This window comes from Pinus tabuliformis, chromosome 9 (assembly GCF_031772625.1).
Source record: "Pinus tabuliformis cultivar Carrire ecotype Pingquan chromosome 9, CPIR1, whole genome shotgun sequence".
NCBI classification, from domain to species: Eukaryota; Viridiplantae; Streptophyta; class Pinopsida; order Pinales; family Pinaceae; genus Pinus; species Pinus tabuliformis.
The window spans coordinates 1,523,171,337-1,523,243,425 of NC_142307.1; positions in this window are offsets into that span (position 1 = coordinate 1,523,171,337).

The following is a 72,089-nucleotide window of genomic DNA, read 5'->3' on the forward strand; positions in this document are numbered from 1 at the left end:
TTCAAGAGTGGTTACAAAGTGTGACAAACAGGCTCATTTTTGTCTCTTTTCCCCCACCATTTCTGGCAAGTACCTCTTTATTTTTGACAAGCTTGAGGAGGATAACATTTGCTTGAATATAAGCTCATCCTTCAGATGAGTCCAACTTAGTTTAAATTCAAACCCTAAGAAGGAGTGGTTCGTTCCTGTTTGTAATTGAACAGGTCATTTACTGTGAAATTTTAACGAGTCTAGTATAGGAGAAACTCGGCATTTTTCAATTTTAGAGAGTCCGAAAAAACTTAAGAAGACTCAAGGGTTGACCTTTTTCATAAATTTGTGTCTCCCAAGCCCGAAAAAGAATAAAATAATACTTGAGAGAACCGCTTGATCTTTACGACCAAGGAGTACTTTTCGTAATTAGTGCCCCTGATCCGAAAAAGTAAAAAAGCGATCAACAACACGTCATTTTATAACCAATATCGAATTTGAAACGACAAAAATCTGGCAACCTTTTCATGTTTTTACGGTCAGAAAAGAGCTATAAGTGGACCGTCTTTTTAGTTCCATTTTAACGAGTTTAGAAAGAAAAACTCGGCAATCTTTTCATGTTTTAGGAGTCAGAAAAGAGCTTAAAGGTGACTCTAAATGTTTTTTCGTTGAAAATGATAGATTTCGCCTGAATAATCCGTTATCCTGAACAAAAATGCAAACATTACTCATACCTATTTGAAATGGATAAAAATACTGCAAAAATTACCTTTCTAAAGTGAAACATAAGCAAATTTGCAATTCATTTATTCAAAAAACTTATAAAAAGGGCTTTCGTCAATTTATTTTTACCATTGGAGATTTGGGTGAGAAAATAATGCTTTTGTCCAGAAACTTCCCATGAAGATTGCGGAAAATCCAACCGTTGGAATCGAATGTCGTCTTCTCTAGGTAATCCACATCATCCTACTCTTCAATTTCAACCGTTTCAATTTTTGTTTTAGGGTTTTATTTCATTTTTTAGAGGGTTTTTAGGCTAAAAACCCGCGCGCGGGGGCCCGCAGGCATAACACTGGCAGCCCGTGGACCTCGACTTTTTCTCAATGGGGAAAAAGTCAGGGGTCCACACCTTCCATGAAGGCAAGGTGCGGACCCACGCACTGTCTCTAACACAGAGGGTGCGGTCCCCGCAGCAAGGGTTTTTAACCCAAAAATTCTCAAATTTGACCCAAACAATTTAATTTCTTGCATTCTAATTTGTCTTTTTGTTGGATGTAGAGTGTACATCATGCTAGATTGGCGTGAACAGGAGCATGAGGATGTGGATCTTGCCACGTTGAATCACCAACCTTCAATTGATGCATTGAAGGCATGTGGCTTGTACAAATTCTGGGCCATACCTGGCATGAGGGCCCAGGTGGATTTCTTACAGTGGTTGGTAGACAGGTGGAGCATACAGGATCAGTGCTTCTTCATTGGTGGCCACCAGCTTGAAATTGAGCCGAAAGACATATACTTTTTGACCGGTTTGCCTAAGAGAGGCGAAGACTTGACTCTATTCGGGACTAGGCCAGGTGGCCAGTCTGTCAATAGCCTCCAGCTAGAGTTCTGCAATAGCCAGGCTAGAGACAAAGGGATAGACAATAAAACCATATCTCGTCTTGAGCTCATGGTGATTGCATTTACTGTCACTAGACTTTGCAGGAGTGCTGCATTACATATTGCCATCGGATCCCAGATGCGGATGGAAGTTGACTGCTTTCGAGGCACCATCTTCAACTGGTGCGATGCTGTGTTGGCTAATGTAAAAGGCCAACTGACCAGAGCCAAGAACGGACAACTGAAGACCTTTGGTTATGGGGCTTTAGTTGTGAGCTTTGGTCTGGAGAGGGTACCAATGCTGGTCCCGCAGCACCTTACTATTGGAGCTGGGCTTCCTCGAGAGCCCAAACTAATGCGATGGGTTGCAGTTATGGCCCGTCATCTGGACGAGGGGACAGATTTTGTTTGATTCAAACCTGATTATTTCCAATGGTTGGAAAACTAGGTTTTATATATTCAGTACTTCCCTTATGCTGGGGTAGATTTTCGTGGTGACCCAGACATGGCTCTTCCACCAGGAGAGCAATGGGATGACTCAGGTAAAATCATTTTCAACATTTTCCTATTTAATTTTTTTTTTTTTTATATGGTCCCAAAACTAATAGTAAAAGTTTCAAATGCGAAAGTGGGTCCACAGCGACCAGCCGCTCTCCGGCCTTACGAGAGGAAACAACCAGCTGCAGTCGCGCCAGCCCCACGGGACGAATCAGCAGAGACCTTGCCGAGTTGGAGAGTCATCTAGAGCGCTTGACAGGAGACATTCTGGAGACCAGCATAGATGACATTCCTCGTCAACTTCAGCGCTATGTGATTGGGGTCCCAGGACCTTTTAGGATGTTCCTTTGCAAAGTGGCCCGTGCAGTGGTTTCTTATCGAGATCATCACCAGTGATAGGATGATCGCCTATTGTAGGCACATATGACCTTTTTTCTTTTTGTACTTATCATTTTTTCTGATCATAAGGTGTTTTTCAACCTATGATTGAGGACGATGTATTTTTGACACACTCCTATATATATCACTATTACCGGCTTATCTTGTAAATCATGTTATGGAATGTTTTTAAATTTACATGTATGATTATTGCAAATGTCTACTTAACATTCGAGAAGCAATTGCATCTGCTAATGTATTTAAAGATCTTGGAATATGCAGATATTCAATATAATCAAATTCACGTTCCAAGAGACACACTCTCAAAAATAATCTTAATAACACTGGATTTCTAATGGCATACACTCTATTAAGCTATAATACAACGAGTTCAGAATCTAACCTCACTATCAAACTCCGAATCCCAAATGAAATAGATTCAGATAATAAATCAATCACAGCACTATACTCGGCAATGTTTTTTGTCGAAAAACATATTCTGCCCCACGGCGATAAAGAGTATCTCCAATAATCCTGAATTGTTGGGAATGGAATCGTATTTTCCGACATTCTGACTTTGAAATTTCTGGCCGAAAGGATTGATTCTGGATATAAACGATGATATCCCCATACCACGGATCTAAAGTGCTGATTAGAAACAAGGATTCGTCCGCAATGGACTCCTCCGCCACAGTTTCCATGTCAGCATGCGGGAAGTCACACATTAACTCCGCAAAAACCAAAGATTTCTTAGACTTAGATTTTTCAAATTCCAAGTCGAACTCCTGCAGGATGACAATCCATTTAGAGTACTTGCCCCCTAGCAATTGCTTGGTCAAAATGTAGATCATAGGGTTGCAATCAGAAATTACTGTAGTTTTACGTAGTAAAATGCAGTGACGAAAACGTTGGACAACTTGAACAGCTTCCAATGCCAATTTCTCCACATGTGAGTATTTTATCTTAGTTGGATTTAAAGTTCGACTAAGGTAATATATCACATGTTCAGTACCAAATTCATCTTCCTGAACTAAGACCATTCCAATGGTGGAATGAGAGGCGGCGAGATACAAGAAGTAGTCCTGGTTGTAGTTGGGGGGATGCAATAACGGTGCATGGGTCAACGCGTGTTTTAGTGCATCAAAAGATTTCTAAGCTATCTCATCCAAATAGAATGGAGTATTCTATTTCAACAACCGGGTAAAAACCTTTGTAACCTCGGCGTAGTTAGGAATGAATCGTCGTAAAAAGTTTGCTTTCCCTTGCAAACTTTGGAGTTGGTGAAGACTCGAAGGAGGAGGCAATTTGACAATAGCTTCAACCTTCGAGGGGTCGACGCGAATGCCGGCTTTCGAAACAACAAACCCCAGCAATCGACCCATTTCTATACAGAAAACACACTTTTGTGGATTCAACCTAATCCGATAATGCCTACACCTCATAAAGATTGCTCGTAAATGGATGAGATGATCAGCTCGATGTAATGAATGAGCAGGAAAATCATCAAGATAGGGTTGCACAATGTGCTTGATGTCATGAAACGCATAAGACATGGCCCTTTGAAAAGTTTCCCCGGCATTTTTGAGCCCAAAAGGCAATTTGTAATAAGCAAATGTCCCCCATGGACAAATGAAAGCCATTTTTGGTTGATCGGCATGTAGAATATTGATTTGATTGTATCCGAAAAAACCATCCATGAAGGAGAATATTTCGCTGCCGGCACAATCATCAATGATTTGGTCGATATAGGGAGTTGGGTAATTGTCCTTTGGACAGGCTCGATTAATGTCCCTATAATCGATACATATTCTTATTGTCCCTTGCTTTTTGTTAACCGGAACAATATTCGATACCCAATCCGTTAATGGGATCGGATAAATGAGACCTGCTTTGAGTAATTTTTCAACTTCTGCTTTAATAGCAGCAGCTTTTCTTGGGTAGATCTGACACAAACGCTGCCGGACGGGTTTAGCATCTGGGTAAGTCTTGATTTCATGAACAACAATTGCGGGGTCAATTCCTAGCATTTCCTCATAGGACCAGGCAAACACGTCGCGGAATTCTTGAAATAGGGGCTTATGTATTTGAATTTCATGTTCTGTACACGAGGCACCTATATGAATGTTCTCAACAATTCCAGGCTTAACCAAAATGTCAATAAGAATAGTTCGAGAGATGTTTCCCAAATTTAACTCTGAATCATGATTTTTCATTGGATTCTGAGGTTCCTTGACATATTCAGTCGTAAAAATTGATGAAAAATCATTTTCAAAATGATCATTCTCGGGTAAGAACGAAGATCTGTGATGGAGATCTTCCCATGGTAAATCGTCTACACATAGGATTTCATGAATTTTCTCATCAGAGTGAACAAGTTCGGAAAACGTTGTTGAATCCGAGCTTGATGTGAAAAGTGATTCCTCACGGACCACATTCATTAAGTCAATTTTGGTTGAAGATGGGTCGATAAATGATTGCACGGCCTCATACGCAATTTCATATGGACTCAAAGGCATAACATCACTAAATGAGTCTATCTCAGATTCAGAAGGAATGATCCAAGGATCATCATAAACAATGGTGTCTGACGAAATCATATGAATGGTTGCAAAAGAAGACGATGTGTTGATCGGAGGAAAAGGAAAAGTTCCCAGTAAACCGACATCTTTAACTAGTCCTACTCCAACATCCTTATACGGGATAGTCGTTTTATCGACATGCTAAATGCTTTCAGAAGAGGTTGGGTCGGATGAAAAGTAAGCTAGCTGGTCTATTGTTATGAGCTTTCCATTATGAGGAAACTTTATAACCCGAAAGACCGATGAAACGACAACTGTCATAGCGTAAGACCAACTACGACCCAAGAGAAGGTTGTAATCTAGAGGGGCATCAACCACCTCCACGTCTAGATTAACAGTTTTTCCTTCAACCCCTATAAGTAGATCCTGTAGAATGCCAAAACGATGAAACCCACGGCCATCAAAGGCCTTTAGAATTGTCGGGGATTGATTTAGTGAAGGAGAACCAAGCGATCTCCAACACTGTATCGACATAATACACGTTGAGGCTCCCTCATCAATCACAATCCTGTGAATAGGTCTGTTTTTTACTATCACTGGGATCTGGAAATCCATTTGATGAGGTAAGCGCGGTGTACTATTTTCTAGATCGAAAATTATTAGGTTCGAGTCTTGAACGTCAACAACTCCTATAGCCGACAAAAGTAATTTACGCTGTGCTGGACATGATTGCAGCACTTCTAAAGCCGACATTGCTGAGGGTGAAACAGCTAAATCCTCAACAATGTTATAGTTCTGAGCCGCTCTCGCATGCGGATTGAAAGCTGACTTTCGAAGTATACCCTTGGCGGGCGGTTTGATTACTATGTCTGGATTAGGTTTCTCAATCTGTAGTGGATCGGAACCGGGAGCTGAGGTTGATGGGTTAGAATGAGAAGATTCTGCTTCTTTACCATCAACAGGAATTTTACTACCATAATCATGCGATCGAGTCGCAATCCTAACATTGGACATCATCAGTATGGGTTCTTCATTGGCATTTGAGGAAGAACCTATCATCTTACTGTCTTGACTTGGAAAAGGATCCTTCAAAACAAAAGGCGTTTGGGAACCTTTGACAATCTTCGCAACCTCTGCACGATGAGGGCAATCTCTTGTAAAATTCTCTTCATCATAAATGAGACAAGGATAACGAGGTTTGCGTTTCTCATCATTAGATTCCACTTTTTCAGGTTTCTCTTTTGAATTTTTGTCCATTTTATTTTTCTTCTTCCCTTTCTTCTTACCACTGGATTTTGATTTGGCTATAGATGACTCTACAACGTGAATATCGGCGGAAATCTCCACGGAAGAATCTCATGTCAGGGAATCTGGCAAGGTTATGATAGGAGAAGAATTCTTGGAAGACTTCTTCTTACTTTTGGTGTTAACCGTACCAATCATACCATCAGCGGCAGGAGACCCTGAAGGAGCTACAGCGATTTCATTTTGCTTAGGAAGATCGGGGATTTTCTCATGTAACGTACCTGACTGAGCATAAACCAAGTCAAGGTACTGTGCTTGAGCAATTACTTGCTCCTCAGTAATGACTCCGGCCTTAGCTACATCCTCAGTGATCTTTGGCAACAAAGATTTTACAAACCATTCAGCTAAGATCTGATTCGGAATAAAAACCTTCACTAAACGCCGTCGACATCTCCATTCATGAATGTGATCTGAAATGTAAGTGGACGTCGACTGCTTTAATGAAGTTAGTAATTCTGTGCCATTGTCATATCTGACTGGCAACTGAAAATGAGTTAAAAACGAGGTAGCTAACTGACTAAAGTTATAAAAAGTGCCTCGTGGTAACTCAATGTACCACTTGGCCGCGAGACCAATTAGAGTGCACTGGAAAAGCCTTAGATGGATTGAATCACCTGAAATGGAGTTAGACGCACACCAGAGGTGATAAGTCATCACATGGTTCGACGGGTCCTCTCCTGATTTGCCTTCAAACTTAGGAATATCACTAGGCAACTTATTCGGAATTAGTGGCCAAAATGGAAGATAATTAATGGGATCGTTCATTAGGCGTGACAAGTCAGGCAAGTCCAAAGTTGTGATAAATGGTAACTGACGATTAGGGTCCCTAAAACTCTGGTTCATGAGACCAGCCCCAGGAGGAGGATATCCAGGATAACCAGGAATAGGGATTACATTTGGGATATTGTATCCTCCCGGAAAACCAGGATTAACCAGACTGTACTGGGGTTGTTGAGGTTGTTGATATGTGCACCAAGGGTACAGTTGATACTGATAGACTGGATGCTGCACAGCAGGACCGCATTGGTATTGTCCCTGGTACGGTTGATAAGTAAATTGTGGTTGACTTGTGACAACCGTACTTGAGCCAGGTTGTCCTACAGGCATCTGAACCGAAGTTTGAATCGTGGATCCAGATGGAGGTAAAGACGTCTGAGGTGTAGATACAGGAACAGTAGAAACCGGAGTCGTCGATACTACAGAAGTAGGTGGGGTAGATTGAACAGATGTTGCGGCAGTTGCAACAGCCGTTTGAGGCGGAGTACGAGGCGTACTAGGCCTAGGCTGAGAAACTACCGAAGGTACAGAAGTTTGAATGGTAGACTGGATATGTTGTTGGGGTGAACCAGAAACTAAGGGTTGTCCAGTTTGAGATGACAAATTTACATTCGGTTGCAAGACCTATTGAGTTTGCGATGGATCCCACACTAAATTCATTTCAGGGTGCGGACCCATAACAGGTTGAGGATATTGAGGACCGTAACCAGGTTGAGGGTAGGGTTGATAATTTAAAGGTACCTTTCCCGTTCTTTGAACATATGATTGACCGAAGGGTGGTTGGAAACCTTGGTTCGAGTACTGACCTTGGGGTTGATACCCTTGAGGCACGTACTGATACTGGGGTTGACCTTGAGGTACATATTGATATTGGGGTTGACCGTGGGGTACATATTGAGTCTGGGATTGACCTTGAGGAACGTACTGTCCCATAGGTATGTACTGTCCTTGAGGTTGCCCCCCAGGCGCAAATTGGGTACCTTGAGGTTGCCCCCCAGGCGATAATTGAGGATTTTGAGGCTGCCCCCCAGGCGATAACTGGCCACCTTGAGGTTGAGGATTAGGAATAGTACCTGACATCATGAGAATATCTTCAACACTCAACGGCTTAGTACCATTTCTTCCAGTTAATAACCCTTGTTCAATGGGTTGAGGAGATGCTCCCGCAAAAGTACCAAAAAGTGACTGATACCCAGAGGGAACAGAAGGACCGCCGTACAAAAAGGATTCTGGTGATTGAGTAAACATGGACGATTGTCTTGACATATTTAACGGAGGATAGTAACCTCTAGGTGTTGGGTGATAAAGAACACGAGGTGGTGAAAAACTTAGCCCTGGGTTTTCCAAGAAATTAGTCAAAGAAAGATACCAAGCACTGCTTCTAGGTGGACTATAAAAAATTGATTCACGCTCCCTTAGTTCAATAGCAGGTTGATTTTCAGGGATAGGGATGCCTACTTCTTCTTTCGGAGTAGCAAGTTCTTCGATAGCTATAAGTCCAGAAGGAAGATTTTGGGTAATTATTCTTTCTACCTTAGGTGAACTAGGACCATTAGAAGCTGGAGAAGTAAACCCCGATGATGAGTAGCAGCAAATTCACTTTCAGGTTCGCATATTTCAGGTTCCTCACCTATATCACTAGTAGATGAAAAGCTACTAGTAACTTCAGAAACTGACACTGATTGTGGATTATAATCTGCTACTAAAGCTTGAAAATCAGGGTGTACCACCAAAGAAGACTCTCCTTCTTCTGGTGATCCAACTCTACTGTCTCTAGGAGTTACGAGGGCTCTTAACCCTTCAGGCTGGCTCGGTGAAAACTCAGAAGGTTGGCCCCGAAGTCTACGGGACTTCCTCAGTAATTCAGCCACGATTAAAAAATTTTAACTACTTCACACACAAACAAAGTAAAATCTCAATGAAAACCACCTAAAGCCTCTAAAGAACCAAACAAATTTGAATCACACGCCTAAAGAATCTAGGAGATCAAACACACACAAACAGTAACTTTCCATACTGAAAACACTAATTGGTGATGAAGCCCAATGCCACAGAGTTCAATACAGAAATGGCGGTTGGAACAGTTACCCCGGCAACCTGCTTAATGAATAGACTGGCACAAGTTCCTCCACTAAACCGTCTCGAGTGAAGAGAACCCCCTAGAAAATCCAAGTGAGTCTAGCCGACGTCTGCTCCAGGTACAGTGGGATCTTCCCACCACTGTCACCTTAGGAAGAATCCTATAGAATATGGTCACTAAGGTTACCAACGAAACAAATATACTTGGGGGAACAGTCTACGATCCGATACGCACGCAAGGGCAGAGTAACAAGCTCAATTCCCTTGAAGGCTCCTTGACATAATCCAAGCTTTACCAACAAGCGACCCCAGGCTCCTCGACAATGGTTAATCCGAGGTTTATCGTTTTTAATACGTGAATATCTAGCGTCGTTTCCAATGAGGAAGGATTGATTCCCACACTGGTTCGGACACAATCTCATGCTTCTCCTTTAAGAGGATCTTTCCCAGAGCATAAATGCAACAATTGGATTTCTCTCCTACCGCAAGATACAACTACTTGTTTGTTTTACTGTCTTGGAGAGTTAATTACTCCCTACTCCAAGACACTAGCCTAAGCTATGTTGGTGTATCAGAGCCCTAGAAATAAAAATATTGCTAGATAAATTTTACTTTAAGCGTTATTTTTATTGGTTTTTGTTTAAGTCAAGAGGTGGGGAGATGAAACTCGTGGTATGAAGACTCGACTCGAAATCACTAAAAAATGCACTTAAGATTATTAAACAATCTTTTCCCTTCAATGAACTTCTAGCTAGGAAAGAGTTTGAGAATGCAAATACTTGTAAACACAAATCTTTCTTAACAAACAAATTAAAAGAAGAGCTTTTTGTCTTTTCCAATGCACTCAAAACGAGACAACTAGTTATTTTCACAAAAAATTCCCTTTTCTTTCAAAACACTCAACCACTACAAAAACAAACTTTTTCCAAAAGAGATTTTTTTTATTTTTTATAAAACTCTCAAAACTATGGAAATGACTAACCTTGAGATCTATAAACTATAAAAACCTATTTGAAGTCAAAGTTTACAAGATGTCTTTTTCAAGGATGTTTTACTTAGCTAGATGTAAACTAAGGACCAATTTATGCAGAATCATGAATCAGTCAAAAAGCAACCAATTTTTGTTTTCTTTTCTAAAAATGAAATCCAAACTTTTAAACACAAGCTTTTTCGATGTTTCGTAAAGAGAAAACACAAGGTGGATTCCTCAACAAAGGTAGATTTTGCAAATGGTCAGACTCATAAGAAGGCTGGTAAAAACTAAGGTGATCTGAGGTTCCTACAGCTTCTAAGCTCAGAGCTACTACAAGACCAAAATGAAAATCAAACCCAATAATCAAAACTTCTAGGAATTTCACCTAAAACCCTAACACCAATGGAAGCAACCTAATAAAAGCTTCTGACAAGTTATATGCAGGTCTAGGCAGGGGATAATAACATCTAAATAAAAAATAAGCTGAATAACAGAGAAAATCTTAGGTTTTCCAAAATTTTGATAGGGTCCGCAGGCCCACAGTTAACACAGGTGCGGTACCGCTCTATGCTAAAAGCAAAAGTGCGGATGGGTCCGCACTACGTCACAAGCCTAGGGTGTGGTCCTCTCCCAAAGTTATGAAAAACAAAAAATAATCTTAGATCTCTAAATCTACCCAATTCCACACACAACAAGCCAAAAACAGAAACAATAACAGAGTTTCTCAGGTCAAAGTAAAAAAAGGAAAAGATCAAGTCCCCAGTGGAGTCGCCATTTTGTCACACGGAATGAGTCGATCTTGTGGACAAGATAGACCTTCCTAGAATATAACGATATCTAGTGACAAGCAAGCCAATCAAAAACTATCTTTCTCTAAATATGCATTTATAAACAAAGGCAAACAAGTGTTTTAGGCCTACCTTAGGTCCAATGCAGGTTTGTGGAAGCCTCGCTCCTTTGATCCAAATGAGCTCCCTTGTTGTGAATCTGCAAACACAAACAAGAAAACAAATTAAATAGCACCCAAAAAGCCAATATCATAAAGCATACTTAACATGATGATCAAGGAATTCATGAAACAAAAGACATAAGACAATTTGTTGAGAAAAATGAATCTGATTGTATTAATTCAAATCAAAGAAGAACTTTACAACCTGTGCCTTGATGCTGTACAAGCTCCTCCCAGGGTCCAACAAGAAGTCTCCTCTACTTTTACAAGTTTCACTCTCTTCCCAATAAAGCCAAAAAGGTATGTGATCTCTCCTCTCAAGCTTAACTAGGAAGTCTCAATTCCACCAACATTTACCCTCAAAAATGTTCAGCTTCCAACCTCCCTAGCAACCAGCCCAATGCCTTAATTTATAGTGTAATGGAGGGAAGTTACTAGGTCCTCCTTCAAAGGGATAAAGCCCTCCTTCAAAGGGATAGCTCCTCTCATCAAGGGATTAGCTCCTTCTCTTTTTGGATGCATGAACCACCTAGGAGCGACCAATCCACATCAAAATTCCTTCTAGAATCATCTAGAATTAAACAGATGGAGTTTTTCCTTCAACCCCTATAGGTAGATCCTCTAGAATGACAAAAGGATGAAACCCACGGCCATCAAAGGCCTATAGAATTGCCAGGGATTGATTTAGTGAAGGAGAACCAAGCGATCTCCAACACTGTATTGACATAATACACGTTGAGGCTCCCTCATCAATCACAATCCTGTGAATAGGCCTGTTTTTTACTATCACTGGGATCTGGAAAGCCATTTGATGAGGTAAGAGCGGTGTACTATTTAAAAGATCGAAAACTATTAGGTTCGAGTCCCGAACGTCAACAACTCCTATAGCCGATAAAAGTAATTTACGTTGTGCTGGACATGATTGCAGCACTTCCAAAGCCGACATTGCTGAGGGTGAAATAGCTAAATCCTCAACAATGTTATAGTTCTGAGCTGCTCTCGCATGCGGATTGAAAGCTGACTTTCGAAGTATACCCTTGGTGGGTGGTTTGATTACTAAGTCTGGATTAGGTTTCTTGATCTGTAGTGGATCGAACTGGGAGCTGAGGTTGATGGGTTAGAATGAGAAGATTCTGCTTCTTTACCATCAACGGGACTTTTACTACCATAATCATGCGATCGAGTCACAATCCTAACATGGGACATCATCAGTATGGGTTCCTCATTGGCATTCAAGGAAGAACCTATCATCTTACTGTCTTGACTTGGAAAAGGATCCTTCAAAACAGCAGGCCTTTGGGAACTTTTGACAATCTTCGCAACCTCTGCACGATGAGGGCAGTCTCTTGTAAAATTCTCTTCATCACAAATGAGACAAGGATAAAGAGGTTTGCATTTCTCATCATTAGATTCCGCTTTTTCAGGTTTCTCTTTTGAATTTTTGTCTGTTTTATTTTTCTGCTTCCCTTTATTCTTACCACCGGATTTTGATTTGGCTGTAGATGACTCTACAACATGAATATCGGCGGAAATATCCGCGGAAGAATCTCCTGTCAGGGAATCTAGCAAGGTTATGATAGGAGAAGAATTCTTGGAAGTCTTCTTCTTACTTTTGGTGTTAACCGTACCAATCATACCATCAGCGGCATGAGACGCTGAAGGAGCTGCAGCGATTTGATTTTGCTTAGGAAGATCGGGGATTTTCTCGTGTAATGTACCTGACTGAGTATAAACCAAGTCAAGGTACCATGCTTGAGCAATTACTTGATCCTCAGTAACGACTCCGGCCTTAGCTACATCCTCAGTGATCTTTGGCAACAAAGATTTTACAAACCATTCAGCTAAGATCTGTTTCGAAATAAAAACCTTCACTAAACGCCGTCGACGTCTCCATTCATGAATGTGATCTGAAATGTAAGTGGGCGTCGACTGCTTTAATGAAGTTAGTAATTTCGTGCCATTGTCATATCTGACTGGCAACTGAAAATGAGTTAAAAACGAGGTAGCTAACTGACTAAAGTTATAAAAAGTGCCTCGCGGTAACTCAATGTACCACTTGGCTGCGAGACCAATTAGAGTGCGCTGGAAAAGCCTTAGACGAATTGAATCATCTGAAATGGAGCTAGACGCACACCAGAGGTGGTAAGTCATCACATGGTTCAATGGGTCCTCTCCTGATTTTCCTTCAAACTTAGGAATATCACTAGGAAACTTATTCGGCATTGGCGGCCAAAACGGAAGATAATTGATGGGATCGTTCGTTAGGCGCGACAAGTCAAGCAAGTCCAAAGTTGCGATAAATGGTAACTGACGATTAGGGTCCCTAAAACTCTGGGTCATGAGACCAACCCCAGGAGGAGGATATTCAGGATAACTAGGAATAGGGATTGCATTTGGGATATTGTATCCTCCCGGAAAACCAGGATTAACCGGACCGTACTGGGGTTGTTGAGGTTGTTGATATGTGTACCCAGGGTACGGTTGATACTGATAGACTGGCTGCTGCATAGCAGGACCGAATTGGTACTCTCCCTGGTACGGTTGATAAGTAAACTGTGGTTTACTTGTGACAACCGTACTTGAGCCAGGTTGTCCTACAGGCATCTGAACCGAAGTTTGAATCGTGGATCCAGACGGAGGCAAAGATGTCTGAGGAGTAGATACAAGAACAGTAGAAACTGGAGCCGTCGATACTCCAAAAGTAGGTGGGGTAGATTGAACAAATGTTGCGGCAGTTGCAGCAGCCGTTTGAGGTGGAGTACGAGGCGTAGTAGGCCCAGGCTGAGAAACTACCGAAGGTACAGAAGTTTGAATGGTAGACTGGATAGGTTGCTAAGGTGAACCAGAAACTAAGGGTTGTCCAGTTTGAGATGACAATTGTACATTCGGTTGCAAGACCTGTTGAGTTTGTGATGGATCCCACACTAAATTCATTCCAGGGTACGGACCCATAACAGGTTGAGGATATTGAGGACCATAACTGGGTTGAGGGTAGGGTTGATAATTCAAAGGTACATTTCCCATTCCTTGAACATATGATTGACCGGAGGGTGGTTGGAAACCTTGGTTCGAGTACTGACCTTGGGGTTGATACACTTGAGGCACGTACTAATACTGGGGTTGACCTTGAGGTACATATTTATACTGGGGTTGACCTTGGGGTACATATTGAGTCTAGGGTTGACCTTGAGGAACATATTGTCCCGTAGGTATGTACTGTCCTTGATGTTGCCCCCTAGGCGCAAATTGGGTACCTTGAGGTTGTCCCCCAAGCGATAATTGAGGATTTTGAGGTTGCCCCCCAGGCGGTAACTGGCCACCTTGAGGTTGAGGATTAGGAATAGTACCTAACATCATGAGAATATCTTCTACACTCAACGGCTTAGTACCATTGCTTCCAGTTAATAACCCTTGTTCAATGGGTTGAGGAGATGCTCCCGAAAAAGTACCAAAAAGTGACTGATACCCAGAGGGAACAGAAGGACCGCCGTACAAAAAGGATTCTGGCGATTGAGTAAACATGGACGATTGTCTTGACATATTTAATGGAGGATAGTAACCTCTAGGTGTTGGGTGATAAGGAACACGAGGTGGTGAAAAACTTAGCCCTGGGTTTTCCAAGAAATTAGTCAAAGAAAGATACCAAGAACTGCTCCTAGTTGGACTGTAAAAAATTGATTCACGCTCCCTTAGTTCAATATCAGGTTGATTTTCAGGGATAGGGATGCCTACTTCTTCTTCCGAAGTAACAAGTTCTTCGATAGCTATAAGTCCAGAAGGAAGATTTTGGGTAATTATTCTTTCTACCCTAGGTGAACCAGGACCACTAGAAGCTGGAGAAGTAAACCCCGATGCTGGAATAGCAGCAAATTCACTTTCAGGTTCGGATATTTCAGGATCCTCACCTATATCACTAGTAGATAAAAAGCTACCAGTAACTTCGGAAACTGACACTGATTGTGGATTATAATCTGCTACTAAAGCTTGAAAATTAGGGTGTACCACTAAAGAAGACTCTCCTTCTTCAGGTGACCCAACTCTACTGTCTCTAGGAGTTACGAGGGCTCTTAACGCTTCAGGCTGGCTCAGTGAAAACTCAGGAGGTTGGCCCAGAAGTCTATGGGACTTCCTCGGTAATTCAGCCACAATTAAAAAATTTTAACTACTTCACACGCAAACAAAGTAAAATCTCAATGAAAACCACCTAAAGCCTCTAAAGAACCAAACAAATTTGAATCACACGCCTAAAGAATCTAGGAGATCAAACACACACAAACAGTAACTTTCCGTACTGAAAACACTAGTTGGTGATGAAGCCCAACGTCGCAGAGTTCAATACAGAAATGGAGGTTGGAACAGTTACCCCAGCAACTTGCTTAATGAATAGACTGGCACAAGTTCCTCCACTAAACCATCTCGAGTGAAGAGAACCCCCCAGAAAATCCAAGTGAGTCTAGCTGACGTCTGCTCCAGGTACAGTGGGATCTTCCCACCACTGTCACCTTAGGAAGAATCCTATAGAATATGGTCACTAAGGTTACCAGCGAAACAAATATACCTGGGGGAAAAGTATACGATCCGATACGCACGCAAGGGTAGAGTAACAAGCTCAATCCCCTTGAAGGCTCCTTGACATAATTCAAGGTTTACCAACAAGTGACCCTAGGCTCCTCGACAATGGTTAATCCGAGGTTTATCGTTTTTAAGACGTGAATATCTGGCGTTGTTCCCAATGAGGAAGGATTGATTCCCACATTGGTTCATACACGATCTCGTGCTTCTCCTTTAAGAGGAGATTTCCCAGAGTATAAATGCAACAATTGGATTTCTCTCCTACCGCAAGATACAACTACTTGCTTGTTTTACTCTCTTGGAGAGTTAATTACTCCCTACTCCAAGACACTAGCCTAAGCTATATTGGTGTATCAGAGCCCTAGAAATAAAAATAATAATAGATAAATTTTACTTTAAGCGTTATTTTTATTGGTTTTTGTTTAAGTCAAGAGGTGTGGAGATGAAACTCGTGGTATGAAGACTCGACTCGAAATCACTAAAAAATGCACTTAAGATTATTAAACAATCTTTTCCCTTCAATGAACTTCTAGCTAGGAAAGAGTTTGAGAATGCAAATACTTGTAAACACAAATCTTTCTTAACAAACAAATTAAAAGAAGAGTTTTTTGTCTTTTCCAATGCACTCAAAATGAGACAACTAGTTATTTTCACAAAAATTTCCCTTTTCTTTCAAAACACTCAACCACTACAAAAACAAACTTTTTCCAAAAGAGATTTTTTTTATTTTTTATAAAACACTCAAAACTATGGAAATGACTAATCTTGAGATCTATAAACTATAAAAACCTATTTGACGTCAAAGCTTACAAGATGTATTTTTCAAGGATGTTTTACTTAGCTAGATGTAAACTAAGGACCAATTTATGCAGAATCACGAATCAGTCAAAAAACAACCAATTTTTGTTTTCTTTTCTAAAAATGAAATCCAAACTTTTAAACACAAGCTTTTTTGAAGTTTCGTAAAGAGAAAACACAAGGTGGATTCCTCAACAAAGGTAGATTTTGAAAATGGTCAGACTCATAAGAAGTCTAGTAAAAACCAAGGTGATCTGAGGTTTCTACAGCTTCTAAGCTCAGAGCTACTACAAGACCAAAATGAAAATCAAGCCCAATAATCAAAACTTCTAGGAATTTCACCTAAAACCCTAACACCAATGGAATCAACCTAAGAAAAGCTTCTGACAAGTTATATGCAGGTCTGGGCAGGGGATAATAACATCTAAATAAAAAGTAAGTTGACTAACAGAGAAAATCTTAGGTTTTCCAAAATTTTGACAGGGTCCGCAGTCCCACAGTTAACACAGGTGTGGTACTGCTCTGTGCTAAAAGCAAAAGTGCGGATAGGTCCGCACTGTGTCACAAGCCTAGGGTGCGGTCCTCTCCCAAAGTTATGAAAAACAAAAAATAATCTTAGATCTACTAAATCTACCCAATTCCACACACAACAAGCCAAAAACAGAAATAATAACACAGTTTCTCAGCTCAAAGTAAAAACAAGGAAAAAATCAGGTTCCCCAGTGGAGTCGCCATTTTGTCACACAGAATGAGTCGATCTTGCGGACAAGATAGACCTTCCTAGAATCTAACGATATCTAGTGACAAGCAAGCCAATTAAAAACTATCTTTCTCTAAATATGCATTTATAAACAAAGGCAAACAAGTGTTTTAGGCCTACCTTAGGTCCAATGCAGGTTTGCGTAAGCCTCGCTCCATTGATCCAAATGAGCTCCCTTGTTGCGAATCTGTGAACAAAAACAAGAAAACAAATTAAATAGCACCTGAAAAGCCAATATCATAAAGCATACTTAACATGATGATCAAGGAATTCATGAAACAAATGACATAAGACAATTTGTTGAGAAAAATGAATCTGATTGTAATAATTCAAATCAAAGGAGAACTTTAAACCTGTGCCTTGATGTTGTACAAGCTCCTCCTAGGGTCCAACAAGAAGTCTCCTCTACTTTGACAAGTTTCACTCTCTTCCCAATGAAGCCAAAAAGGTATTTGATCTCTCCTCTCAAGCTTAACTACGAAGTCTCAATTCCACCAGCATTTACCCTCAAAAATGTTCAGCTTCCAACCTCCCTAGCAACCAACCCAATGCCTTAATTTATAGTGCAATGGAGGGAAGTTACTAGGTCCTCCTTCAAAGGGATAAAGCCCTCCTTCAAAGGGATAGCTCCTTCTCTTTTGGGATGCATGAACCACCTAAGAGTGACTAATCCACGTCAAAATTCCTTTTAGAATCATCTAGAATTAAACCAAAGTGAGTTTTTTAGAATAAACTTGCACCTTTTTTACTTTCATAGGGGTCCGCACCCACTCCTTTAGGGACAGAGCGGGCAGGTCCGCAGTTTTTGTAAACAGGGGGTGCGGGACCGCAAGCAACAGTGAGAGAAAGTGCGGAACCAGAGCTTTGTTGATTTTCAATGTCTTTCTCTCATTTTGAAAGCTTGACTTGAAGAGCTGAGGTCTGAGACTTGCTTAGGAGGACAGTACAAGTGATGATAGACCCATACTGACTGCAAATAATCATGGTGATGATATTTTTGTGTAACAGTCCTCTACTGTGCATAATGGTGCAGAGTAGACCTCATCCTCTTCTTCTTCTTCCAACCATAGGGGTAAGTCATGTTCTAGCAGAGGTTGGGCAGGAGGGTATAGGACCAACTGTTTGGACATAGGCCCATTTTTTATGGTCATGCTTCCTGCTCGACAGCTGATGTAAGCATCCACAGTAGCTAGCCAAGGCCTTCCAAAAATGAGGGATATCCCGTGAGTTTTGCCTTTGGCTGAAGGACCAAAAAGTATGCAGGGTACTCCTAGGAGTCAACAGAGACCAAGACATCTTCCACAATCCCGTCGGGAGTCATGATGGAGCGATCTACCAATTGCAGCACTATCGAGGTCTTCCTTAAGGAACTCTGAAGGTTGAGCTTAAGCATCGTGTCGCTGGTCATCACATTAATGGCGGCCCCTAGATCAATCAAGGTGTGGGGTATGATGGTGCCATTGATGTGGACATCAACTACAGGACTCCCAGGGTCCAAATACTTTGGACAGATTACTTGCCCCAACATGAGATCTGATAGTTGTCATATGACATTGATGGTTTAAGCATCTCTCTTTTGCCTGCCTGGGTGCCTGAAACACTTCTCCTTAATCAATTTTTTGTATATCGATACATCTTTTATGGCCTAGAGAAGTGTTATTTTCACACACAATTGCTTGAGTTCTCCCAGAAGCTCATTCTCTTCTGGGTTGGGTTGTGTGGTTACTGTGAGTCACTCAGGAAAGGGTGGAATGGCTTGGGGTTCACTTTCCTGTTTCTCTTCCTCCTCCTCTAGGGGAGGAGGTTGGCGCTCTGGAAGGACCTTCCCAGATCACAAGTTGATCTCCTGGATCTCCACAGCATAGGTAGGGCATGTTTTCTCCCCAGTATATACCTGCTGGCCCTGTCTGTTGTTGGGGTTCGGGTTCGGTTGAGTAGGCATCTGGGTTGTCTTGGAGGAGCAGGAGGTAATGGTTGTGGTTGAGCTGGTGGTGGAGAAAAATGGCACGAGGAGTGTTGTACTGGGGCCTCCACCCCGGTTGAGGTGCATTCCACTGAGGTTGTGGTTGGGCATGTGACTGAAACGAATGAGAAGGAGGTTGAGTATGGTATGGAGATGGATAAGACCACGAAGGAGGTGTGGACCAGGAAGGATGAGGAGGGGGGCCCCAAGAAGGTATATGAGCGGATTGGTTGGGGTTGTAATAAGCTTGGGATGTCCCTTGCATCCCCTGTTGGTAAGGTCTGGGTCCATGTGGCCTCCTCCGGTTGAGGAGGTAGAGAGGTTCAGTAGCCACCTCAGCCCCTAGATACATGGCTTTAAATCTAGGCAAGGTAGGGCATTGGTTGGTGGGGTGGTCTTCCTCACAAATGAAACATACCCCTACTGAGTGCAATGGGCACTCATTATTGGGATGCTTCCTCATGCATCTAGGACAAAAAAATTCCAAAACCCTCTTAGCTTCCTCTTTCTTTTGCTGAATTCGAAAGGTATCAAGTTGCATGGCAATAGTCTGTCTCATCTCACTCTTGAGGTCTTCCATCTGGTTAGCAAACTCATGCTTGGAGAAGGTGGTACTAGCTGAAAGATGATTCCCCCTACCTCTCTTCCGGGCCACCCTAGAATGGTTTCTAAACACGGTCTTTATGTCCTCATAAGGTAGTTGGTAGATGTCTCCTCCAATCAGCATGTTAAGGGTGTCCAGAAGGTCTTTAGGGACTCTTCGGAGCAGAACCAGCTTCAGAGATTCCAGGTCAAGTGTGCACCTAGCCCGTTTATAACTGAGTTGGAACCTTTCCTCGTAGCCTTCTAAAGATTCATCGCTTCCCACGGTCATCCGAAAGATTTCTCCCTTAGTTTCCTTGGATCTATAGTAGTCTCGGTATTTGGTATCGAAAGCTTGCTGCATCTGAGCCCAAGTGGTGATACTATTTCCAGGTAACCCCATGAACCAGCGTAATGCTGCTTCCTTGAGAGTAGAGGGAAATAGTTTCAACTTTTTCTCATCCTCAGCATAGTCATAAGTTCGACAAAGGACAGCAAACTCAAACAGGAAGGTATCAGTGTCTTCAGTAGTCAATCCATGGAAGTGAGGTAAAGCGGAGGGGCTTATGTTTTTAATTTTCATGTCTCCATTGGTCTCCCAGATGGGAAAGGAACCTTCTATTCTCTCATATTCTCTTCTACCATTTCGGTTTTCATCCATGGCTTCAGATGGAGCATTTTCTAACTCTCCTTCTGTAATAGGATCTTCGTATATCTCAAGAGGTTCACCTATAGGTTCTTCTGTCTCACTGTCACCAGAGAAGAGAGAAGGTTGACTCAATGATGTGGTGGGGGTGTTGGGTAAGAATTTGTCGGTTTTATCTCTGTTCCTACGAGGCATGAAATGGAAAGACTTTTGATTGCTTTTGTTTTTTCTCTTCTAGTACCTGCAAAACTAAAATAGATTGAACTGCAACTAACTATCTTGCTGAAATGAAAATGCGGAATTGAAATGAAAGCACGAAAGGACTAATCTATTTTGCTCAAATGAAATTGCAGGAATTAAATGCTAGTCTACACTTGCTGAATTGAAATGCTAATCTACGCTTACAGAATTGAAATTGCGGAATTTAAATGTTAATCTATGAAAGCAGGAAATATCTACTCTACTTTTGCGGAAATGAAATGAAATAAACTACTTAGCAGAAGGTTGTAGGAGAAAATAGAAGAAAAGCAACAATCACCAATACTCTGACGCTTCCCCGGCAACGACGCCAAAAAGATGGTGGGCTCCAGTATTGCAACAATAATGCTGCAACTCCTGGGACTCCCTTCTTTACTTTTATCAACCCGGTAGTTCGTAACAAACTTGGAAGCGACGATGCTGTATGCACAAGTACTAGCTCTTGTCGCAACTGTCACTTGGTCAGCTGGCACAATTCTGCTAGGGGCTTAAGCCAACTTATATGAGCTCTTAGAAGAAGCTTTTTAACTGATGGATGAAAGCTAACTCAAAGGAAGCTAATCTACTTGCGGAAATAAACTAAAAGCCAAAAAGTAACGCAAACCCTAGCAAACCCTAATTCTACCAGCTAGTCCTACTGATGCAAAGGAGAGAATGCAAACTATTGGAAGGGATGCCATTACTTCTATGAAGGTAAAATACATGTGTCTAGACTACCTCTACCTGAAGAAAACATCCTTTTGTATTTTTGAATAAGTTATTAGAATTATCATGCATGTGCTTTTAACTGGCTTTTTACTGTGCAGGGGTGGATCAAGGAGGAGAAATTCTTGGAAAAGGTTGGGAAGGTTTAGAGAGGGTCTAAGGAGTCCCTAACACCCTTCCGGAGAGTTTCACAAAGTTTGGCTATCAAGAAACCTCATTTGTGAGCTTCTACAGGAAGTCTGTAGGGGTTCTACAGGATGTTTAGAGATTTCTACAGGATGTTCAGAAATTTCTACAGGATGTTTAAAAAGTGGATTTTAGAGGATGGGTGAGTGAGGGAAGATGCATGAATGGATAGGGAGGTAAGATAGGGGCCTGGAGTGACCCAGGGACTGGTGGATGGAGTGGTGAGAGGGTGTAGAAGGTTGACTTGGCTTAAAGAAGGCTAAGACAATGATGGAGAAAGAAGGTAGGGTTACGTGGGCAAAAGGACAGGTGTGAGACAAGGAACCTAGCTAGGATATGGAATAGCTGGCTTTGATGAAGCTTAGGTGGATGAGAGAGTGGTAGAGATGCCCTGCACGGTGTGCAACTGAATCAACAACGTCTTACAAATAATCAAAGACCTAGCTAATCTAATCTAACTGTCAATAAAACGAATGAACAACAGCTTTATCTGGAAAGAAAACCATGTACATCAATCATGCAAAGAAACATTTTAGAGATCTGAACCCATAACTAACTTCTGCAAATGAAAACAGTACATTAAGGATTGCATGGTCAAGCAAACTAGTGTTTTTGTTGGGGCAGCACTGTTTCTTCAATTCCAGCCCCTGATCCAATAAGGATGAGGTGAAACTGAGAGTGTTTTTTACCCTTTTCTTGGATATTTTTTCCTGTTATTATCCTACCAATCTATTTTAAACATCTGAAGCAATTCTATTCATAAATAGTGACCTATTTAACCAACACAACTAAATCTGCCCAACAGAAATACATTTCAAATGCATAAAAGGAAAACAACGATGCATAAGGGAAAGGTAACAGTACAAAAAGGAACCCTTAGGCTCTCAGGTTGCACCCAACCCTGAGAGCTATGGCTCCTATAGAAAACTCAGAGTTGATATAAAATCGGACTGCTTCTCATTATCAAAAAATAGTCATAAGTCAAGAGTTATGCCAAAATGGCTATAAGAGAACAAAGTAAAGCTAACAGCACTATAGTGCAAAATATGCAATGGTTTCAAAAGTCCCTTACGAATACTGAGGCCTTAACATTTATACACCACGAGGGCCCTAGCTAGCCTCCTAAATCTATGGGACTTGGCTGTCCAAACTGTGAGTAGACAGCCCCTTCCAAAATCTGCTTGGCTGCCTTCTAGATCCGGTTTTGGTGGCCTTTGGAGCTCGGAGTTGGGGGTGAAGATCCCGAGGAAGGACTATTTAATGCCATAGACAACCCCCCTACGAATCCTCACCTCAAGCTTGGCTATCTTCTAGCCCATGATTGCTCGGTTTTGCTCCAACATGTGTCAAAAAACTGAAATGAGCACATGTTAGCTACCTAGGAAGAGTGACTACCCTTATTCGTACAAATGACATAAACATACTGAAAAATAATGCATAAGATATGAAAAATGAAGGATTGAAAAAGGAATGAACAAGGATAATTAGGCCAAATGAGCCCAACAAGTTACCAAATTTGGGGCTCATCAACTAGCTCAAGTGATGGTAGCTTATCTCTGAGAAGAGATGTGCTGGCTACATGCCTCTCAACTGAGTTACAATGAGTCTCAAGGGCCTTTTTATTATTTAACAATAAAATAAAACCCTAAACGACCACAAACCTAACTGGAGGAGATGTAACACCAAGAGTTTATGGGCCCCATTGGGGTTAGTTAGGCAACCAACTTCCCCGGGTCGTAACTTGGTCATATTATCTTTGTTTGATGTTCATGATACCTCGTTGGAAAGATATATCCAAGGACTACAACTGGAAACTCAATTTCAATGAAATTTGTTGAGGAAGATTGCCAAAAAAAACATCATTTAGAGCCTCAAAACGGCTCCAGAAGTTCACGACCCAAAAAAAACTGCCAAAAATAGTAAAATGTGCTACAATTAAGGAAACTGAAAAACTAAAAGAAACAATGGTGGGGATCCAAGTGGAATATGTGGGTGGCCACCAATATCCACTTGGATCATATTAGAAGCTCTTTCGTTGCGAAAGATATGACTAACAATGCTTCTAGACTTTACTTTTTATTTTTACATTCGTTAGGTCATGTGTGCAGGCCACAATGTAATATAGAGCACAATTATGTGCATTTTCTAATGGACCTTTCTGCATATGTAGAAAGATTGACTAGGGAACTATGCAGGAAGCCAAAAACATGATTTTGAGTGATGGGATATAGGAATTTCACTCTCTTTGGGATATTTCGAGTTTTATCCATGCAAGGGGATGCTTTGGAACACACTTATGGATAGCGAAAGATCCAAATCGATGGTTATTTTCCTAATGAAATAAAATGACGTGTAAGAGAGTTCCAAGACTTGGTGGCACTAGCGCAAGAATCCAACTACTCTTTACCACTTAATGTTGAAGAATAAATAAGGTTTCTCAACATGTTCAAATGGCGAGAGAAATTGGGGGATATCACATATGGGATGATGCATGGAGTAAAAAGAATTTGTTATAGGATCATATCTTTTGGGAGCTTTGTGATGGTTAAACTGCTCTATTCTAGGAGGATTCTCAGAATAAATAGCTATAGATATCATCCATAGGGCACTCTCAACCTATTAAAAATGATCTCATCTCTAGGGTCCTTACTCATGTTCCTCACTATTGGTATCCTCATTCCCCTTACTCTCAATGTCATTCATGGATAATGAAGTCACATTGGTATCCTAGGAACTTCTAAAAAGAAACAAATAACCTTAGACTAGGGATGACATTCTAAGATGGGGCTATAGGCCTTATGGAAATTTCAACATCAAAGAAGCATGTCACCTTCTCATTCACAGAGAGAACATTGATTCCTCAAGTAAATGGAAGAGCTCTTAAATCTGAAGCACTAGCCAAAAATCACTTTATTCCTTTAGGTCTACTTTGGAAAAAATATCTCACTTGGAACAAGCTTACTCTACTACATTAACAATGAATACTCTAGCCACCTGTTCAATACTTGTTATGTCTCCTCCACCCTTTAGCATCAACTTACCACTTTCTTTTGGTAGAAATACATGAAACTAGAAACATTGCTACCATAATTGAAAATTGGAGAGACTCTCCCTTCCATAATCATGTTCTAAATCAATCCTGAGAGATTTTCCCATGCTTTCTTCTCTGGGAACTATGGAAAGAATGTAATAGTCACATTTTTAAAATGTTTACTCCATGATTGACTCTATTTTGTAATCGACCTTGAAAAAAATAATGGAAACAATGGTCATCATGAATTGGTCATCACAATATTGGAAATTTTGTCCTAGAGAACAATTTATCTTAGCAATTTGGGCCTCTCCTCCCATCTCTCTCTCCCCTCAGCAACTCACACTGCTTTGGTACCCTCCATCCTATCTGAGTGAACTCCTCCTCCTCAAGAGTTCATCAAGTTAAAATTTGATGGTGCATCTAAAGGAAATCCTAGGAAAGCAAGATATGGTGGTTCTTTCCACAATTCTTAGGGGAAAATTCTCCATATATATGTAGGAGCAATAACGTACACAACTAACAATTTTTTAGAGATTTGGGCCCAAGAACAAGGATTGACAACATCAATCCAAAAAGGCTACCATGAGCTTCTAATTAAAGGATATTCTAAACTAATTATCACAATTTTAAGGAAAATCGAATGTGGTACCCATCCCTCCAAAGTTTCTAGTAGCTGGATAATTGAATTTTAGATTTCAAAGGTCACCTCTCTCCTTTTTAAAATTCAATCCCCCCATCTCTGTCACATCTAGAGAAGTGGCAAACAAATTGTTGATAAGCTCACCAATCTTGGACTCTACATGGACGAGACCACTTTAGATATGGAGTAGAGTCTACATGTTCCCTACTCTTTTAGATCGCTTGTTAAAAAATAGCCATGCATGATTATTCCACACATTCTAAGATTCCATTAGTCTCTTCAACTCAATGATGAGATCAGTCGCACACCCACTAAACTTTCCAAATTTATTAGGAAATGGTTCCCACTCCTATTCATCACAATATAGAAAATACAGAATCTGAGATTGGCTACAACTATCACTTAATTCCCAACCCTCACATGAAGCAAGCTTCCAGGTTTGAAATATGCTAACTTATTGGCTCGTCAATTAGAATATTTTTCCTACTATGATGATGAGGAGGAACCAATCCCACCATATGCAATCCACGCCCCACTTCCAATGTGACTATGATTGTGTACATTTATGTTTTGTGACATGAAATATGTTAGCATGCGAGATTCTATCAGAGTTGGGATTTGTTGTGAAATTGGCCAATATACCTGCTCAACATCATGATTCATCCCTTTTGGCATCATCCACAAAGTGGATGAAGTCTCACCTGAGATGCTATGAGGGACTATTGGCACTAGGTTTTTGTAGTCATATGGGATTGTTAAAATTTTGAGACACTGGAACTTTGGATTATAGTTCAAGATTTCATACACCTATCATCTAGACACCTTGTAGTCATTCTGAGACTGCGCACTAAACAAGCCTTCATGGGTTCTTACACTCTCTAGTTAGTGTGCATGTCATTATATACAGTGGTACTATGGCCGAGATATATTATTCTTCTCATCAATCATTTTTACATTAATAAAATGAAATATCATTCATCAGAGATATAATTTAATATATTAAGACTAACACATTTATGAGCACCAGTATTGCAGCAAGAATGGTACAACTGCTGGGGCTACCAACTTTACTTTATCAACCTGGGGTTCGTACAGACTTGGAGGTGACAGTTCTATATACACAAGTAAATGTGATCTATCTGCCCTTTGTCACTACTAAGATGGTGATAGACCACTAAGATTTTTCAAACCAAACTTCTATTGATTTAGAAGAAGCTTGATTACTAATGAGGAAAAGGGAAATCTACACTAAAAGAAATCTTGTCTACTGCAGTAAGGAAAAGACTGAAAATCAAATGCTTAAACACACCATTCATCTAATATAACTACTGGGAGGCTTTTCTTCAAGAGACTGCTAAGTTATAATATGTGCAATCCTACTATCCTAGCCATGAAATTTGAAACATCAAACATTCTACTATTGTGCATGTAAATGAGCAAAATAACTCTTTTTTCTTTTTTGTCTTTTTTTGTGTGCAAGTGTGAATGCTAACTTCTTTTGGTGATGTGGCAGGTGGATTAGGGATGATGGTGGATGGTTAGATGGCTTGGGAGGCAAGCAGGGGTCCTTTTCTAGCTTCCAAGGGGATTTTTCTGCAATTCGGCCTCAGAACATGCCACTATAGCTCAACCTACAAGATGTCCTAATGTGTCCTACATGTCCTAATGCTCCTATAGGATCCCTTGTATTCCTACATGATACAATCGAGAGCAAGAGGAGGGATTTGGGAGGTGATGTAAGGCTTAGAGAAGATGTATGGTGGATGAAATGAGGCAAGGGAGTGCCTAGGACTCCTTCAGAGCTCAAAACCAGAGTTGTGAGATGGTTGGATTTGCTCAACAAGCTTGGAGAAGTACTCTTGTGGAATGATGAATTTAGTGAGGGATTTAGTGAAAGAAAGTGATAACCATGGATGGATGAAGTTAGGATGGGGTTGTTGATAATGAAACCCCTCTGCACTACTAAAACTCCTGCACTGCCTTCCACTAGAAATCAAACATTCTCTTACAAAGTGGTCTTATGGTGTCAAAGTCAAATTTTGTCATTTCAGTGAGTATTCAAGTAAAATTAGGTCACTAGGTATTAGGTCTAGGATTGTTTTCACTCCTTCCTAAGTTTTCCAAGAAATGGTCCATGTCATCATTCGGCTAAGTGTACCATCATTCCAAGAGTTGTCATCATTATCATTTTACACCTTGTTTGTGCTTTATTTGTGCTTAGGTAAGGCTCATTTCCCTCTCCTTGGGTTTTGAAGGTAATTTTTCTTGGATGGTCAACTCATCAACAAAACGTGTATCCTGATGCTCATACACCTTCCACTATCCTTAATATACCTTATTAAACACTTCCCATCACTGATATCCCTCAAATTCATCATTTTCCCACAAACCCTAGCCTACTGCTACAATTTGACACTTTTCTAGGTTAGGCCTGTGTTTTGCCCTTTTGGATCCCTTCTCCTCACTCAATCATTGAAATTACACTTTCCCCTGCTTCCTAACATCTCTCCCTAACTTCCCAAAAGATTCTCAATAATTTAGAAGCCCCTCATCCCCTTCATTTCCCTTCATTTCTGCAAATCCCCCATTCCACATATCAAGATAGGTTTTATTCAAATGATGTTTATGAGCAAGAAGAGATGCATTTGAAAAACGTGAGAGAGGTTTTTGTCCATCATAGACTCAAGAAGAGAAACCTCCTTCATTTTTTACACAGGTCTCATGGTTTTGGGGAAATGTCTAAACAATCATTTGCAGAGGAGAGTTGTTGCCCTTCTTGAGTGACCTTGGTAAAGTCAATTTTTCTCCTAGATGGAATGTCCAAAATACTTGCTTGATGAGTCAAATGATAACTAGACACTGAGATAGTTTCAATGAGCTATAATTAGCTCAATTTGGAGTTGAGGAAAACCTCCAAAAGCTGACTAAAACAACACTCTGCATTTTGGCAGCCTCATTCTACACATTTTGACCAGTCTTGGGAGATTGAGCTTTTGACAGGGAAAATGAGCTCTAAATTGAAAAATTAAAGATGTTATGGAATGTAGACAAGACAAGAGTTTCAATGAGCTATCCCGCGACTAATTTTGACACTGATAAGGTAGTCAAAAGTTGTCTTGAAGTGGCGTTGTGCATTCAGGAAGTGGCACTGCGCGTTCAGGAGGTGGTTCAGCATGCAGCGCCACAGGCGCTACGCTTTTCCTAGGGGAACCCAATGCACAAATGGTTTGAATTTTTGGATTCAGAGTGATGAATACATGCACCCTATTGATTTTCTAAGTTTTTTGGGTAGAAATAGTCCACCAAAAGGTCAAAAAACACCCTAAAAATGACCTTTCTGCCACTTTTTGGACACATAGAAGCAGTCTTGGGAGAATCAAGTTTTGAAAGGTCAAATGAGCTTCAAATGAATAAATTAGACGTTTTTTGAAAAGTATACTTGAATATCTTTCCAATTAGCTATCATGAGCTCAATTTGGATGTTAGGAAGCCTCCAAAAGGGACCTGAAAGTGGCGCTACACATAGGGAAAATTCGCACAGGATGGCTATTTTTCCATTTTTTTACTGTGATCTTGGATTTTCTCTTATGGAGGATGTTTTACTACTGTAAATGATGAATTGGCATGTAAAAATGATGGATAATTAGTATTATAGGGTAGATTCATTAGATTAAAAGTCATTTTGATCACAAATGAATCAGTTTCCTCACTTTTGGACGCAAGTTGTTAGGATGCCTAGATTCTAGTTTCTTGTTCAGTGTTTGTTAGATTAGCTCGTCATCTTAGGGATTCGACCCTAGAGGATGGGAGGAGGTTTAAACAATGCCTATATATTCTTCTTCTTTCTCATTGTAAAGGGTTGGACTTAGCTAGATGCTCAGACCTTGATTTTACATCATTTTGTAGCAATTTAGCAAGAGATTAATAAGAATTGCGACTATTTTTATGGTATCCCTGTGGTGATGGAGTTTTAGTACAATTTCTTCTTATGTGATCATATTTTAATGTGTTTTGTATACTTTGTTAATCATTTCATCGCTTCTAAGTGAATGATTTCAAGTTTGATAGGTAGAATTCATTACATCAGTGCTCTACTTTGGGAAAACATTCACCATTTCATGTTTTCTGCAGTCTAGGAAGGATTCTTGGTTTTCACATGCTCTTCTTAGCTTCTCACCAATCTAAAAAATCTCACGCTATCAAGCCCTAGAGTGATCAACCTTATGCCTACCTTGCCCCATTGAACACCCTGCAATTCTGACCTAATTCCCTAGCCCTAAACTGTCCAGCTCCTCCTGATCCAGCAAAACCCCTTTAAAATCCAATCAAAAATTCATGCTACTATACCTAGCTTAATATCCTTTACCTGATCCAGTCATCTTGGCTGAGATCCTTACGGAAAGAGCCCTATCCTAGCCTAGTAGGGCTAGCTACTTGGCTAAGCGTGTTTTTTGGTTACCCTGGCATTGCCTTCCTTCAGCCTGAAGTTCAATCCAGGTGATAACACACTGCATCAATCATTTATATTTGTCCATAAATCATGTAAACAAGAAGGATTTCAATTAACTAAGGAAAACAAAATTTCATGAGCTAGCTGCATATTTCATGCATGGGAAAACTTGCAGAATAATATGAAACCTTGATGAGATCTGATGCAAGACTGAATATAGCATAAATGACAATTAATTCTTATTCTTGAAAACTAGTAAAATGTTGAACTATGTAACAGAAAACCCTAAATTCCATGAGAAATCAGAATTCTGTCTTTTTAGGGTTGCATAGGAGTTCTTTCCTCAGAACATGATCCCTGAAGTGAGGATTGAGGTCAAATCCACCTATTGGCATCTATCTGATATTCCATTATCTTCCTAAGCTACTACTGAAGTAATGCACAAACGGAAGCAAAATAATAAAATCCACAACTACTTGCAATGAAATAATGCTAAAGATAATTCAATTATTAACCTATGAAATCAACTACGCATACAAATACAAGAAGAGGAGCCTTTGCTGGTAGGGTTGGGCCCTAACAAAAGAGCTTCAGCCCTCTAAGTCAACTCAGTGCTGGATCAAGGAAATGCTCATTCTCATTATCAAATCAGAAAATTACATAACAATGTCTTCCACAAGTCTTGAACTCAAAAATGCCTAATGTTTTTACATCCAAAATTCAAATCCTAATGAGGCGCTAGGCCTCCTTATTTACACAACTGAAGTCTCCAATGACTTCCTTAAATCTAGGGAGGCTCAGCTCCCAAAATCAAAATGAACTGGCTCTTTAACTGTCACTGGCTTGGTTTCCTTTTGATCTTCATGAATTGGCTACTTGTAACTTCGATATAGTGTGATTTGATGGAGGAATATTTGAATGAGTGAGGATTAAATGAGGAGGATATATCTCCTACAATCTCTCCTCCTTGTCTCATTCAAGTTTTAGACCTTAATTAGCCAAAATTTCCATGATTTTCTCTCAAAAATTTGTAAACAATGCACATTAGTCCACTACGCATAATATCTCACTTTGACTCATCTCATTAAACAAAATATAATCAAAATATGTAATAAATTATGAGAAGAGTTGATTTGAATAAGCTAGGAGGTGTATTAAGTTCCATATAGTTAACCAATGATGAGGCTAATCATCACCCCCTACTGAAAGTGTTTCTCATCCTCTGAGAAACTCAATCTATATCCATGTCTTTCATTGCTCTAGTGACCTCCCTGACATCCCATGCTTCTGTTGTAGTTTCCTCTTCCTATGCATAGAATCCTGCCTTACTCTCTATCTCCTCCCACTACTTTCTTTATTCCTCTTCCTTCCTTCCTTCCAACCTTCCTAAGAGCAGTGGTGGACTGAGTCTCAAGCCAATCCAATTGATTTTGAGTCATTGGAGAGCTTGCTTATACATGGGTGTTATGTTCAATGCCTTTCTCATTCTTTGAGGAGAATGGTACTCTATGATTTTCAAGATGTATGGCAAAGTGTTCCATCTCCTTTGCCAATCTTGCATGCTATCATCCCCTAACATCTTGAACATGTCCTTAAAGTGTGTGATTGTTTTCTCTTGGGCAGCAAGGTACCTAGGTGCAAGTTGAGGGTCATTTGCAATCAAGTTATGGGTGTTGATGACAACCATTGGATTTGATTGCTCAACTCTTATCATGAGGGGTTATGTTTCTTCTCTTGTCATTACTTTCTTCATTTCTTCAACCCTTGCTTCCTCATCATTCACCCATGATGCTGAATCTGTCAATTGTAAGTCCCCTAGTTTTGAATTTGGATCACACACATTCAGATCAGTCAAGGCCAAGTTGTGGAGGAAAAACTCAGACATTTTAGCTCTATCCTCCAAGGTGCTTTGATCATAGAGATAATGAATTGTCTATAATATTTGAAGGGCATAGTGCCTCTCTGTGCTAAGTTTTCGTTTGGAACTGCAACCATTATTCCTTAAGATATAATGCATAGGACTTTGTTGGCATCCTACATTGGATTGCCTCTAATGATAGACTATCCATGGATTCCAATTGGTTCTCTCTCTCTTGTAGCTATCCCCTTAACCATGCATTATCTACCTCCAACTGAGCTTTCATCATTACCTCTTTGTCCCTCAGGTTGCTCAGTTCTCTTCCCATCTCCTTTACTTTCTCCTCCATGTGACCTATGTCCTCCACTCCTTTAGATTTGGCAATTTGCATCCACGTATGTGTTCTTGCCCTTTCTTTCTCAAGCTCAAAGAATATAAGGGGATGGAAAATTTATGTGGAATGATCCTACCCCCTTCAATGAACCTGTAGTAGAAGTCAAGGTTGGTTGAGGACTAGGTTCCCTTAGTTAAGGATCCTCCTTTGTTTCTTGCTACATGATCCCTTCTTTGTCCAATTTCTGAGTTTCTGGTAGGTTTAGCAGAGTTTCCTATAGGATGGCCTTTGCTTCCTGTAGGTCCTTTTGTGTCTCCTATAGGAGAAATTTTCCTTTGGATGAGGCAGATCTAGTGACAGACCTCCTAACATAAGTGATAGGAGAGTTGGGAGAGGCTTGTCCTGATGCTCCTTCTCCTTGATTTTTCATAAGAGAAGCTATCTTTTCTTGCTATTCTGGTGAGTCTTCAATGACAATAGGAACCTTGGTGGGTGTTTGAGGTTTTCCTTCCCTGATCCTTGTACTTTTTCTTGTCCTAAAGTACAATAGAGTTTGTCTTTGTCTCTTCCATTTTTTCTTGATATGGGTACTAAGGGCAGTGAGGGTAGTTGCTACCTCTTTCTCAGTGGGTTCTGGAGATACCTTGGGTGATTCCTCCCCTTCTTTGCCTTGCATTGTAGACCTATATTATTTCTTGTCTTTTTTCTCCCCCTTTCCATTCTCCTTCTCACTCTTGTGTTTCTCCTCTTCTTCTCCCTCTATTTCCTCACTTTGTTCATGTTAAGGGAATAAGCCCCCTAGGGCTTTGGTTCAGAAACCTAGCAGAGCAGGAGTAATCTACAACAAGAAACAAGCATTCAACTCAGGCAACATGCTTAAACAAACTAACTATGTGAGGATGAACATACCCGTATGTCCTTCGTTTGGGTAGTTCTAGCTTGGGTTTAAACCCTCTGCAACTCCTAATTATCTTCTAATATGCACATCAACCAATCCGAATAAACTTAGCAACATATAGATAAATAATTTTAGTGAAATCAACTTTATATCATATAAGTAAATGGTTAGTTATGCATCAAAATAGTCATTCATATATAAACCATAACAATAACATGAGATGCATAAACAAGGTTGATATCAGGAGAAAGACTACATTTTTTTTTATTGTAGAAAACTATAATAAACATGGAAAGACTTCACCTGAGTCTTCCTCTTTCGGCTCCAAGTGCAACCATCCTCCAGGTCCATCTAGTCCCAGTCTTCAACAACCTCCTTCCATAACCAATACCATGATATCTCAAACAAGTGGGAGAATATCAACACTCAAGGAAACAAGGGTTTCTTGAACTTGGGGAAGTGCTTGAAGCATAGGGATACTTCAAACTTGATCAGGGGATAATCTCAGTATAGTAATTATATCCTTTCTCTCCTCCTTAAGGCCTTCCCATTGAAGTCTTTTTATACTTCTGCCAAATTATTTTTTCAGTCAGGAAACAATTGGGAACAGTTGGGCCACAGGCACTAGGAGGTAATCAACAGGTAAAACCTGTGATCTCCGCCCATAATTAAGGAAATTTAATTTTCTTAAGTGTTTTAACACATATACGTGGGTTGGGTATAGACTGAATTGCATGTACACGCTTTTATCCCAGGCAAAAGTAGCGTACAAGGAGTAAAACACTATTTTTAAAACATTTGGATCAAGTCTGGAAGGAGGGGTTGCCCTAGGCCATAAACCAAGCATCACAAATACCAAGGGTGATATTTGGAGTTATAACAAATGCCCCCTAATATATGGGGTCAGAAGGGGTACATGATGGCTGAAATGTATTAAGTATATGGAAAGGAAACCTGTCAAAAACTGAGAAGGACTTCACCAGATTTTAGCCTGCCAAGCCATCAAAAAGAATATTAGAAAGAAATAGTTGTCTGAGGTGGGCATACCCATGCTCAGAGAAAGTAAAGCATGTCCGCATATCAAGTAAAAGTAGATCCACTATGTATACAAGTATAAAGAACTGAAAGTACACAATGGATCATCTGATCATGATCGAACAAGTACATGTCTGAATATCACATATAAGAAGATGATCAATGAAGTTGAAAGATGAAGCTAATCACTGATGTCAAAAACTGATCCCAATAGTACCAAATGAACATGATGGAATAGGATGATACTACATCGCAACTTAGATGCTAGCATATAGGATGTCGTTGTGAAGGACTGTAACATATAATGTGGGTGGTGTCAACTAGTAGCAACAAGAGCAACTGACAAGTGAACTAAAGAATGTTGATGCAACTCGAGGTCTTCATTGACCGCCATGGTACATTTCTACACAATGGGAATAAATTATCTGAAGTTGACCATGTGATAAATTGTTTGATTACCGGTCATTGTTGTATACCGTTAACAAATGCGAGACTACTCACCGATAATGAAAATGAGAGTCAAGGTACCCAGTACAATCTAACAAGTGTGAATGAATGAGCTGAGGTCGAACACCTAGAAGAATCTACCAATTAAGCGACAATTATGGTTTCCCACTGTCGATAGTGAAGGATCTACCACTAATGACTGCAAACCCCAAGGTACTGTCAAATGGACTCTAGATCTCTGTCCCAGAGTAATGAGTCATAGTCTATAGGGAAAGAACCGCTAGACGTAAGGCATTATGGCATCCTTCATCAGTCTAGCACGAGTGTAACCCGTAGGCCAATAATGAGGAAGGAATCGGATGAAAAAAGATGTAGTAACCCATCCGAAGCATGAATCTGGTGTACACAAGATGTAGCTAGCGCATGATAGAAACCCTCTGAACCAACCAATAATGAAAGTTGACAGAGAGGCGAGGAATTCACCAATAGGGTCAAATGGAAACCGAGGCACCACACGAATCCCAATATGTGATAATGTAAGCTGACGTCGAACACAAGGGAAAACACTCAGTCAAAGACCCATGATATTGATCAATGTTGAGCACAAGGTGACCTATCAATAATGAAAGTAGGGCCAGGGTGCGGCTTTAGGCCTGCCCTCAGAGCAATATGTCATCGTTGATAAGGACAAGACTCGCCAGCAAGAAGTCAATGGAGACCTTCTCAAACCAGCATGAGCAAAGGACCAATATAAGTGATGTGATGACAAACAAGACACTGATAGCCAAGGATGGCCGACTGAAAAATAGGTCAAGAGACACTGCAGAGAGGCCGACTCAGGCTTACTTCCCTTAAACAAAATCACGACTCAATGATGACCATGTGGTAGCATATGATGACTTTGTATAAGCTCATTATGTAGGAGGCACAAAAAAACTCTCTATATGATTGGAAGAGGTAACCAATCGAAGGAGAACTGACTCAATAACAAGGTTAAGGCATACATAAATCAAACTAAATCCCACCCAAAATGGAGGAGAGACTTTCTTTTGAGTGCTTTGTTCAAGGGTGAAACAACTGACTCTAGCTACCAACAACATATGGAAATGTTGTCCTATTCCCTCTCTTTTTTGGAATATATAATTTTTTTTGTCTTTTTCTTTAAGCTAGAAAAAGAATAAAAGAATGTTATAGTACAGTGGAAAGAACGAGTGTCAATGAGGCAGATGATCTAGTTCCTGGGATGGGAACATTCCTATGCTCAATGCAGGGAGGAAAAACTGGTCAAGGACATTTAAAGGAATGTTCCTACCACGGATCAATGGGTGTGTCAAGATGCAGAAGCTAAGTGATTGCAGGTTTGAGTTTGTAGAAGACATGGTCAAAAAGTGGCTTAAACACGAGTCCAAGTGAAGCCGGCTCAAGGCCAAAGGGTGAAAATGGTCAAAATGCAATGTAGTAGTAACACTCAACACAAAGGAGCCTCTAGGGTATAAGGCCAGAACAAAGCGAAGAAGCAAAGACGAATGAGTCTTCAACGCACAAGTCATGGCGGGACTAGAGAGGACTCCCGAGCCTACTCAATAAAACAGCATGGGCAACCAATGTTAGTGAGGTGCTAACTACGATGCCCATGTAAAGGATGGCTCTACCATCGTGTCATGACCTAAAAATCAGCGAGTGAACATGGTTTACTAACCATAACACGATGGGATTGACCCTATGGCAAGTGTATCAACAAATGGAGGGTGGTATGCAAAATGCAACGGAAAAAATGGTTTCCCTAACCTATATGCAGGTGAGTAAACAATACCTGACATGACGGGTCAGCAGTCATGGAACTGATGTGAAATTTCTGAAGATGCGTCCAAAATGGCCTGAAAAACAACCTATTCCTAACAATCCAAGCTCACAAGTTAAAAGATTCATGAGACGAAAAAAATCAAGTTTTCAAAAAATTTGACATTTTCAAAGCTTATAAAATGACTTTTTGACTCACCATTTGTACAATTTGTGTTGAGAGCAAAAGATGTGGAGAAAAAAGAGCAAACTTGGCCCCCAAAGAATTGGATCGTTCAAATTGGATCAAAATCATCAAGTAACCCCCAATTCAAGCTTGCATTACTTTATGGTTGTTTTTAGAAATTTTAATTGAGATTTGATCGTAGGAATTTATGTTAAAAATTTCAACGCGGCGTATGTGCAGGTTGAATATTATAAACCCACGTACACGTAGGCCCTACACGTGACTGTGTATGAAAGGGACCCGCATATACACGGTTTGAAATTTAAACACAACAATCTAATGGTTGAAACTTAATTTTATTTCAGGATGCAATCACATGGAGAGAGAGGGAGCATACTAGCATTGATAATGAAGTTATGAATGATCAGCAAGCCTTAGATGCATTGATGGGATGTTGCTTATTGAAAATTTTCAAAATGCCAAAGATGAAGGCCAACACCTACTTGCTTGAAATGTTAATCCACTATTGGAGTATTGAAGATGATGCATTTATGATTGATCAAATGCCTTTGAGAATAGAGGTAGAGGATATTTACTTTATCACTGGTCTCTCTCGGAGAGGAGAAGTTGTACATTCAACTAGCCACACATGAGGTAGTCTTTTAGTGGAAGACTACGTACATATATCCTGTATTGGGCATCTGGAGAAAATTTGAAGCCAGACTCCAATAAAACATGTGGAGAGCTTGTCCCTGAGGATCTTACTGCTCACCATAGCCAGGATAAACAGATCAGCCTCATTGCACCAAGCGTCATGAGTATCCATGATCTTGGTCGTGGAGTGTCTCACCACTATTTTTGATTGGCGTACACCTCTTCATACCAATATGAAGAGCCAGTTGTCCTCCATTCAGAAAGGACAGACCAAAAATTTCGAATATGGGACCATTTTGTGCTACCTCTTCTTCGAGAAGGTTCCTGGGCTATGTCCCAGAGTATCAGTCTCTATCAGTAGCCCCCGAGATCCTTGGATGGGTAGGTGGGCCAACTTGATGAAATGCCTTAGAGGCGGGGACGTGCCAAGGACTACTTTTGATGATGAGTTCTTCTCCTGGTGGGAACAACAAATCATCGATGTGGATGACTATCACTATGCTGGCATGGATTTCAGAGGAGATCTGTATTTGATGCTGCCACCAAATGCAGCATGGGGAGAGATAGGTAACCATTTGTTAAGTTTTATCAATTTTAAGAGATTTTTTTTTTTTTTTTTAATATGGAAATGAACTTAAATATATTTTTTATGGGATTAAAATAATGACATAATGATCATATTCCAGATGTGGGTCCGGTATGACCAGATGGATTTCCGCGGTACAGGTGTCATGGAAGAGGTGCCAAAGAGGCAGCTGCTGAGACAGAGAGGGTCTTATATGCAGTCCAATGAACCTTGGTGAGATTGACTCACCGGGTACTGATGGTGATCATAGAAGACCTACCTGAGGAGATGCAGTACCGCATGGTAGGAGTACCACAAGACTAGGTTCACATTCTTTGGCATGTGGCCAATGCAGTAGTCACCTTCCTGGCTGCTCAACCTGAGCCAGGTCATTAGATAGACTGGACATGATTATGGGCATTTAGTCCCGATTTTGTATATTATTTTTGAAACACTTTATGTACACACTGGTAGTTTTATGATATATATATACATTTCCAGATTTTTTATGTTTTTATCTTGATGAATGAATGATATGCCAATATAATGCTTGATTAGCAATAGAATCCACTAATGAACTGTCAGATCGTGGAATGTGCAAATAAGTAATAAAAAAAAATGATCTTTGCAACACCCTCACTCTCAAAAATTGGCGATATAAATAAGGATCCCGAACCCGATAAATGTTATTCAATTGTGACACTACCAACTATGAGTCAAGATACACTACCAACGAATCAATTCCATAAGAAATAGCTTCGGATAGTAAATTAATGACGGTAGTATATTTGGCAACATTATTTTACGCAGAACCAATGCATACTCCCCTTGACACCATCAACTGACCAGATGGAAAATAAATTACCCAAGCTGTGGAAGCGAGATTCCGAGTGTGCCGACTAGCACCATCAGTGAATCCGAAATAGACCAAGTCATCCATCAACACCTGCCAAATCAGATGAAAAAAAGCGTCCATATCACAAAAACTCCCGATAAAATATGTACAAAAATACAAAATATATAAAGAAGCCATTACTCGACCATAACCTAAGCAAAGTACTTCTTGAGGTAGAGCCCATTTCGGGGCTTTACCAACTTGTTCCATTCAAAATTGACTAATTCATAAGCCCCTTTTCCTAAAACTCGTTTCACTATAAAGGGACCATACCACATAGAGTTGAATTTGCCTGCCCCCAAGGCATCTTTATCTTGATCATAGACGAAGACAAGGTCGCCTTCAAAAAAGACACGAGGATGGACAACTTTGTCGAACTGAATTTTAACCCTTTTTTTATGAGCCTCATTGATTGTGGTAGAATCTCTACACTGCTCATCGAGATGTTCCAAATGAAGGAGGCGCTCTTCGATATTAGAGGTCTCTGGAAGGAGCTCAATAGCTAGCCTAAGGGATGGAATTTCGCACTCAACAAGAAAAATAGATTCCAGTCCATAAACTAACTGAAAAGGAACTGGTGGTAGTCTTTACTGAGGTTCGGTATGCCCAGAGAGCTTAATACAACATGAGATGCCAATTGGAGCGATTTTTGTCAATTTTCCTTTGTAGAATTGTCTTGAGGGACTTGTTCACGGCTTCGACTTGCCCATTGGCCTGAGGATAATATGGAGATGAATTCTCTTGCCGAAAGCCCAACTTAAGAGCCAATTTGGACATCATTTGGTTTTGGAAGTGACTGCCATGATCAGTGACAGTCTCTCTTAAGATACCAAAACGTGAAATAATCTGATTGAAGAGGAACAATGTCGTTGTCTCACTATCATTTTTATAAGTAGGCATGGCCTCAACCCACTTCGTAAAGTAGTCTACAACCACTATAATATACTTGTGATTCACCGCTGAAGGGGGATTACAAGTATTAAAGTCAATACCGCACTTTGTAAAAGGACCGACAGTGATAACAGGGAAAAGAGGAGCTACATGCATGTGCATCTTCCGAGTATAGACTTGACAAGGGTGGCAACATTTGACCACTTCAATACAATATTTGAAAATTGAAGGCCAAAAGTAGCCGGCACGCAAGATTTTTTGGGTTGTTGCAAGCCCAGATAGATGACCACCACAAGCTCCACTATGGCAATCATTAAGAACAGACTTTGCTTCCTCTAAGGTTAAACATTGCCTAAGGATTCAATCAACCCCTGGGCGATATAATGTATCACCAATGATGACATAGTTCTTAGCCAGGTGACGTAATTTCTAATGTTCATCCTTGGAGGAAGCAGGAGGGAAATTCGAAGTCTAGAGATATATTATGATATCTCCATACCAGGGATCTTATGAAGAGATGAGGAATAGATGTTCATCAGGGAAACTTTCCTCATAAACAGTATCTTCGCCACAAGGTAGCTTAGAAATTAATTCCACAAAAACTAATGATTTCTTAGACTTGGCTTATAATAACTTGAGATTGAGTTCTTGTAAAATAACAATCCATCGATTGTTTTCGGCCCCAGTCACTCGCCTACTGAGGACAAATTGGAAAGGATAGACCACCGCTAAGGAAAACATTTTGCGTAGAAGAATATAATGACGAAGCCGGCTGGACAGCATGGACAATTGCCAAGGCCAATTTCTCAACTGGAGAATAGCATAGTTCAGGGCCTACCAAGCCTCCACTCAAGTAGTAAATCATGTTCTCTGTGAGAGCATCATCTTCCTGAAACAAAACCATACCTATGGTTGATTCTGCAGCTGCAAGATATAAAAGGAAATCTCTACCATAATCTGGTGGACCCAAAAGCGGGGCCGAGATTAACGCCTGCTTCAAGGCATCAAAATATCGTTGGGCAAAGTCGTCCCATAAAAATGGAACTCCTTTCCTTAGCAAACACATAAATCCTTTAGTTATCTCAGCATAGTTCACTATAAATTGTCTCAAGAAATTTTCCTTCCCCTAAAGACTTTGAAGTTGTCGGATGGAAGATGAGGGAGGCAACTGAATTATTGCCTCAACCTTGAAGGGATCCACTTGAATCCCTTTAGTTGACACAATGAACCCTAACAATCTTCCAAATGTAACCGAAAAAATGCACTTATTTTGATTCAACCAGATCTTGTAAAATCAACATCTCTCAAAAACCAACCGAAGGTGACTAGGATGATTGATTCTCTTTCGAGAACAAGCAGCTAAATCATCCAAGTATGCTTCGATGACATGTTTGATGTCATGGAAAGTGTATGACATGGCCCACTGGAAGGTAGCTCCAGCATTTTTAAGACCAAAAGGCATCTTTTTGTATGTAAAGGTACCCCAGGGACAAATGAAAGCTATCTTATGTTGGTCTTCTAGACGAATAGATATTTGATTATAACCGGAGAATCTGTCCATGAAAGAGAAAATCTCATTACCTGCACATTCATCGACTATATGATCAATAAACGATGTGGGGTAATTATCTTTCAGACAAGCTTTGTTCAAATCCCTAAAGTCAATGCACACTCAGATAGTTCCTTGTTTTTTATCAACTGGGACTGGATTAGAAACCCAATCTGTTAAAGGAACGAGGTATATAAAACCTGCCTTGAGCAGCTTTTCTACTTCAACTTTAATGGTTGTTGTGTTCCTAGGATTGACCAGCCGAAGCTTCTGACGAATCGGCTTAGAGTTTTCATATGTCTTGATCTCATGTTGAATGATGGATGGATCAATACCAGGGATTTCTTCATAAGACCATGCGAACACATATCAAAACTCTTTAAAGAGGTCAGTGTAAATTTGAATCTCTTCAGGGGAACACTTAGCTCTAATGAAGACATTTTCTATCACATTAGAGTTCCTAGAGATATTTATTGATATGGTTTTCGAAATGACCGTCATATTACCTTCAGCACGGATGTGTGTTGGAGCCAAAGGGTTTGAAACCGTACAAACATCGCTAGCAAGTAGATTGGAGAATCTGGATTCGACTTCCTGTAATGGGGGAAGAAAATATGAACGATGATGTAAATCTTTCGATGGTCGATCTACACCCATCATTGCTTCTAAGATTGCTTCCTCAGATGGTAAAACCATATCTAAGCAATCCATAGCGGAAGTAGAGTCAAGGGTTCAAGATGGGGCCACATCACCATCTAACTCTTCCTCTGAAAAAGGAGTAGGATGGTTGTCTGTAGAGTTAATGATAGACTGATATCTAAGCTCTGCTGTAGACATAGGGAATGCCATTCAACCAACTTGTCCTTCATCTAATGTGGTTGTAGGCGAAGGCAAGGTCCAAGGGTCTGAAAAATAACAAGTCCGCAAGAACTCTTCCTGTGTGTTATCACTCAGATTTTCCTAGAAGTTGTCGGAAAGAGGAAAGGGGTCTGAGTTAACCACAAACCAACTTTTAGGTACAGAATCTAGCCAATCTGTACCCAGAGAGGGCTCTCTCTTTAAGTTTTAGCTTTGTTTTGAAAGATATTAGGCTAGTTATGAAAGTTTTGGGTTTTTGATTGTATTTGGTGGTGAAATTCAGTAGCAGAGGGGTAGGACTAAATAGTTTAGGCCATTGGGCTAATGGACTCAAAGAATATGGCTCAACTGGATTGGGTTTCTCAACAAAGGATGGCTTCACTGGGAAAGATAGCTAAACAGGGAGCAGATAGGGACTTAAAAAAGATGAAATGGACTTAAAAGGGATGAAGGGCAACTAAGAATCCTTCAACATATTTTAAAGGAGGGAAATTGGATGATTACCAATAAAGAGCAATTAAGAATTTTTTACTAAATAATCGAAATGAGTAAACTAGGAAACAGGAGCAATTAAGAATTCACTGCTTATGCTAGTTTAGAAGAAAACATTAAGAATAAAAATTATTGAAAACATATTGCACTTAAGCACTTTCTGAATTATTCTTTTTCGTTTTACTATTCAGATATGGAACACAGTTGATATAATAAACTAGAAAACATTAACACATGAGATATAGAATACTTATTGATCCGGTGTTTGACACATGAATCCTGTGAAAAGTCCTTTGCATTAATTCTTCATCTAGCCAGCCATATAAAATTTGTCCAAAAGAACTTTATTCCAAAGTAGTCAGTTTTACAGCAATGTCTAAGAATCGACCTATAATACTCCGAATGAGGGAGTATTTATACAAAAAACTTAGAAAAAATATCTCATAACAAAGTGAGATATATTCTAGGATGACTATCAATAAGTTACATGAAAAATAGAGACAAATGGTCTTGTATATAGAAGAAAAGGCAAAATGATGTCTTGATGTTCCTATTCTTGTGAAAGTGCTGGAGGCAGGTCCTATGATTGGGCATGCTGCTATCTTCTTTGTAATTCGGTACTGGCTACCTTGTTTTTGATCTTTTCACTGATACTCTTTACCTGCTCTGATACTCTTTGACCGGTTTAATCCTTGTTTATCTTCAGTTACCATCATTGACTCTAGTAAAAAGTGGGAATTTACCTTTTTACCAAAGGTAAATCACAAAATTTCTATCATTTCTACCCACCAGTTTTCCTGCGATATTCTAGTCCTTTGAAGCTTTCTAAGGATTTCATCAGCCTCGGTATATATTAAAAAATCAGGCTGAACTTGGAACAGGTGTTTTATCTCGTGCTCCACATAGAATAGGTTTTCAAGATTATCAAAAAGAACTCTGCATGTAGGTATTTCCTTAGCTGTACTGGAAGATGAGCTGGCCAGGTTGTCTGCATATTTATCCGACTTGTTAACATAGTCTAACCGAGTCATCAGCTTGTCATTGATAACTAAAGGAGCAATACACCAAATTTCTTTATAAAGTCATCAATTTCTTCCTTCATGTTTAGGCATCTCCTTTCCAAATTCTGCATCAAGGACTTTTTAGTAAAAACTTTCTTAATTTCCAAAATAGTCCCTGTTCTATCTCTAATGCCTAGTTCTTCAAACTGATATTTATTCTTAGTATTCAAAAAATTAATTACTCTGGTAGCCTCTTCAGGCATCCTTCCTAATTCTTCCTTTGTTCTCTTGAATTCTTCTAGGGCTAGTTTTAACAACTCCATCTGCTCAAAAACTATTTGGATAGATGGAAAAATATCATTTATTGACTGAGTGATGTTGGCCCAAAGGATTTTTCTAATTTCTGCCAACGGTCTATCAAATGTGAGATCCTTCTCTAATGATTTCACTTTTTGTTCTAATCCTTTGTTTTCCCTCACTTTCTCTGCAAAACTAATCTTTGGAAGATCATACTTTTGCTTCAAGGTAGAAAATTGCTCTTTTACCTTTTACAGCTCTGTAACTTGGAGCTTCAACTCCTGCATTGATTTTATTAATTCATCTGGGCTAAGACTTGAAATCCTTGCTTGTGTTGTACCTGCTATTGTTGTTCCTGCAACTGCCTCTGCTATGACTACTGGGACATTTGGTGCCAGAGCTATTCCAAGGGTTGAAGGGACTGCAGTGGAAACTACTAGAATCACATTGGGAGGCTGAGAGGTCGACTTTCCTTGCTTGTCCTTCAATGGTTTCTCTAATTATTGTTCAGTCTCCTTCAGCTGCTCATTAAGTTTCAGGACTAAATCCATCAGCTCTTCTTCAGTCCTTTGTTGTATAACCTCAGCTGTTTGTGGGTGCCGAGAAGGAGGCAACTTTAGCTGTTTTCTTAGGGCAGCTATGTCTTCATCTTTCTTTTCAATTAAGGCTTATGCAGCCTTCACATCTTTAGGATCGTGGCCCAACCCAATGATCAATTATTCAAATGATTTAATCCTGTTGTCTTTAGCCTATGAAGAGGCTTTCTCCAGCTGTAGTTGGGTAGTTGTATTGTTCAGAGAATTTTCCAGCATTTGGGCCATAATGGCCTTGCTTGTCAGTGTAAAGTAGACCATCTCCCCTGTCTGTTTGTGCAATTCAATCTGGTCTAGGGGATGGATGTCTTTTTCCATGACCTAAAAGTTAGTTTTGAGGTAATCTGCAGCTGATTGAGGCTATTGCACCTTGGGCTTGAAAAAACTCATTATCATTTTCCCTTCTTTGATGTCATAGGCTGACATCAACCTGTTCTGATTAGTTGGAGCCATTTTTAAATACTGATCGTACACTTGGATTCTTAATGGCTCATTTCTGGCTTTGATTTCTTTGAACTTTTTCTTGATGTCTGGATTTTCTTTTCCTGGAGACCTCAAGGATGATACTTATGCACTCTGTTCTCTCTCCAATTCATGTCTTTGTGAGTTGGAAGGTGTCCCTCCTACTGGGAAAGTTTGATGACTATCAACACCTTCTCTTCTTTGGCTATCTGTATTTTCTTCATAGAATTCTTCTTCTAAAAGAGGATTCAGCCTGTGCCTCTTAGCACCGGGATGTTCAGAGGGTCCATTGGCAGGGGTAACTAATTCCCTTTCTTTCTTTTTAGTCCTCTCCTCATTCAGAGGATTCTGCAAGATGGGTGGTTCTACCACATTGATTTGAGTTGGAGGAATTTGGATGTTGGCTTGCTCTTTGGAAGTTTCAGGTTGTTTAGACATTATGGACTGTTTAGTAGCCTGTGTACTTGTCTCTGACTCTTTACCCTTGAAGGTCCCTGTGGCTGGTGTATTGATATGCTGTGAGTGCCTTTCAGAAGTCCCAGCTGCTAATGCACTTATTCCTGATGCTGATTTCTGAGAATTATTATAATGTACCTGTCCAAAAGAATCTAAGTCAAGAGTCTTTTCAATATCTCTCATTACATTTTCTATTTTGACCTTTTCACTATCAATATCTACTAAGGTCCCTTCTCTCCGTTCATCCATGTTGGCAAACTGTTGAATTTCTGGGATTCTATGATGCATATATGGAGATAACCTATTCTTCATTCTTCTATCGCAGATAAAGCCATGAGGGTCATATGGGGCCCAACCAAAACGTTTTTGTAATCTAAGGTAATTTTCTAAAATTCTCTCTGTTGCATCCCCGACTTCTCTAGTGTTGTAGATGAAAGGGCCTATTTGATGTTTGATCCTTGGCTCTACTTTCTTTTTGGCTTTAGTAAAATGCATCAAATCTGAATTACACATATTCTTACAGTATTCCAATGCAAATAGTCACATTGGAACATATTTTGGTAACTTGAAGGGGGCAAGATCACACCCATATATCCTGAATTCTGTAAAGTTCTAGTATATACAAGTCACCCACTTTGTACTACTTGGAAAGTTGAAGGATCTTTTTAATATCACCACTGATCCTAGGAGGGGAAACCCCTTTCAATAAGGTGGTTTCTGGATGAACAAATTGGTCAATGAATTCATTATAGGAGTAAGGGGTTTCGAAGGAGTCATGGAAGACTACAGACCAGAAGATTACTGACCTTGGATTGCCTTTGGTGGTAAGTTTCAGGACAGGGAATGAGAAATTGTCTGACTGATAATAAAACATGAGATGGTATATAAAGGTGGTATACTAGAAAACTCTTTCATTTTCCAGACTCATGAACTGGTCATGAATCTTATCAGCAATGTAGGAGGAATAGTCATATTTGACAGCAGGGGGTTGTCCAGGAGTAAAAATTGACAAAAATACTAGGGTTAACTCATCAACGAAGTCACTAGTATTGAAACCCATTATCAAAGATATCATATCCACTATGATGTTTCCCATATCTGTGAAGAAAGTGTGCAGGTAAGGAGGTGGGCCATTAGGTTGATGTTTCTGCGACATGAAAGTTTGACAAAGGCGATTGAGTTTGTATTGGGACAATTTGGTTCATTTCTCAAGTAAATCTCCCATGGAGAGGGGAGTCAGGGCTTGACTGGAATGAAATTGTAACTGTTAGGACTCCAATTGACCATTTTTGACCTTGTATTTTTGCTATAATATTACCCATTTTCAATCCATAAGTTGAAAGCTTTGATTATATAATGACCTAATCATTCCAAGGTATGAAGTAACTCTTCGCATTACTATATGTTTAATTATTCATTACATATTCATGTTATCTTTATAATTATCTTTGGAAAAGTTAACCAAGTTGCTAAGTAACCATTGAACTGTCTAAAGTCTGCAGAAATTATAATTCATAGTTGCTGTAACACCAGAAACAACAACTAAGTAGTTGCTGCAACACCAGAAACAACAACTACACAGTTGCTGCAGCACCAACAACAGCAACTATCTAAAGCAGGGAAAATGTTATTTTGCAACAACTAGAATACCAGAAATGACAAACAGCAACTATCAGAAGATCGGCAGAGTTCCATGCTAACACAGCACAATCAACAACTGTCCAAAAAGGGTAAAACATGGTTACAGTTGCTAAAACACCAGGAACAACATGAGTTTACTAAATCAGCAACAATGGGGAAGCGGCAAAGGATAGTACGAGGATTCCAAGAAGACGGTTGAAGTCTGTTTACCAGCTGTGTAACAGTAAGAGACCCAAGAAAGAATACACTGTCACACTGTTGTAACTGCATCCTGTAACAAGGATGGATTTCTTATTTTTGACAAAAAGGTTTAACGGAATGAACTATGACGGTCTATTGTAATAGATGTCTCCTCTATAAAGAGGAGACATCTACATTAGAAGAGGGGGGGAAGAGAAACAAGTTGTAAGGGAAATTTTGAAAAACAAAAGCAAGTATGAATCTTTATTGTAACTGGACATTTTGGCAGATGAATAAAAAGTTGTTCTGAGCATCTAATCCAGCATTTGTGTCCAGGGAATCTTGTGAGAGGGACAGGGCCCACCTTCTTCACAAGATTCACCCATTTATTTCCTGTTAGTGTGTAAGTGTGTTTGGCAATTTCCTTCTTGCTGGTACTCTGTTTGGATTCTGTAGCATTACCACTGATAATTTCCTTTTGCTGATACTCTGTTTTGTTAATTGCTTGATATTGTAAAAGAATACTTCACCAGTGAATTAGAATTGCAGTGTGTATTAGCAACCTGGTTACAGGGCAGGTGCTGAACATCCTTACCCTGAGGATAGGGTCCTGATCCTCTGCTAACAGAGCAGCCATTACTTCTCTTCTCAGATTTGTATTCTTAGTTAACTGCTTTCATTTTATTTTTGCAATATACTGTAACTGTTATAACATAGAGTAAGGAGTTTGACAGAAAACAGAATCGTGTATACTACAGCTTTTAATGCTTTTAGAATTAAGTACATACAGTACGAGGTCACCTTTGAAATAAAAGGACTTTCCCAGGTTGACAAATTAATGTGGTACTTGATTGTTTAATCAATAAACAATTCAAGTAGCCAACAGTAACATTTCGTTGATTGACTCAGCATTTATTGGAAAAAGGATTGTTTGGCTTGGAGACATGACTACTCGGTGATTAGGGTAATAATTGGCATGGAAATGATGAATTATTTCTGGGAAAACATGGACTATGGGTAGAAAGTACATGGGAAGATTGGATTCCCACAGTCCTAGGATATCAGAGCCATTCATTTAGTCATCTCTGCTTTGGCAAAAGACTCTAAGATGATTTTTGTCAGTGGTAAGGTCTTTTATCTAGAATTCCTTATTGGCCAAAGGCAGATAGTCTAAATCTCAGTGAGGGGCATTTAGGGGTGAAACATTCAAAGCCAAAGGGGTCTCCATGTCTGGTTCTTGTGGATTCAGACGGATACTGTGATTTTCTTATGTAAAATGGGCAACACAGAGGCTATAGGAAACTTAAATGACGAAAAAATTCACTGAATTAGTATGAATTTTGAGATTTTTCATCAATTAATAGTGGAAAAGAAGTATTTGTAGGGTTTTTGCTGGGATTTTGATAAATACCACTTTTAGGAAAATAAGCAAATGAATGCAGGTGCTGGGCGCAGCAGGAGAGTTCTGGTTGGCGTCAGCTGCAAAGTTTTGGAGCAGATTGGCGACTGGAAGCTTGAACTAGTTGACCTCGACGTTCTTTTGCATGGGCGCACAGGTTTACAATATAAAGCAGCGAAAATGACTTATTTTTTTTATTTACAAAGTCAAAGGTTGGCGGGGTTTTGGATTTTGGGCGGGCGATGTCAGCGGCAAAAGATGACTTTTTTGTCGTATGCGGGAAGGTGGTAAGCGATTTCATATCGCACCGCTTTTGGGGAAGGGCGGTAATTGACCTCGAGCCAGCGATTCCATAGAACATTTGACGTTTGCCAGACGTGTTAGGAGAAAACCGCTTTGTGATCGCACGCTAATGCGTGGTCACAAAGGGTTGTGCGATATTGATAATAGTTGTCAGATCTTGAGGACATGATCGGACGGTTGACGCAGGATGTGATATGTGGAGTTTTAACCAAGGCGAGCGTGATAAATTAAGAGTTATTTTAATCGTATCCAGAGCAGCAGGATTTGCTGGTAAGGTTATTAATTAACCATGAGGGTTAATTAATCCCATTTTTGTGCAGCGGGGGATTAAGGTTCTTAATGAATTACAGATTAACTCATTAATCCTATTTTAAATGTTGATTATGGTTGTATTCAACCGAGGGTGAGATATATAACATTTCGGGAATATTTCATTATATAATACAGGAAAGGGTAAATATTATAAGGGATTTATAGAATATAAGTTAAAAATTAATATGACAATGAAATGAAAAAGTGCCAAGTATAAAAACATTTCACATGTGTAGTTAAACTTAGGCTTAGGGTGAAAAAGGGTTTATATGAGAAATATTTGCAATTTTCCTAAGTAAAATAGGTTTTTACTTAAGAAAAGAATTATGAAGGTGATCTTATGAATATTTTTAAGTACTTTAGGCTTTATAAATTATTAGGCCGAGGGTCTGATCCCTCCAGAATTTAGAGAAATGCTCTTAGCCCCTCTAATTTAGCAAATTCCTTAGTACTTAGTGGAAATTAGTGAAAATTTAGGGAAAAATGGGGGGGGGGGGAGTTAATTATTTGACCTTGCTTTTCTTGAAATGCTTTCAGTGTAATTTTTGCCTTGTACTTGTGATAAATATAAAGATTAACACATTTAGAGTCATTATTCATCACATGTAATTCTGCAACATCATCTACCTACCCTACCTACTTTAACCTAACAATTTTTTCTTCTTTATTTGGGTGCACTTAGACTGGCAAACCCTTATCAAACTTTTCTTTTCTTTTACATGAAGATAGCTATCTAAGTGTAACCTTATTACATCCAAGGGCTCAGATTAAACTGTTGAGCTCCTTTTATTCACTCTACCTATCTACTTATCTGCCAAGATTAAACAGTTTGGTCAGATTTTATTCTCTATCTCTAAAGCATAAAATTCAAATATAAACTAGCCAAGCTTAAGTTGTTTGACTGTTCATCAATTGTGGCATAAATTAACAAGTTGCACACAATTGTTTATTGCACAAGAGTAAAAGTAGTGTCATTTAGACTTGCACACTTTCCTTGGTCTTTCTTTTGGTGGGGTTCATTTTCTTTCACTTTTTGACTTTTTATTCTTTTTACCCTTTGATTTTTATTTTAGGGTATACCCTCTTTACACTTTTTAAATTTTTTGATTTCTTTTGAAAATATGGAAAAACTTTGCAACAAGTAAAGGTATAAACATATTACATAGCTCATCAAGCCAATCATGATATATGACACCTATTGGTATAGGAGCATAACACTGGCTCCACTAGGGGATGGCTTTTCTTAGTGGAAAGTCAAGAACAGCAGGTCAGATGGCCTATGAATGATTTTGACTGAACTATGGAATCTTCTTTTGCTTGTTGCTTTATTGTATATATGACAGTGACACTTTTCAAGCTTAGGGCCTTCTCTTCGGGCTTCAACTCCAACAAGTTACTATCCAATCAAAACTTTGATAGCACAAAGGATATAGTATGTACATGTTAGCTATCAGGATACATTAATAAGTAGGATCAAGTAATGTTTCAACATCCAACCATTGACTATTCTTCTTCTGTTTCTGTGCTATCCAAGTCTTTCAGATCACATGTATTGTTTCCTTGTAAGGCATAGATAATATAAGGTCCTTTCCATAGGAAGTCAAACTTCTCATGTTTCCCCTTATCCTCTCTCCTGGAATCCCATCTTAACACTTTTTCCCCAAGGTAGAAATCATCTTCCTTGGTCCTTTTATCAAATATTTTCTTGAGCTTCTCCTGCAACACTCGGGATCTTTGGTACACCTCCTCTCTGGTCTACTGTAGATTGATGGTCTAGTTTATCCTTCTTTGAATATCATTAGGTTCCACCTGAGCTTCTTGAAATAATTTCATTACAAGAACTCCTAATGATGAAGGGAATACAACCTCCATGCCATAGACTAACTCATAAGGACTAGTACCAATGGATTTTTTGGTGGTAAGTCTATATGCCCATAATGCATTTTTCAGTTTCGAGTGCCAATTTTTCTTGTTTTCCTCCAATAATTTTTTAATGATATTAATGAGGCTTTTGTTGGAAGACTCAACCAGTCCATTCCCTTGAGGGTAATAGGTCGTGGAATGGCCTAGGGTAATGTGGTACTTGTTACAGAAGTTGATCATTTTCTTTGATTTGGAGGAAGCAACATTATTAGTTATGATTTTATCAGGACAGCAAAATGTAGACAATATGTTGGTTTCTAAGAATCCTATGATCACTATGTCATTGGCTTGTTTGGAGGGGATGACCTCTATCCATTTGGTGAAATATTCTGTGGCAGTGAGAATCCATTTGTGTTGGCTAGAGGAGGGATGATGGATTTCTCCAATGAAGTCGAGGCCCCATTGTTTCAAGGGTTTTTCAGTGGAAATTGGTTTAAGTGGTAAAGGTAACAATTTTCTCTTGCCTTCAAAAATTTGACACTTATGGCAAGCAGTGACAAATTTCTTTACATCAGCTAACAAGGTTGGTCAATATAATCTAGCCCTTAGGATCTTGTTTGCAGTTGGTTTCCAATAAAGGTGTCCACCACAGTCTCTTGCATGAAATTCTTGGAAAGCCTTGTCAGCTTCTTCTTTTAGTAAACAAATCAATAAAATTCCTTCATGATTTTTCCAAAAAAGATCATTATCTAAAATACAAAACTTTGAAGCTTTCATCTTTAAAAACCTTTTCTTTGTTTTGGATAACCCTGGAGGAGCCTGCAGGTTTAGTAACACATAAATTACATCAGTATACCAATGTGAATCTAAGAAGGCCTGGCTGATTTGTGGAGTCGCCATCTCCTGTTCGTTATCCAGTTCATTTATGTCCAGGGATTGACAATTGGTTTCTGTCATGAGTTTGGCCAATCTCTGTCCTTTTATTAGCTTTGTAGGTTTTATTTCAATATCATATTCTAATATGGTAGCAATCCATTTACCTTTTTTGCCCTCAATTCCATCCTGAGTTAGGATGTCTTTGACAACAGCATTTGGTACATAAGCTATCACATGAGAGTATAATATATAGACTCTGAAGTCTTTAATGGCTTTCACAAGTGCAAAAACTTGTTTTTCCATGATTTTGTATTTTAATGATGCATCTCTCAGTTCTTTACTAAAAAAGGCTATGGGCTTTTCACATCCTTGATCATCTTTTTATAATAAAACAACTGCTATAGTGTGTTCTGATGCGAATGAAAATATTATGAAGTTTCTATCAAATTGTGGACTAGTTAGGACCTATGTTATAATTAAAACCATTTTGATTCTTCAAATGCTTGTTTGGCTTCTACTATCCGTTTGATACTTGAATCCTTTTTTAACATATCATTAAGCAATCTAATTAGTTCAGCTAAATTAAATATGAATCTTCTCAAAAAAATTATCTTTCCTAAGAAAGCTTGAAGTTCTTTGATATTTCTTGGATGAGGTATCTGCAAAATAGCTTCTATTCTAGTAGGATCAATTCAAATGCCATCTTTGGAAATGATATGGCCCAAGAGTTTACCTTCCTCTAAACCAAACAAGGACTTCTTTGGATTTAAAGAGATACCATATTTTCTGCATTTTAGGAATACTTGTTTGAGATGGTCCAAATGCTACTGATCTGATTTAGAAAAAACAGTTAAGTCATCCAGATATATAACAAGGAAATCATGAATCTCTTTTGCAAATGTTATGTCCATTGCCCTTTGGAAGGTTGCCCCTACATTTTTAAGTCCAAATGGCATTTTGATGTACATGAATGTGCCCCATGGTGTTGTAAAAGCAGTTTTTTCCTGGTCATCAAGATGAACCAGAATCTGGTTATACCCTGAGAACCCATCTAAAAGTGAAATCCTAGAAGAACCTACTACCCTTTGAAAAATATGATCCATCTTAGGTAAAGGATAATTATCCTTCAGATAAACCTTATTCACATTTCTTAAATCAACACATAATCTAATTTCCCAAATTTTCTTCCTAGTAGGTACTAAATTAGACACCCACTCTAAAAACCTAATAGGGGCAATTATCCCTGCTTCATACATACGTTTAATTTCTTCTTCAATCAATGGTAGCAGTACAGGGTTAATTCTTCTGAGTTTTTGTTTGAATGGTTTTTGGTTTTCTTTCAAAGGTATTGTATGCTGAATTATGGAGGTGTTATATGATTTCAAGTCCTTATAACTCCAGGCAAAGACATCCTGGAATTCTCTCATTAGTTAAACATATTTTAACTTTTCGTCAGGAGGCAAAGATTTGAATAGTTTTATCTTTTTTGGATTTTCTTCAGTCTTAAGTTATATTCTTCAATGTCTGCTTTTAGTGGTTCCATCTTTGGTTTCTTTGGAATATCATTAGAATCAAAGAGGTCTTCTAAAGGAGTTAATCCTTTAGGTAGATGATTGTCTTTTAAATCAATGGCTTCTGATTCTCCTTCAATAATCTCATCAATATCCATTTGTTTAAGATCCTACACTTCTTTTTTAGTGAACTTGGTGGGAAGAAGCATTTGAATTGTACTTTCTCCTGAAATGTCTATTTCTACCTCATTTATTTGATCAAATTCAATAACTGTATCTACATCTATATCACTGTTAGAAAATTCTTCACCTAAAGTCAAGAAATTATTTATCTGCTCATCACTATCAAACACTTGCCAGTTCTTTACATTATCAGGTATAGCTGATCTGCATCTAATCTCAGCTGTAAATTGATGATTAGGTTCAAAAGGTAATTTCCAGGTGCTGGCAAACTTTGCCAGACTGTGGGCTTGCCAGCTGAGTTTCCAGAAAAGTATTAAGAATCTCTATAATTGTTCCTCTGTAGTATCTTAATCTAGGATCATTTGTTAGATAATTCTCTTTCATCTGTTGAATGATTAAATCAAAATCTCCTATGACAGATACTCTAATTTCTCCTAATCTTTTAACAAGTTTAATACCTAGCAAGAGAGCTTCATACTCTGCCATATTATTGGTGCACTTAAAGTCTAACCTGTAGGCATGGCCTTCAGCATTGTCATTTTCAAGATTGTACACCCAAACTCCTGCTCCTGCTCCTAATTTATTGACTAAACCACCAAATTCTAAGTGCTAAATAATTTCATGTTTGTAGTTGGTATCAGGAGTGTCAGGAATTTGTTTAATTGTGAGATCTGGTTTTTCACTTTCTTCTAGTTTCCCTTGGGTGTCTGATATTTCATTGTTCTCAGAGATTTCCTAGATTTGAACACTAGATTTTTCTTTTTTAATTTCTTTTGGTTCTGTTGCTAAAACTTTTAATTCATTGGAAGGATCAATTTCAACATTGTAAAGAATGAATGAATCCATATCAGAGTGTACAGAGTAGATAGGGAAATTTTGGGGTTTTTCCTGACTAATTACCACATATTTTATTACAGTTTTTGTGTATAGCTTCTTAGGTTGGCCGAAAACTAAGATAGTAGCATATGACATGTCCTATTGAAGAGATCCCTGAATCTTTGCACCCCAGGATCTAGACAATAACATGCCATATTTTGGTGGAATATCTACTACCACTATATCCATTAAGATTGTCTTTGCAAGGTATTGAACCAGTGAAACACACAAGTCTTTATTAATCCTAAACATCTCACCTGACTTGAATCGAAATAAAAGAGGTCTTTGTATGGCCTGGTGATATCTAGGTCTAGTTTTTCCATTACAAACTTGGGCATTCAATTGTGAGATGCCCCAGAATCAAACATGGCATTATGAAGTATTTTTTCATGTATGTTTAAACTTACATAGAAAGGAGGAATTCCTCCATCTAAGGGATTTCCATTTACTTCAGGGCCAAAAATCAATTCTAGTTGGCCATCAAAAACATTGACTGAGTCTTCATTTCCAATGATTTTGAGTGATCTATTAATTTGACTTAGGTAGACATCATGTTTAGCTAATTTGGACAATGGAACAACTATTTTTAGTTTGCCTACTTCAGTCTCCAAATTAAAAGGTTTTTCAGTCTGAGCTCTTGTATTTCAAACAGTTGGATTCTCTTTGTCTTCTATATGTTTTGTACTTTTCTCCTTCTGAGGAGTGGGGTTATGAGTTGAAGTTGCTTCCAAATCAACTTCTTGAGGTTCTTCCACATTTCCTTTGGGAGGAGGAGGAGTTGACGCTTTTCTATTATTAGGTTGGTTGTCGGATACATCTTCAATTATTGGATTAGCAGGATTAGGATCTGATCTAGAAAGAATATGTACAAGTGTAGAATTCGTCTTACCTTTGATGGGCTATTTTGTAGCTTTCTGTTTGTTGGTTTTAAGAACATCAATTCTTCTACTCCTCAGGTTATATTGTTTGTGGACTTCATAAATGGTTGTGTCATACCCCTCCCTAAAGTCAAATGATTCACCTGAATGAGTTTGGAATTGTTTGAGAATATGAGCCTCTTGATCCTCCTAGGTTAAGAAAACGTGTTCGTCATGATTGAGCCCCATTAAATTTATTTGAGTATATTCTATTTGTTCATCAGAATTTGAGGATTCAACATAATTTTCCTGGAATGGGGGCCTAATGTTTTGGTCAGGACCAATCTTTCCAGTGTTCTGGTTTTGATTTTTCTTGAAATTTGGATTTCTCCTAGTACTGGTTGGCTGACCATCCCAAGGGGCTTTCCTTTCTATTGTTTCTACTCTATCCCCTAGCCTATCCATCCCTTTAATTATAGCATCCAATTTCTGTTCAAAAGCTGAGGGTTCTTCTTTCAATGGTATTCTCCTTTCACTTCTAGCCTTGGCTCGTTTAGATATCAGGTTGGCTTCAACACTGACAGCTATACTTTGCATATCTTCTAAAGTGCGGGGAGCTCTTTCTCTAAGCTGGTAGGCCATGTCAGAATCAAATCCATCAGGGAATTTGAATAATGCTAAATCAGGAGGAGGTTTGAGGTTTTGAGGAATAGCATTATAAACATTGTTGAACCTAGTGCAGTAGTCTCGCACAGTTTCATGTGTTCCACTTTTCAGGTTTCCATATTCTGGTAATATTTGGAGAGGATCTTTCTTCTTTTCCCATCTGTTTAAGAATTGCCTATAAATATTTTCTAGGTTGTTTATACTATTTGCAGGTAGGGCTCTAAACCAGGTTCTGACTTCTCCAGTTAGACTTTGAACAAATATTCTCATTCTCACACCATCAGCATCTATTTCATAAATTTCAAAGTAATCAGTCATTTTATTGGTATGTCGTTGAGTAGTGTAGGTACCAGAACCATCAAATGGAGTGATTTTACTTTGGTAGTCTTGGGGCATAGCCCCTAGATTGGCTAGTAATACCAAGGGAGTGTATCTGTTTGCCATTGTAGTAGGTAGTGATGAAACAACAACTGGAGTTGGGATAACGATAGGTGTTGGAGTGGTAGATGGAGATGTAGAAGGGGTGGTTTGAGGTTGATATGTCTGAGGAAATGGTGATGAACTCGGAGAGGCAATAGTGATCACAGAAAGATTGGGTGTTCCTTCTGAGGTAAGATCAGATTGTATGGAGTTATGCAAATGTCTATCAAGATGTGAATTAAGAATTTCAAACTGTAATTCTTCAATGAACAATGGATCTAGGAGTAGGTCAATTAATTCTGAATCAGAGGATGTCCTAAACAGAGAGTTTTCAAAATGTTCATCAAAGGGTTCATCTTCAAGATAGATCCACCTAATAGGATAGGATGTTGATCTGAAGGGGGGTCTGGAACTGGCAGAACTTTCTTGGCTTTCCTGTCTCCTAAGAATTCTGGGGATCATATTATGATTTTCAAACACTTGTGGTGGATTGAGATTAGGATTAGCTCTAGTGTAACGAGTCCTTTCTAAAGCCAGGTTTTTAGGTGTATTTTTGGTTTTTGTTTAATTGGTATTAACAACACAACTTGAATAGTTTCTTTAAGAGGTTTTAGATATGGGATTTGAACTTTCTTAAAGACTTATTTGACAAGAGGAACTGGTCGAATGTTTGGAAACTAGATGTTCAGTCCATAAACTAGACCGGAGATAGACTGAAGTAGCATTCATCTAATATGAAATTGCAAAGCAAAAGTAGTTCAAAGGCTACCTAGCTAACTTCAGGCTCCATTTGCAGTTTATAAAGTAAACAATAGCAACAAACACACTATTCGATCCCCAGCAGAGTCTCCACTTTGTTATCACTCAGATTTTCCTAGAATTTTTTGGAAAGAGGAAAGCGGTCCGAGTTAACCACAAACCAACTTTTAGGTACAGAATCTAGCCAATCTATACCCAGAGAGGGCTCTCTCTTTAAGTTTTAGCTTTGTTTTGAAAGATATTAGGCTAGTTACGAAAGTTTGGGGTTTTTTATTGTATTTGGTGATGAAATTCAGTAGCAGAGGGGTAGGACTGAATAATTTAGGCCATTGGGCTAATGGAGTCAAAGAAGATGGCTCAACTAGATTAGGTTTCTCAACAAAGGATGGCTTCACAAGGCAAAATAGCTAAACAGGGAGCAAATAGAGACTTAGAAAAGATGAAATGGACTTAAAAGGGATGAAGGGCAAGTAAGAATCCTTCAACATATTTTAAGGGAGGGAAATTAGATGATAACCAATAAAAAGAAATTAAGAATTCTTTACTAAATAATGGAAATGAGTAAACTAGGAAATAGGAGCAATTAAGAATTCACTGCTTATGCTAGTTTAGAGGAAAACATTAAGAATAAAAACGATTGAAAACAGATTGCACTTAAGCACTTTCTGAATTATTCTCTTTTGTTTTACTATTCAGATATGGAACATAGTTGATATAATAAATCAGAAAACATTAACACATGAGATATAGAAAACTTATTGATCCGGTGTTTGACACATGAATCCTGTGAAAAGTACTTTTCATTAATTCTTCATCCAGCCAACCATACAAAATTTTTCCAACAAAACTTTATTCCAAAGTAGTCAGTTTTACAGAAATGTCTAAGAATCCACCTACAATACTCCGAATGAGGGAGTATTTATACAAAAAACTTACAAAAAATATATCATAACAAAGTGAGATATGTTTTAGGATGACTATCAATAAGTTACATGAAAAATAGAGACAGATGGTCTCGTAGATAGAAGAAAAGGAAAAATGATGTCTTGCTATTCCTATTCTTGTGAATGTGCTGGAGGCAGGCCCTATGATTGGGCATGCTGTTGTCTTCTTTGTAATTCTATGTTGGCTGCCCTGTTTTTGATCTTTTCACTGATACTCTTTACCTGCTTTGATACTCTTTGACCTGTTTAATCCTTGTTTATCTTCAGTTACCATCATTGACTCTGGTAAAAAGTGGAAATTTACCTTTTTACCAAAGGTAAATCACAAAATTTCTATCATTTCTGCCCACCAGTTTTCCTGCGGTATTCTAGTCCTTTGAAGCTTTCTAAGGATTTCATCAGCCTCGGTATATCTGAAAAATCAGGCTGAACTTGGAACAGGTGTTTTATCTTGTGCTCCACATAGAATAGGTTCTCAAGATTATCAAAAAGAACTCTGCCTGTAGGTATTGCTTTAGCTGTACTGGAAGATGAGCTGGCCTGGTTGTCTGCATATTTATCCAACTTGTTAACATAGTCTAACTGAGTCATCAGCTTGTCATTGATAACTAAAGGACTGGGAAGTCCTTTACTCTGCAATACACCAAATTTCTTCATAAAGTCATCAATTTCTTCCTTCATGTTTAGGCATCTCCTTTCCAAATTCTGCATCAAGGACTTTTTAGTCAAAACTTTCTTAATTTCCAAAATAGTCCCTGTTCTATCTCTAATGCCTAGTTCTTCAAGATGATATTTGTTCTTAGTATTCAAAAAATTAATTACTCTGGTAGCCTCTTCAGGCATCCTTCCTAATTCTTCCTTTGTTCTCTTGACTTCTTCTAGGGCTAGTTTTACCAACTCCATCTGCTCAATTTTTTTTTGGATAGATGGCCAAACATCATTTATTGACTTAGTGATGTTGGCCCAAAGGATTTTTCTAATTTTTGCCAAGGGTATATCAAATGTGAAATCCTTCTCTAATGATTTCACTTTTTGTTCTAATCCTTTGTTTCCCTCACTTTCTCTGCAAAATTGATCTTTGAAAGATCATACTTTTGCTCCAAGGTAGCAAATTTCTCTTTTACCTTTTGCAGCTCTGTAACTTGGAGCTTCAATTCCTCCATTAATTTTATTAATTCATCTGGGCTAAGACTTGAAATCCCTGCTTGTGCTTTACCTACTCTTGTTGTTCCTGCAACTGCCTCTGTTGTGACTCTGGGACATTTGGTGCCAGAGCTGTCCCAAGGGTTGAAGGGACTGCAGTGGAAACTACTAGAATCACATTGGGAGGCTGAGAGGTCGACTCTCCCTGCTTGTCCTTCAATGATTTCTCTAATTCTTGTTTAGTCTCCTTTAGCTGCTCATTAAGTTTCACGACTAAATCCATCAACTCTTCTTAGGTCCTTTGTTGTATAACCTTAGTTGTTTGTGGGTGCCGTGAAGGAGGCAACTTTAGCTGCTTTCTTAGGGCAGCCATGTCTTCATCTTTCTTTTTAATTAAGGCTTCTGCAACCTTCACATCTTTAGGATCGTGGCCCAACCCAATGATCAATTCTTCTAATGATTTAATCCTGTTGTCTTTAGCCTGTGAAGAGGCTTTCTCCAGCTATAGTTGGGCAGTTGTATTGTTCAGAGAATTTTCCAGCCTTTGGGCCATCATGGCCTTACTTGTGGGTGTAGAATAGACCATCTCCCCTATCTGTTTGTGCAATTCAATCTGGTCCAGGGGATGGATGTCTTTTTCCATGACCTCAAAGTTAGTTTTGAGGTAATTTGTAGCTGATTGAGGCTGTTGCACCTTGGGCTTGAAAAGAATCATTATCATTTTCCCTTATTTGATGTCATAGGTTGACATCAACCTGTTCTGATTAGTTAAGCCATTTTTAAATACTGATTGTACACTTGGATTATTATTGGCTCATTTCTGGCTTTGATTTCTTTGAACTTTTTCTTGATGTCTGGATTTTCTTTTCCTAGAGGCTTGAAGGATGATACTTCTGCACTCCGTTGTCTCTCCAATTCATGTCTTTGTGAGCTAGAAGGTGTCCCTCCTACTGGGAAAGTTTTATTACTATCAACACCTTCTCTTCTTTGGCTATTTGTATTTTCTTCATAGAATTCTTCTTCTGAAAGAGGATTCAGCCTATGCCTCTTAGCACCAGGCTGTTCAGAGGGTCCACTAGCAGGGGTAGCTAATTGCCTGTCTCTCTTTTTAGTCCTCTCCTCATTTAGAGGAGTCAGCAAGATGGGTGGTTCTACCACATTGATTTGAGTTGGAGGAATTTGGATGTTGGCCTGCTCTTTGGAAATTTCAGGCTATTTAGACATTATGGACTGTTCAGTAGCCTGTGTACTTGTCTCTGTCTCTTTACACTTGGAGGTCCCTGTGGTTGGTGTATTGATCTGCTGTGAGTGCCTTTCAGAAGTCCCAGCTGCTGATGCACTTATTCTAGATGCTGATTTCTGAGAATTATCATAATGTACCTGTCCAAAAGAATATAAGTCAAGAGTTTTTTCAGGATCTCTCATTACATTTTTTATGTTGACCTGTTCACTATCAGTAGCTACTAAGGTCCCTTCTCTCCATTCATCCATGTTGGAAAACTGTTCGATTTCTGGGATTCTATGATGCATATATGGAGACAACCTACTCTTCATTATTCTATCACAGATAAAGCCATGAGGGTCATATGCGGCCCAACCAAAACATTTTTGTAATCTAAGTTAATTTTCTAAAATTCTCTTTGTTGCATCCCCTGCTTCTCTAGTGTTGCAGATGAAAGGGCCTATTTGATGTTTGATCCTGAGTTGTGCTTTCTTTTTGGCATTAGTAAAATGGATCAAATCTTAATTACACATCTGCCTATAGTATTCCAATGCAAACAGTCGCATTGGAACATATTTTGGTAACTTGAAAGGGGCAAGCTCACACCCATATATCCTGAATTCTATAAAGTTCTGTTACAAATACCAGTCACCCACTTTGTACTGCTTGGAAAGTTGAAGGATCTTTTTAATATCACCACTGATCCTGGGAGGGGAAACCCCTGTCAATAAGGTGGTTTCTGGATGAACAAATTTGTCAATGGATTCATTATAGGAGTAAGAGGTTTCGAAGGAGTCATGGAAGACTACAGACCAGAAGATTACTGACCTTGGATTGCCTTTGGTGTCAAGTTTCAGGACAGCGAATGAGAAATTGTCTGACTGATAATAAAGCATGAGATGGTATATAAAGGTGGTATACTCGAAAACTCTTTCATTTTCCAGTCTCACGAACTGGTCATGAATCTTATCAGCAATGTAGGAGGCATAGTCACATTTGACAGCAAGGGGTTGTCCAGGAGTAAAAATTGACAACAATACTAGGGTTAACTCATCAAGGAACTCACTAGTATTGAAACCCATTATCAAAGATATCATATCGACTATGAGTTTTCCCATATCTATGAAGAAATTGTGCAAGTAAGGAGGTGGGCCATTAGGCTAATGTTTTTGTGACATGAAAGTCTGACAGAGGCGATTGAGTTCATCTTGGGACAATTTAGTTGATTTCTCAAGTAAATCTCCCATGGAGAGGGGAGTCAGGGCTTGACTGGAATGAAATTGTAACATGTTGTTGATTGACTCAGTAGTCATTGGAAAAAGGATTGTTCGGCTTGGAGACATGACTGCTCGGTGATTAGGGTCACAATTGGCATGGCAATGATGAATTATTTGTGGGGAAACATGGATTGTGGGTAGAAAGTACATGGGAAGATTGGATTCCCATAGTCCTAGGATATCAGAGCCATTCAGATAATCATCTCTGCTTTGGCAAAAGACTCTAAGATGATTTTTGTCAGTGGTAAGGTCTTTTATCTAGAATTCCTTATCGGCCAAAGGCAGATAGTCTAAATCTCAGTGAGGGGCATTTAGGGGTGAAACATTCAAAGCCAAAGGGGTCTCCATGTCTGGTTCTTGTGGATTCAGACGGGTACTGTGATTTTCTTATGTAAAATGGGAAACACAGAGGCTATAGGAAACATAAATGACAAAACAATTGACTGAATTAGTATGAATTTTGGGATTTTTCGTCAATTAATAGTGGAAAAGAAGTATGTGTAGGGTTTTTGCTGGGATTCTGATAAATACCTCTTTTAGGAAAATAAGCAAACAAATGCAGGTGATGGGCGTGGTAGGAGAGTTCTAGTTGGCGTCGGCTACAAAGTTTTGGAGCAGGTTGGCAACTGGAAGTTTGAACCAGTTGACCTCAACGTTCTATTGCATGGGTGCATAGGTTTACAGTATAAAGCAGTGAAAATGACTTATTTGTTTTATTTACAAAGTCAAAGGTTGGCGGGGTTTTGGATTTTGGGTGGGCAACATCAATGGCAAAAGATGTGACGTTTTTTTCGTATGTAGGAAGGCGGTAAGCGGTTTCATATCGCACTGCTTTTGAGGAAGGGTAGTAATCAACCTCGAGCCAGCGATTCCATAGAACATTCGACGCGTGGCAGAGGTACTGGGAGAAAACCGCTTTTTGATCACGCGATAATGCATGGTCACAAAGGGTTGGGCGATATTGATAATAGACATCAGATCTTGAGGACCTGATCAGACAGTTGACGCAGGATGCGATATGTGGAGTTTTAACCAAGGCGGGCCCGATAAATTAAGATTTCTTTCAATCATATCGGGAGCAGCGGGATTGGTTGGTAAGGTTATTAATTAACTGTGAGGGTTAATTAATCCCGTTTTTTGTGCAGTAGGGGATTAAGGTTCTTAATGAATTACGGATTAACTCATTAATCCTATTTTAAATGCTAATTATGGTTGTATTCAACCGGGTGCGGGATATATAACATTTCGGGAATATTTAATTATATAATACGGGAAAGGGTAAATATTATAAGGGATTTATACAATATAAGTTAAAAATTAATATGATAATGAAATGAAAAAGCGCCAAGCACAAAAACATTTGACATGTGTAGTTAAACTTAGGCTTAGGGTGAAAAAGGGTTTATATGAGAAATATTTGCAATTTTCTATGAAGGTGAATGAGTGATCTTATGAATAGTTTTAAGTACTTTAGGCTTTATAAATTATTGGGTCAAGGGTTCGGTCCCTCCAGAAGTTAGAGAAATGCTCTGAGCCCATCTAATTTAGAAAATTCCTTAGTACTTAGGGGAAATTAGTGAAAATTTAAGGAAAAACAAGGGGGGGCGTTAATTATTTGACCTTGCTTTGCTTGAAATGATTTCAGTGTAATGTCTGCCTTGTACTTGTGATAAAAATAAATATTAACACATTTAGAGTCATTACTCATCACATGTAATTCTACAACATCATCTACCTACCCTACCTACTTTAACCTAACATTTTTTCTTCTTTATTTGGGTGCACTTAGACTTGAAAACCCTTAAACTTTTCTTTTCTTTTACATGCAGATAACTATCTAAGCCTAACCTTATTACATCCAAGGGCTCAGATTAAACTGTTGAGCTCCTTTTATTCACTCTTTCTATCTACTTATCTGCCAAGATTAAAAATTTTGGTTAGATTTTATTCTCTATCTCTAAAACATAAAATTCAAATATGAACTAGCCAAGCTTAAGCTGTTTGACTGTTCATCAATTGTGGCATAGATTAACAAGCTGCACACAATTGTTTATTGCACAAGAGTAAAAGTAGTGGCATTTAGACTTGCACACTTTCCTTGGTCTTTCTTTTGGTGGGGTTCATTTTCTTTCACTTTTTTGACCTTTTATTCTTTTTACCCTTTGATTTTTCTTTTAGGGTATACCCTCTTTACATTTTTTAAATTTTTTGATTTCTTTTGAAAATATGGAAAACCTTTGCAACAAGTAAAGGTATAAACATATTACATAGCTCATCAAGTCAATCATGATATATGACACCTATTGGTATAGGAGCATAACACCGTGAAGACTCTTTGGAGGATGAAATGGAATTGATTCTAGCTCTAGGAGTGGGAAGATCAAATGTACCCATCAATGAAGAATACATCCCAACTCCTAGATTCTCGATAAGTTGATAGGGGTTATCCACCAATGGAACAGTAGAATCCGAAGTTGCACAAGTGTCAACTAGAGAATAATCCAATTGATCAACCTTAACAATTTTCCCCTCATGAGGAAAACAAAGGACTCGAAACAGAGTCGAAACTACGGAATCCATTTCATAGATCCAATTCCGTCCTAAGAGGAGATTGTAATCTAGGTTGGAATCAATGATTTCTACTTCGATATTAATGACCTTTCCTCCAACACATATAGGAAATGCCAGGATAATCCCATGTGGCCTATGAGAATGCCTGTCAAATGTTGTCAAGAGAGTGGGTGAAGGAATAGCTGAAGGTGATCGAATGGCCTTCCAACATGACATAGACATTACGCATGTGGAAGCTCCCTCATCTATAACTGTTCAAAAAATATTAGTTTTCCAGTAAGTAGACTTTATTTGATGAGCCATATGATGAGGAAGTCTCTTTTTGACATTGAGCATGTCAAAAGGAGCACTAAAGAATTGTTTGGATCAACTGCCCTGATTACTAAAAGCAAAGCACTTCGTTGAGTTGGACATGACTGGAGTACCTCTAAAGTAGAGATATTGCATGGACTTTAAGCCAAATCTTCTACAATTGAGTAGTTCTGAGCTTCCCTAGCATTAGGTTTGATAATCGCGTGCTTGGCGGAACCTTTTGGTATGTGAGGTATAGACTCGACAGAGGGTCACTCAATATGAAGTGGATCCGTAGTTCCGGGAATAGATTCATCCTTAGATGTTTCTGCTACACCATAATCTCATGACCGTGTAGCCACATTGACATTAGAACTCATCATGAAAACATTTGAGGATTGTCCCCCTCTTGGTTGCCCCCTGCAGAGGTACCAGGATTTTAGTTCACGCCAGCAAGTAGCTACTACCCTTGGGGAAAATGGTTAGTTAAGACAGCTTGGGAGCTAGAAGACCCTTGCTGCACTAACAAGCGCTGAGCACCTTGAATTTTTGGGCATAGATGAGTCAAATGATCTCCACTACATAACTTGCATGGAAATTTAACTTTCTTCTTAAACTCTTTTCCACCCTCACTAGCACCATTGACAGGTTTGTTCGCATTACCCTTCCCATCCTGATTCTTTGTTTTACCTTGTCCCTTCTTCTTCCTATCAAAATTTTGATTTCCTTTGGGGTTAGAAGCCTGAACAGAATTTACGGAAGAAGGTTGGGAAGGTGAAGGAGTAGACGGTGCAACCTGATTGGAAGAAGCAGTTTGTAGAGACAACTGCTGCAATTGGTTCAAAAGGTTCACTGCATTTGCATCAATTGATCCAACAATACTGTCAGCATAAGGGCTTGGCTTCGGTTTGGCTATATCAACTGTGGATCTAGGAGCATCAGGCAAGATTTTCTGAAGAGTCCCAAACTGAGAATATATCAGTTCTAACTGCTAGGCACAAAAGATAGCTTGCTCTTTGGAATAAACTCAGGACATAGAAACATCCTTGGAGATCGCTGGCTGTAATGATTTTAAAAACCATTTGAGATGGAATTTAGGTGGAATTTTGGCTTTGATGAGCCTCTTTCTCCATCTCCATTCATGGATATGATCCGAAATGTGAGTAGTCGTGTCCTGATGAAAATTGGCCAGAAGTTTAGTTCCGACTTCGTAACGGATAGGCAACTGAAAATGGTTTAAGAAAATTTTAGCCAAATCGGCGAAAGATGTAAAGGTGCCCCCTAGCAACTCTATATACCACTTAGCCACATTCCCAGTTAAGGTACACTAAAATAGTCTCAACCTAATCGAATCATCAATTAGGGATTTAGATGAGCACCATAAATGGAACGTGGTTACATGGTCGCCCGGGTCTTCACCACTCTTCCCTTCAAAATTTGTAATATCCAATGGAATTTTGGTTGGGACTTGAGGCCAAGCCGGATTGTATCTGATTGGATCATTCGTCAACTTAGTCAAGTCTAGCAGATTAAGCATGGCCAGAAAAGGAAGTCATGGAGGACCTTGGGGATTCCACCCAGATTGGGCGGGGTTCCCGAAAGTCTAAAAAGAATGACCTAGATTTTGAAAGGCACCAGGTTGCTTGAAGTAACTGGTAGAACCTACTGAACCAAAAGGTGACCCTTGTGGTCAAGCAAAACTCAGAGTTTGACTAACTCCAACTGAAAAACCTCCGTAATCGGCAAAGTTTCCCCCTAACAAATTATTGTAAGGAGTAGGTAGCCCCTAGTAAGGGTTCCAAGCATTAGCTAAGGGTGGAAAAGTTTGAAATGAATTGACTGAGGAATACGGCACATTCCCTTGTCGTCCGAAAAACTGATTCCCAATTCCTATCCCGCTAACCGCAGGGTTTGTCCAACTCTGGAAGGGATTACTACCTTGACCTGTGAAAGGAAAAGGCATAGACCCCACTGTCGGATTGGAATGTGGTATATGACCACTTCCAAATGGGAAACCCTTAAGATAAGCCAATCCACTCAACATGGACATGGAGGCGGTTAATGGCACATTTAATGGAATTGAAGGAATACCTTGAGAGGGCATTCCAAAAGGGAAGAATTCAAAATTGGACACATTAGCTTGGGAACTTCCACTCATTGACGGAATGGAAGTGGACCCGAATAAGGATGTGCTAGTAGTAGACCCAAATAAGGATGTATAAGGGATGGAAATAGTTCCTCCCCCTTGTACTGATATAGGAGTCTGCATACTCATAGCACTCGTGGTGGATGCCATGCTTCCAGTAGTGGTCATCGAAGGGATAGATGTGTGTGAACCTGGGCTTGAAGGCTTATGTGTCAGAGTTTAAACGTATAACAATACGTCTGGATGATCAGAAGGGAGAGGAGAATTCAGAGCCACAATTGACTCTAAAAGCTCTTCTACCTCAATATTATCTTCCGACTGGAAGAGTACTCGAGAAAGAACTGGTGTGTTCCTCTCTAACTCTGTGTTAGTACCAGGTCTATCTTGTACAGTAATGCCCCCAAGCAGAGGATCAATCTCTAATGCACCAGCTGCCACTACTTGAAAACCATTGGCAGAATCACTCCTACGCCCTCTAGGAGAAGGCTCTGGACTCGCAGGTGAAAGCCCATGAAGTCTACGGGACCATCTAAGTGATCAGTTAGCCACTTTGAATTATTTTAATAAGATCTAGTTAAAGACACGACAAAATTGAAAGCTAGGTAGACTAGGAGCACAGAACACACATTAAAAATGTCCCTAAAGAATTCAGCAGTCAAACAACTTCCGAGTATTTCCACTCCTGGTGATTAGGACCGAACACTAAAATACAAGAAAGTGAATAAAAAGTTCCTTCCAAAAATAGAATGGGGTAGTTACACCCCAGTTCTACTAGCGAAGGTATCAGAGGTAGTTACGCTGACCTCAAAACATTAGCCTTTGCCGGTGCAAGCCCCCAACCTTCGCAAGGGTGCCTTCCAGAAGTATCATTGAACGTGATGCAATGTCAACCTCAGGTGCCACGAGATTCCCCTCCATAGCCACCTATGTAGATCCCTAGTATAGGCAACTAAAGATACCAACTTGTATCAGAAGTTGGGCGGAACAATCGTGAGGTAAGATCTGACAAGTAAGAGAGGGTATCTCTTGTCCTTATCTTCACAAACCCTCGTGCTTAACTCCCAGTCACAGAGCTTTCCCGGTCTCCCTAACACTATTGGATTTCACTCTTTATTCAGACTTCTATGTTTTACAATTTAGAATGGCCCTAGAGAGTTTACTCTCCTCTCACCTAATCCAAGGCCCTAAATAAACCTAAAACTTGTTGGTGTATACTGATTGATAATATAAAAAGTTCTAGTTTATTTTATTAAGCTCTTGATTTTAAGTGGCTATTCTTTTTAAGTCAAAGGGACAATATGGAAGTGAAACTGATGGTGTTCGTATGATGCAAAATAAATTAATGAGAAACTAACTTATATGCAATGCACTTGTTTGTTATTCGATGAAAAGAAACTTCTACTTGGGTTCTAAGAAACTTCTATAAAGCAAAAAAAATTTCCTTTTCTTTTCTTATAGTAGACTTCACACTCACAAAAACTAAAAAGACTATTGATGTTTTAATGATGCAAAACTACCCTAATGCAAGGTGTACATGATAATGCAAAATTCTATATTACTCTAAAAGAGATGAAAGCAATTGTTTACAACTTTTTGGTAAGCCAACTTAAATGTTTGAAGAGAATGCAAGTTTCAAAAACAAATTTCCTCCAAATAAGCAAGGCAAATCTCGAAAAAATCACAATTCACTTTCACAAAACCAACGAAACAAAAATCAAATTTGGCAAAAGAAAGCAAAAAAAATGCTTTTGAAGAACTTTTCTTTTCAAGAAGCAATAAAAATGACTTTTCAAAAGCACTCAAAATGCTACCAAAGACTCAAAGACTGAAAGAAAAGCACAAGGAAACTTTGTAAGTTACCAATTCAACACGAATGAGAACTTGAACAAAATAGGTGTTTCAAATTTCACTAAATGATCCAAAAGTAGCAAAAAGAGCCTGGAGAAACTGATCAAGAAATCAGGAAAGACACACTTTCAAATCCACCAACAAGAAAATTTCAAAAAGCAAGAAAATGTGTATGGCCACAAAAATGACGGGAAGCAAAGCAAGCAGACCAATAATGGAGTTTGACACAAAGATCACAAACAATATTATGTTCTGGAAGACCAAAACAATCAAGAACCTCTATAAGATGCCCTGTGTGTTCAAACACAAATCATAAAACTCACTCAAAAGCAAGCCAAGGCCAAAAACTTTTCAAAGCAGGAGAGAATTCAAAATAGTAAGTTCACTAAATAATTAAAATCTGAAGACAGAAACTGACCACTCAGAAACCACATAGACCAAGAAACAAATCTTTCTGAGTAGAAAGATTTGAAAAAAGCATGCAAAAAATTGTATACGCAACTGTGTCCCTACATAGGTGCATGTACATGCGCTTCTACCAAAAGAAACTCACGTATAAATGGTTTCAATTCACAGAAACAAGCATGCGTATGCTTCTGCAAATAGACAAAGGTGTGTATATGAAGTTTTACAAGAAAAATAAAAAATGAGGCCTGATGAAAAAGATCAGACTTGAAGTCTGAGTTCCTACAGGAGTAGGCAATACAGTCACAGCAATAAAACTAAGAATTGAGCCCTGATTGGCATTGAGTAACCCAAACTAGGAATAACAAGATTGTTATCCCCAGTGGAGTCACCAATTCTGTTAAGGGAATAAGTCCCCTAGGGCTTTGGATCAGAACCCTAGCAGAGCAGAAGTAATCTACAACAAGAAACAAGCATTCAACTCAGGCAACATGCTTAATCAAACTAACTATGTGAGGATGAACATACCCAGATGTCCTTTGTTTGAGTAGTTCCAACCAGGGTTCAAACCCTTTGCAACTCCTAATGATCTTTGAATCTGCACATCAACCAATCTGAATGCACATAACAGCATATATATAAAATATTTTAGTGAAATCAACTTTATATCATATAAGTACATGGTTAGTTATGCATCAAAATAGTCATTCATATATAAACCATAACAATAACATCATATGCATAAACAACGTTGATATTAGGAACAATACTGCATTTCTATTTATTGTAGAATACTATAATAAACATGGAAAGAGTTCACCGGAGTCTTCCTCTTCTGGCTCCAAGTGGAACTGTCCTCCAGGTCCATCCAGTCCTAGTCTTCAATAGCATCGTTCCATAACCAATACCATGATATCTCAAGAAAGTGGGAGAATATCAACACTCAAGGAAACAAGGGTTTCCTGAACTTGGGGAAGTGCTTGAAGCACAGGGATACTTCAGACTTGATCAGGGGATAATCTCACTATAGTAATTCTATCCTTTCTCTCCTCCTTAAGGCCTTCCCATTGAAGTCTTTTTATACTTCTCCCAAATTAGTGTTTTAGTTGGGAAACAGTTGGGAACAGTTGGGCCATGGGCACTAGGAGGTAATCAACAGGAAAAACCCATGATCTCTACCCATAATTAAGGAAATTACTTTTTTTAAGTGTTTTAACACATATACGTGGGTTGGGTATAGACTGATCCGCGTGTACACGCTTTTATCACAGTGAAAAGTAGCGTACAGGGAGTAAAACATTGTTTTTAAAATATTTGGACCAATTCTGGAAGGAGGGGTTGCCCTAGGCCATAAACCAAGCATCACAAATACCAAGGGTGATATTTGGAGTTATAACAGTTCATCAATTTCTTCATTTGCATCATCTTATGTCTCTTCACCACTTTCCTTCTCCTTTTCTTCCTCTTCTTCCTTCTCTATTTCCTATTCACCCTTATTTGTTTCTTCTTCGTCCCTCTCTGTTTATTCTTCATCCCTTTCACTGGAAGTGGGGCTTTTGTCATATTCAAGGGCTTTCATGTCTTCCTATGTCTGCATGTCTCTGAACGTTTCCCATGTGATAGGGAGTGTTAGGTTTTGGAGGGCATCTTCTATGATAAGTCTAATTAACCCATGATGGGCTAGTTGTTGATGGTTTCCTTGTTGCACCTTAATGCTCATATTTATCACTGATTGAAGAAGAAATTAGGGAATGTTTAGTCATTTTTGAGGAGGTGTGTCTTCTCCAAACCTCAGCTCTTGGAGAAGCCTAAAATGGTACCCATATGCCACACTATACCTACCTTCACATGATATATACTTCATGAGGTGGTAATTAATTTCATTCTAAGGATATGGCAGGCTTTCTCTTGTGACCCCATTTTTGTCTTCCATTGCCTCCTCTCCTTCCAAAAAGAATTTCTTCTTTTCAATTTGGTTGTTACCCTTATCTTCCTTTCTCCAAGGCAACCCTAAAGGAAGTGTGGTAATTATGCCTATGATTTCAAGGGTGAGTTCTATAGAGAGAACTTTCACCATAACAGTTGCATGCGTCCTATTCAGTGGTATGAGGGAGAGAGAAAAGTCTCTAGCCACTTCATCATCATATCCCCTCAATTTTTCAAGGAAACCCATCCAATCGTGCCTTGTGAATATCTCTAGTACAGGAGGGTGCTGATGAATTCTCACTGTCTTTGTGTGTTCCCTCTTGTTAAATCCTCCTGTCATTTTTCTCTGATGGATGTGGAGGGTTGTATGTGTCGAATATCAAATTATAATGGATGAGGAATTTTAAATGAAAATTTTGTGTATAATTCCCCTAGACTGCAATATTTTCAACAAAATAGAAGGCTTTTCTATATATATTTTTACTTGGAAAAGGTTGGAAGGTATAACTCCTACCTCCTTATCACTGCCTGATGAAGCCAACCTTTGGTTTTTCCATTTAAAAATGTGCACTTCCAATCATGTAGGTGATTGTTCTGTATCCTGTAGGATCTCCTATTGGATCCTGTAGGTTTTCTTGTAGGATCTTGTAGGTGCTCCTACGCTGGAAAAAATCACTCATTGTCTTTCCTGTAGACTGCTTCAGGGGACGAGAGAAAATTTTCTTTTGATGTAGCCTTGAGATTGTGAATGCCTCTATGCATGGGAATCAGTGTTTTATTTCCTCATATGGGTGATTTGAGTGGGATGGTGTGCTGGAAACTGAGGTACAAGTATCCATTTTTGGACCGTTGGTCCCACTACCACATCATCATTCTCCTTACCTCGTAATCAACTCCCACTTCGGGCATCCGTAACTTAACCACTTTCGACCTCATCTCTCCTTGCTCTTGACTTGACTATTGCCACATGTGTAATGAACTAAATGTATTCTCCTTCTTGACTAACCAAAGGTGGCCAAGTTAACTCGCCACCTTTTGCTTATAAAACCAACTCTTTCATAAATCTACATGTTTGATCATATTATGCTAATGAGAGAGTTGAAGCGAGAGACATACCTTTGGTGAGATGCCTTGATGCTGCTTTGTTGGAGAGTGAAGTCCTTGTTGTGTATTTTATGCATGCGTTCTTCTCCCTTTTTATTGTCCTCCTTTAATGTTTTTCTTTGATGTGCAAGTACTGGATGGTGATGCTAATGATCATGTTGCTGCTGCTAAGCTCTGGAGGAGCTTCTTTGACCTCTGGATCTCCATGCTGAAGCTGAATGCAACCTGTGACTTTTTTGCTTTGTGGGATAGGCTGCTACAGGATGTCCTGTAGCTGCCTCTCCCTTAAATTTTTTAATCAATCCTTCACTTTTGGAGCATGAGGATGGTTGGCATGGGTAGAGAAGGGGTCTAGGGATTGGTGATTGAGAGGTATATATTTTAGGTGTTGTGTCCTTGTTCTCTAGCTTTATCCTCTTTTATGTGTTTTTTTCTTCTCTAAAAACTGTAATAATTTTTTTTTTGAAACTGAAT